This window comes from Saccostrea cucullata, unplaced genomic scaffold, assembly GCF_032062105.1.
Source record: "Saccostrea cucullata isolate Sc308-1 unplaced genomic scaffold, CSIRO_AGI_Scuc_v1 ctg169, whole genome shotgun sequence".
In the NCBI taxonomy this organism is placed as follows: domain Eukaryota; kingdom Metazoa; phylum Mollusca; class Bivalvia; order Ostreida; family Ostreidae; genus Saccostrea; species Saccostrea cuccullata.
In genome coordinates, this window is record NW_026933727.1 from 296,872 (window position 1) to 350,390 (window position 53,519).

General features: G+C 33.7%; 1 protein-coding gene and 4 long non-coding RNA genes across 16 annotated transcripts in view; all 5 read left to right on the forward strand.

The window, feature by feature from the left end:
• Window positions 1-646: 646 nt before the first annotated feature.
• LOC134239199 (uncharacterized) lies at window positions 647-3,493 on the forward strand. Its single transcript, XR_009986168.1, has 2 exons — window positions 647-1,337; window positions 2,147-3,493. It is a non-coding gene; the product is annotated as an uncharacterized LOC134239199 (long non-coding RNA).
• Window positions 3,494-18,201: 14,708 nt separating this feature from the next.
• Window positions 18,202-30,643, forward strand: LOC134239183 (uncharacterized). 12 transcript variants are annotated; one of them, XR_009986158.1, is made up of 14 exons: window positions 18,202-18,298; window positions 18,420-18,515; window positions 18,623-18,716; window positions 20,173-20,252; window positions 24,401-24,487; window positions 25,953-26,066; window positions 26,181-26,287; window positions 27,994-28,017; window positions 29,497-29,568; window positions 29,678-29,770; window positions 29,872-29,951; window positions 30,174-30,248; window positions 30,402-30,499; window positions 30,614-30,643. It is a non-coding gene; the product is annotated as an uncharacterized LOC134239183 (long non-coding RNA). The 12 variants fall into 12 exon arrangements; XR_009986159.1 differs by having other exon boundaries at window positions 30,591-30,640; XR_009986156.1 differs by lacking the exons at window positions 25,953-26,066; window positions 30,402-30,499; window positions 30,614-30,643 and adding an exon at window positions 24,642-24,739 and having other exon boundaries at window positions 30,174-30,364.
• LOC134239185 (uncharacterized) lies at window positions 28,378-29,275 on the forward strand. Its single transcript, XR_009986164.1, has 4 exons — window positions 28,378-28,420; window positions 28,523-28,602; window positions 28,803-29,130; window positions 29,246-29,275. It is a non-coding gene; the product is annotated as an uncharacterized LOC134239185 (long non-coding RNA).
• A 1,785-nt stretch (window positions 30,644-32,428) lies between the features above and the next one.
• LOC134239186 (uncharacterized) lies at window positions 32,429-41,901 on the forward strand. Its single transcript, XR_009986165.1, has 4 exons — window positions 32,429-32,452; window positions 34,520-34,600; window positions 34,707-34,800; window positions 41,491-41,901. It is a non-coding gene; the product is annotated as an uncharacterized LOC134239186 (long non-coding RNA).
• Window positions 41,902-52,234: 10,333 nt separating this feature from the next.
• LOC134239187 (uncharacterized) overlaps window positions 52,235-53,519 on the forward strand; it is a 3,819-nt gene continuing 2,534 nt past the window's right edge. The window contains exons 1-2 of the mRNA XM_062721360.1: window positions 52,235-52,630; window positions 52,978-53,519. The exon at window positions 52,978-53,519 is cut by the window's right edge and continues 228 nt beyond it. Coding sequence (XP_062577344.1) covers window positions 52,250-52,630; window positions 52,978-53,519 — 923 coding nt within the window. The 5' untranslated portion in view covers window positions 52,235-52,249. The remainder of the gene's footprint in view (window positions 52,631-52,977) is intronic.

A 53,519-nucleotide genomic window follows, 5' to 3' on the forward strand; every position in this document is an offset into this window, starting at 1 on the left:
TATACCCCACTTTTGTTTACTGCGGTAAATGGGATGGAAAATATATTTGTTTCCAGCTCCAGCAAGGGCTTGAATGTCTACAAACTGAAAACAGAATAAGCTTTTGTCTATGCTATGAAAACCCTACGAATAGACCAACGACATATGTATCAACAGCATTGAAAAGAAAAAGTGAATCCCGAATTTCATGTAGCTGATATAGGTCTCATGAGCAGTAAACATAGATACGTCATTTTAGGTTACATGTATTATTTTTATAGAGATCTAATACGATAAGGTGAATTTTTTCAAGTCAGTCCTATTGCTGCCTTTTTGAACTTCACTGAACTGATGCTCTTCTGGTAGAGCACCCACTCCGTGATCGGAAATTCGTGGGTTCGAACCACAACCGAGACTGACGCAAGTCGAAAAAAAATGACAAGTGTCCCTTCGCCAAGCGCTTAGCAATTTAAAGGAAGATTTCGGGTCATGCGGATGAGACCTTAAAATAGGAGACCACGTCATGACGAGCGTTAGTGCGATCAAGATCGATCACTCACTGTTCAATATCCCTGAGTTCCGAGTAAAGGTCTAAAATTTGAAGTCCTTCAGTGATAAATTGTGACGTCTCTACTTGTATTTAAAACAAATTCTACGAACGATACGATCAATCAATCTTAATGTGAAAGATAAAAAATGTTTGTATTGTTTGTTTAACATTCCTTTTAAGAATGTTTCTCTCATATGGATCGAGGCGTCACCATTTACTGATGGAGGGCTGCAAATTTAGACGATTACTTTGTACAATGAGGGATTATTTTTCGTGCCAGCATCTTCTGCGACATAAGACCGCGATTTATTGAACGTCACATCCGAAGGATACATAAGGATTAATTTCATATTCCACAGCTCTGACCACTGTGCCACGCGTGCGAGTATTACGTAATAACAGAGTACTTTGATACCACGTGAATGCTAATGGCCACTATTTGTATCTTGCACTTCAGGTTGAAATCATTGTACAAATATCATTTATGATCATAATTCTCTTAATTTGGCATCCCATCATTTGTGTTCTTTTTTGTTTGTATAAAGTTCTAAGTCACCATTACAAATATGTAGTATGCATCTCACCAAGCTGATTCTTTTCACATAACGAAAGATTCAGAGCTATTCTTTTCCATCAATTTTCTTCATTTATCGCCTTCCTTGATGCTGATTAGTTGAAAATTGATATGTTCAAGACATTGGGTAACTAGGTATTTACTGGTAATTAGGCAGAGGACTTGACAAACGTATTTTGTGCTTCTGTTTTCCTTTGTTTTAACTCCGCCCATCAACCAATCAGCTTTGAAAAGGTTGGCTATTAAAGACAGAGATTTTTTACCGAGTGGTAAAGTCCAGGTGAGGGAGGTGCTTACTTTGTACAGGTGTGAATGCCTGGGGGGCTAGCAGTCTATCTGTGGCCATCTGTCTCCTAATCCTTATACACAGGAAGTGATTTAATACACAGTGAAATACCCAGATGCCAAACTTTACCTGTGTTAGGGATTTTGAGACAATTTTAAAAGAAGTAATAAAAAGGTTTTTCAATTGAATATATTGATTTATTTTTAACTGTTTGAAAACACTCCTACCCATTAAAAAATTATTATGATATCATACTATAAATTCAAATATTAAAACAAAGATCGTTTTAAATGTTAGTGTATGTGTTTTAATATAAAAAAAAAACAATTTCTGTAACATCCAAATTAGTCTTAATTCATTCATCCCCAGGATCCCATCTAAAACAAATATCAGAATTTCATTTGAAAATTTAAGTTTTATATACCAAAGGTTAATTTTAAAAATACATATTGTATTATAATCCTTTCAAATACTAAAGGTATATTTAAATCTTATACACGTATTATCAAGATAAAATTTTTCATAGTAATACAGTTTCTCTATACCATGTTCGGTAAACATCAAAGGATCATGACTGAGTTATTTTGAAGGTCCCCACGAGTCCCAAACAAGGTGTACCGGATATACACATGGACCAGTAAGTAAATGTCAATCAAGTTACAGCATCCAATGAAGGACCCTCATGCACTTGATTGACAGGGCTACCCAGACGAGGTATTTTTGAAGGCGGTGCTTAAAATCTCTGCCTTTAAGTGAGGGCCTTGCTTAACGCCGATTGGGAATGAAAAACGAAAAGAATCAGTTTGGTGAGATGCATAATAAGGATCATCTTAGTACAACTTAAATCGAAAATTAAATTCAATATTTAATGTTATCGATGCTCTATTCAGATTATGTCAACGATAATTCATGCTCATTTAGATTAGATGTAGAAAAATCAAATACCATGATGTAAGCCCTAACTGACATGCACATGTACCTGTAGTTCAATAGATGTTTTTCTGTAACTTGTCAAAACTCCCTGAGCCACACGTGAAGTTATCTTTTCTGATTAAATAGTGCTGATCATCTGTTGGTGTCTGTAAAATTTTCAGACTTATTTTCCACTTATCCTAGAACCAGTGAGAACTAATATCAACCAAATTTGCCGAAAAGCATCCTCATATGAAAGGGATTCAAGTTTGTTCAAATAGAGTCTCGCCCCTTTTCAAATGGAAATGGTTATTACTATTTGTATTTTTCATTATTATGACCTTGAACAGTTCATGTTGAATCATTTGAAGTTGTAAAGGAGGGGTCATTTTCAAGGATGGCTAAAATTTTACAGGTTCGTCACATTGATGATAAAATTGGGATAGTTTCTAATATGGACGATAAAAATATTAAAAGGGACTTTCCCGGGCCATAAAACTTGAACGAGCTCACTTTTGATCTCACGTTCACTTTTATGAAAGGAATATAAGATGAAAAAAGTGAGACCGAGATCGAAATTGAGCTGGTCCGAATTTTGTGACTCAGGGGCAAGGACGGCAAATGCGATTCATGTGAGCGTTGTGGCCTGTATGCCTCTTATTAATCACCATATTAATATTGCACTTGAATTGTTTCGTTTAAAGTATGTTAAAAATTATTTGAACTAGATTACATTATGATAATTGTTCTTTTTTCACCAATTTAATAGTATGTAATTTTTCATGTTTACATAGTAGCACAAATTTTTGTAGTAAATATACTATATAATTTGAATTTTAGAAACAAAATGGCAGGCTTTTATAACAAAGTAAAGGATTATGTGAACGGTTGACACGTAGAACTGAGTTTGGGATAAAAAAAAAATAAAAACGATTTGGGACAAAATCATAGCCCATCATTGAGTGTTCAGGGGAAGATCGATACATGTATTCTTTAAATAACATCGATACCATATAGAAGTACATCTTGTTTAATTAAAAGGAGGTAACTTTACACTCTGGTTGAGCAAAATTGAATAGAATTGTTTTTATATTGAAGCAACATCAACTTTCGATTGTTTTAAAAGATTGGTGCAATGATTTTGCCACTTGAGATGTACACTAGAGTATTTCCAATGAGAACGAAGGGAGCCCCCCCCCAAAAAAGCAATTCAATTATATGTGATTTTCCATGTTTAGATAGTAGCACGAATTTTTGTAGTGAATACTATTGAATTTGTCTTTTGAAACAAAATGGGAGGCTTTACTAACATGGTAAATGGTTATGAGTACGGCTGAAAAGCAGAAAAATAAAACGAAAATTAGCGAGTTTTGGGGAAGCCAATACTTGATTTGTGAGTTATTAGTTCTCAATTCATTATGGTTTTCATAAACCAAAAACCCTAAATGTCATTCAATGCATTAGCAAAGTTCTACATATATATACTCTATTACTATTGCAAAATTTAAGTGAACTTTTTGTACAACGTTTTTTTTCTTTCAAATCAGACACTCTGTATAACGTAATTGCAACTTTTGCTTAGGCATCTTGCAGATCACCCTGCTTAGGTTGTGATTTATTTTTTGTATTTTTACATTTTAGTGAAAGTAATGTAGGAGTTAGAGGCGCCATCAGATGACAACAATAGTCGAATGCGCATTCCACTGCGGAGACTACTGTTTGATGCAAGATGGCGACTTCCTCCTACAGAGTGCACTTTAATTCATTTTTTTCACGTTCGGTTATACTGGTATTTTTGTGGTGTACATGAATGTTAAATTGGGTAATATGTACATGAAATGTAAAATACTAGAAATTATTAATAATGTAAAGGTAAATGTATTCTTTAAAATTAATTATTTAGAGATTTCATCAGTTTTGGTTTTTTTTTAATACCTGGTAATTAAAAATATCATGAACCAGTTGTCTCAGGGCATAGAAATTTGTTGAAATATTAATATATTTTTAAAATCTTAGAAAAAGATTCTGTGCGATTTTTATTAGTTGGTCCCATTTGAAGTTTTGTCATAATTCAACTTGAATTTTATTCAAAATGTGTAATTTCTAATGAAATTTATTGTAAAGTCTCTTTAATGATATTGAGTTAGTGTCAATACCGTTTGAATTTGATTCTACATGTTTTTAAAATATATCTTCAACTTTACAAGATGTAGTTCATGTAATTACGCATGTACATGATACAGATATGACTAAACAATTGCAATTTTAATGATGTGTAATTCTATGTACTACTGTTGATTATAAAATTTACTGTTCATTTTTAGCATTAACAATAAAAATTTAACTTATTTCATAAAAATAGTATCATTTTCTAAAGAAATGCGTATACGAGGGGTGTTAAGAAAAGTTCGCGGACAAGTTCTATTGTGAGCGCGCTATTTCCACGAAACCGGTCAAACTTTCTAGATAAAATCTTAACATTTTTTCCAATAAATAAACAAGAATTTGGTGATCTCCGGTGATCATTAAAAAACAGACAGTTTTTTTACTTTGATAAAACTTGCCTCACGGAGCATGTTACATTTTGGCACATTTACATCTGAAAATTTAAAATTGCACAATTGTTGCGAAAGAAATTTATGATATTTTACCTGCCGCTAAGATATTCATAAAACGTCACTTGGAGAAATTTTGAACTAAATTTGAGGATATATGACTGTTTTTATAGCCGTTTGTAATTGATCAACGCGTAAAAACACAGCCAAAAATTTGAACGTCATTGAGTGTCATGGAGCAATGCACTTCGTAAAATTATGTGTGCAGACAGGAAAATGCCTAAACAGAGATTAAAATGTTCATGATGATGCTGGGAATTTCCTACACACAAAGGACAAAAGTTTTGAAATGATTGTAGCTTCCTAAGAATGGAAGGATTAACATTTTGAATGATTAACTCCATCGATACTTTAATACCCTCTTATCGCATGGACGTTGCGTTGTGCCTATATGGATTCGCATAGTTTCCATACCTGTTCGATTCATTGCATAAACTTTTTAAAGATCTCAATAATATCCAAATCGGTACAAAAGACATTATAGTAAAAAAGTGACATCTCTTGTTAAAGATATTTAATTTTAAAGTAGAAAAAAGATGACAAAAATCTGAAGAAATGAAAGATTTATAGAACTACGACAAAGCTTAACGAGTTGAAATCTGATAGTCACATCGCCTTACGTCAAGAGATTGCTCCGTGAATCCCACGACCTCATAGAAAAAATCGTTGTAAATTTTCTAGATTCTAGTATATGGACCTGATTTTTTACATACCAATAAACAAATTGTAGGACTTTATTCAGACATAGGTCATACTTCACAGTACACAATAGATTTTACGCAATTCAATGTGTCTTCGAACTTTTCTAACAACCCTCGTATATAACTGATCGTTTTATATTTTATTCTGATCAATTTCTAATAAGAAACGATTATATCCTGTTATTCAGTTGGTGATAGTACTGTTTTTGTCCCCCGCTTGAAAAGTGGGGGATATTAATTTGGGTCCGTCCGTCCGTCCGTCTAGCTGTCTCTCTGTAACGCTTCCGTTTCTACACGATATCTCGAGAACCCTTTGAGCTTTCGAATTGAAATTTTGCATATCAACTCTCTATGGACTAAAGAAGAACCCTATTCATTTTGACTTCAAAGGTCAAGGTCATAAATTCGCAAATTCTGTCTTTTATAACACTTTCGTTTCCGCGCGATATCTCGAGAACTCTTTGATCTTTTGCAATGAAATTTTACATAGCAACTCCCTGTGGCCGAAGGAAGACCCCTATTGATTTTGAGGTCAAAAGGTCAAAGTTCAAGGTCGTAAATTTATACATTCTGTCTGAATGAAACACTATCGTTTTCGGGCGATATTTCAAGAAGATTTTGAGCATATGCAATGTAATTTTATACCAAAACTCCCTAGGACCTCTCTCACCCCTCTCAAAGTGTCCCGCCCCGTTTGTTTAATTAGTATTTATTGTATTACATGTTTTATTAGTATTTGTATTACATGTCGCTATTTTTAGCACAGAGGCATGAGGAGAGTTATTACGTATAAAACAGGTTCTCGGTGGACTTTATATTCTTATTACATCTATTAGAACTGTTTAATAAAGGTTATATTAGATATCATGCATTGTGTAAAATTTTGACAATATCGAACGTGAATATATACATGTATGTGACTTCATCTTTGCATATATAATATAATTTTCGCTCAATTAAAGCGGCTCCATGGTCTAGTGGTATGTCTCTCGCTTCACATGGGAGAGGGCCCGGGTTCGCATCCCGAGCGATCTAATTTTTTAGCTCTACTGGTCAGAGAACAGAAGAGCTTATGCGATAGTATGGTGTCCGTCGTCCGTTCGTCTGTCTGTCTGTCTATCTGTCTGTCTGTCCGTCTGTCTGTAAACAATTTTTCAAAACGCTACTCCTCCTACAGTTTTGGTCCGATTTTAATATAACTTGGCACACAAGTAGACTACACTAAGATACATGAAATAGTGCATCGTTTTTTTATTTCGATGAATGGTGTTGCCATGGTTACTAAAAATAGAATTTTCTGTTAAATTCCTTTAAAATGCTACTCCTCCTACAGTTTTGATCTGATTTCAATATAACTTGGCACACAAGTAGACCACACTAAGATACATAAACTAGTGCATCGGTTTTTGATTTCGATGATTATTGTTGCCATGGTTACTAAAAATAGAATTTTCTGTTAAATTCCTTTAAATGCTACTCCTCCTACAGTTTTGATCTGATTTCAATATAACCTGTCACATAAGTAGACTACACTAAGATACATAAAATAGTGCATCTGATTTTGATTTCAATGAACGATTGCCGTGGTTACTAACAATAGAATTTTCTATGAAATTCATTTAAAACTCTACTCGTTCTACAGTTTTGGTCTGATGTTAATATAACTTGACACACAAGTAAACTACTTAAAGATACATAAAAACAGTGCATCGGTTTTTGATTTCGATGAACAGTATTGCCATGGTTACTAAAAATAGAATTTTCTGTGAAATTCCTTTAAAACGCTACTCCTTCTACATGTACAGTTTTGGTCTGATGGCAATGGCTTCTTTTCTCATCCTTTGTTATTAGTACAAACCAGTAGAGCTACAGTCTCGACAGAGACTTCTGGTTTTTGTTCGAAATACTTTTTTTTAACTAAATGATAGTATTCATGTGAAATGGAAAATTTATGAGGTCTGGCTTGTACAAACTCATAAAATCATCATTACAATGTGATAAATATTCCCTATAAAAAAATCTTCTATACACATAATAAAGAATAAGCAATCAAACCTTTATATCCATATTGGCATATTTTTTTTGCTTCATTATACATTTATAAATTTAATAATTTTACAAATTAAGTCAGGGGGATCCAACTCTCCTCCCCCCCCCCCCCCCCCCCCCCCGAACTGCGCATGGTTTACTTTTTCCCTAAGCGGGGGGACACAAATTCTCTGAATTAGCTTGTTATCACATTACTAGATCAATATGAAACTGATCATCAGTACGTACTAAGCATGCGACATACTGTTTACATGTATCAAACAAATTCACGTATGAAGAAATGGAGTAAGTCGAGTAACTGTAACAGTTGTATATTTTCTTTCTGTCCCCCGCTTGAAAAGTGGGGGATATTAATTTGGGTCTGTCCGTCCGTCCGTCTTTCTGTCTGTCTGTTACGCTTTCGTTTCCACACGATATCTCGAGAACCCTTTGAGCTTTCGAATTGAAATTTTGCATAGCAACTCTCTATGGACTAAAGAAAAATCCTATTGATTTTGAGGTCAAAAGGTCAAAGGTCAAGGTCATAAATTCGCTTATTCTGTCTGTTATAACACTTTCGTTTCCGCGCGATATCTCAAGAATCCTTTTAGCTATTGCAATGAAATTTTACATAACAACTCCCCGTGGCCTAAAGAAGACCCCTATTGATTTTTAGGTCAAAAGGTCAAAGTTCAAGGTCGTAAATTTATATATTCTGTCTGTTTGTTGGACTATCGTTTTCGGGCGATATTTCAAGAAGATTTTGAGCTTTTGCAACCATGTAATTTTATACCAAAACTCCCTTGGACCTCTCTCATCCGTCTCAAAGTGTCCCGCTCCGTCTGTTTTATTAGTATTTATTGTATTACATGTCGCTATTTTTAGCACGGAGTTATTACGCATAAAAAAAAACAGGTTCTCGGCGGACTTTATTATCGGCCGCAGCAGCGGCCGATCTATTTTTGGTTGTGTTAGAAAGTGCACACGGGGAAATGAGACGTTATTTTTTAATTACTTCGATAAAATAATTCTTAAATGATATCAAATATAAATCATGAGTAAAATATTTTAAAAACTTGCTTTAAACTTACTACTAAATGTTGTTATTATAATTCAATTTAATTATTTCTTATCAGATAATTAATAATTTATGGTTATATAAAAAGAGTTTACATTAGATACTCCCCGGCCTGGGAGTGTGTAATATATGAAAGTAAACCGTCATGATTTTCCGGATAATAATGATGAGGTAAATACGCATAGCGATAAAATTTTTTAGAAGATTTTCAACTTCCAGTAAAAGTTATTCTACATTTGCTCTACATGTACATCTTCAAACGACACAAAGATATTTTTTTTACATTTTGCACCACGATTGCAGCATATAGCCTACTCTGCATGCAGAAATACATAGTATGTCATGTGACCAAGACCAAGATCCAGGGTATCGATCACCACGTGGTTTATTTTGACAAGCCTACATCTTCGTTTTGACGACAATAATTTCTTGTCATTCATCAATGAACATTGACTCTTTTTTTTACATCGATCAATCTATTAATGAGCAAATGCGGTAAAAATATCTATTTAATTCTTTAATTTTTTTTTTTTTGCTTTGAAGACAGTCTAAAATAAAAATGATTTAACTTTTCACCTTTGAATATCTTGACGTGCTTTGCTTGCATGTGAAAGGATTTATTTTAAATGCCAAATTTTGTTTGCGGCCGATTTGATGCTTTGCATCAATTTTACTTGTATTCTTATTACAACTATTAGAACTGTTTAATAAAGGCTAAATTAGACACCATGCACTGTGTAAAATTTTGACAATATCGAACGAAAATATATACATGTATGTGACTTCATGTTTGCATGTAATTGTTGCTGATTGTTAGCGGTTCTGTGGTCTAGTGGTATGTCTCTCGCTTCACATGTAAAAGGGCCCGGGTTCGTAACCCGGATGGTTCACTTTTTTTCCGAAATACTTTTTTTTCTACTAAATGATAGTATTCAGCATGTAAAATGAAAAAGAAGATGGACGCATTTGGCGTGTGATCTGCAGGAATCATTTGTACGAAACATTTATGGTTTAAAATTGTATTCGTTTCTTTGAATTAAAATACACACAAATAATGTTTCAAAATCATGAGAGAAGACCCAGAGATAGAAAAATTTTAGAAAAACGTCTTTAAAAATATACCATTTTGTACCAAATGTCTGATCTGGCCAATTTTCAAGTTATTTTTATCAAATCAAAGCTCAATTTCGGGAAAATATTTCCCTTTCCTGTTGCACAGGAACCCGATAAATAAAATAAATGTTAAAATTTCATGTGACATGTCGATAAAATTTTCACTTTTCAATTACGCCCAGATTCCTGCCGAATGTCAATCAAAAGCGCCCTCGTTCTTTATGAGGTCTGGCTTGTACAAACTCATAAAATCATCATTTCAGTGTGATAAATATTCCATATATATAAGAATCTTCTATACACATGATAAAGAATAAGCAATCAAATTTTTATATCCATATTGGCATATTTTATTTGCTTCAGTATACATTTAATAATTCTACAAATTCAGTCAGAAGGATCCGACCCCCACCCCCTCCGACCCCCGAACTGCGCATAGTTTACTTTTTGCCTAAGCGGGGGACACAAATTCTCTGAATTAACTTGTTTCGTGCTTCTTTCGATAAATTGACTACATGATGCATTTATCATGTCAGTATACAAAAAGAAATCATTGTTAAGCATTTTATTTGTACTCTTACGCTCAAACGCAAATCCAAGTTGGTTTTTTCTTGAATTATTGCATTTTTATGAATACAGATACACTGAATATATAAAGGCACTTTATTGGTTGATTTCGCATGTCCCCGAATCCCTCGTTTAGGTAAAACTGGTACCATATCCTGCAAAAAAGAGGAAATATATAACCAGGTTTTGGATTGTGGCCGTGGTCGATTGTATAAGTCACGTGACTTATCAATAGCGTGGAAAAGGTATACTGAGTTGTGTTCAGTCAGAAAATGTTCGCACGCAATTCATGAAGAACAGCAACTTGATCAAGATACTTGCATATACAGGGTAAATGTAGTCAGGTAAGATTTATCTGATGTATTCTTTCATGGGTAAAACTTTAATATAGATGTGTATATCTTGTTTTAGGCCATGTATATAGTTAATTTTGTTACACGTTGATGAAAGTGTAAAAGTCCGAAAATGCCGTTTGTTTATGCAAGTTAATTGTTGTAAGTATATACAATAGAATTATTTTATAAAAACCAAAGGCTTGAATATTAATTGAAGCAGAAACTTTTCCTGTTTGACACGAGCTTAAAGAACGTAACAAAAGGCCTGTGGGCAAAAACACTCACCCGAGTTACTAAAGATTTGTTCTTTATCAGTAGGATTTCCCCAAATGTATTCAAATATTCATGTGTAAAATTAAAGTAGTATATTGTAGTCCCAGCTCCACCCTAGGTGGGGGTCATTATGACTAATGAGATAGCTTTGCTGTTCTGAAGAAGAAAATTTTAAGAAGATATTCCCCGTATGTGCTTCTGTAAAAAGGATGTATTCGCTTTAACAAAAGAATTGACCTATAGGAGAGAACAATTTCCCGGAAAAAGTGACATTTAAGAATTAATCTTTATTTGTTGTTTTCTACCGTATATATGTCTAAATTTTTTAATTTGTATTTTATACCTAAAATTTATTATTGACAACTTTACAATAAACCTCCAAAGTTGATCGAAACACCATTTTGTCCATTAAAGCGTTGATTTTTGCATGAATTTTGGCCTTGAAGTCCATCAGGGCAGGCCTGCCCCTAAATAAAATTGTGATATTTTGATAGGTTAGGATGTAAGGAATAATTTAAGATAAGATTTTTTTAGGGGCACCCCTGCCCTGGGGTCGAAATTCACAAAAAACCTACAAAAAAATAAGGAAACCAGATTTTCATAATCTGCTTTAAATTTATGCCACCCATTCTTATAGTCAGATTAGCTCAGTTGATATATCCGCTGACTTTTATACCTTGGATACTCTCTTTTTAAAGTCGGGGGTTCGAATCCACCTGGTACAACACTTATAAAGTTTTAAATTTCGCCTTTTCAAAGACTATTTTAATTTTTTTTATAGACTTGTGTATTTTTCCGTCAATTTTCTATCCCTTATGCATGCCCATTCTTGATATAAGAAACACTAAAGAGATATCAAATCGTAACAATCCAATGTTTAGTTGTCAGTCAGGTGGAACGAACCTCAGTATAATCACACTTTCTCCGAGGACAAGAATAACTCACTGTGTGTTACTCAATACGGGTATTCTTGGCAGCATTGAGCTGCGATGAATTTCAATTGTATATATTCCTTAGAATTTAATCAAATTTATTTTGGCTACATATTTCAGTAAATGCACTCCCTTGGATTTCATTTAGGCCTTTATAATTTGCACACATTAATGACAAGTTTTTATTATATCCACGGATAAATAGCCTAGACATAAAGAATAGAATTTCAGAGACAGTAGACATTACCTTTGTGCACAAAGAGAAGTAAAGACAAATATCAGTTATTACATTTGGAGATAACAAACTCAGAAAATCAATAAAAAGGGCTCCTCCTATCTTTACTCACTGAAATAAAGATTAAGGAAAAACAAATTGTTATATGTATTCAGCCTAATGTCATTAATCAGAACGGAAATCGACAGCTTTTTGTAGAGAATAAAACCAAGCCCGGTCCTATAGGTCAGATCCCTATTTATAATGAATTGATCCTTTGAAACTTTAATTGGTTAATGTCAGCTCCATTCGAACCCATTAGGATCATCTGATGCTTCCATATCAATACATGTATGACTAAACATGGCTTTGCTTTTCTTGAAAAAATAATTTCAAGCTCTTTCCATAGATATTTCTATGTAAAACTGGTCCCCCATTGTGGCCTCACCCTACCCGGGGGGCATACATTATTTGAACAAATTAGAATCTACATCACATGCCGATGCATTAATACAAATTATAATATGAATAAGTATGACTTATGAATTTTACAGAGTTTCACCGTGTATTCCTATGAAAATTTTTGATCGCCAAAAGTGCACCACCATATTCTCCGCGGTCATCATTTGAACATAATCAAATCAACGCAACCTGAATACAGTTTTATTTAAATGCAGTTTATCATGATACGGGATTTCTGTTCTTGAAATGAAGTATTTAACGATTTTTCTAAAAAAAAAAAAAATCAAGATCCTTTTGTGTTAAACAATAAAGTATATGTAAGTTGAATTCAATTTCTGCGAAAACGCTCATAGTGGCCCCAGGGTACCTTCCGGGTCATGCTTACTTAGGAAAAATTTGAATATACACTGACTACCTTTTCAATCGTCCCTGTGTAAATTTTTTCATTGTCCCTGAATATGGGATTTGTGTCTCCCAGTTCATTAGATGCTTAAGAACTCGCTCTGTATAATATCAATCAAAAAACTTGACAGACTGCTTATGAATAAGCTGATGTTACAGGGATTTCAAAAATGTTATCGTTAATCAGCATTATGACGTCTTTAAGAGGGCTTGGTTCTTGTGGCCATTTTAAGATTTTTTTTATCTCTTTTAGAAGAAGAGCTTCATATAAAGATATACAAAAGTGATCAAATTTAAAAACTAACAAGTGTGAACTTTTTCTTTGCCTAATGATTGCTGACAGCTTAAGATGTATCTTAAAAGAAAAGCTATATCTTTTGGTTTATTTGTTGACCCTCCAGCCTCCTTAAATGAGTGAAAAATTCTTTGGTCTTATATATAATGACCTTGTGACATGACCTTTTGACCTCGACCTCACATTTTGGCCTATTTAAAAAAACAAACCCTGGTCACAACTATTGAACAGTTAGCACTGGGGCTTTTATATTTCATAGATATATTCCATGTGACATCATCCATTGGAAACAAACAATTTTACCTTTGTAACTTTTGAGTGCATGGGTTTTTAAATTTCACGTATTTTTCACCTTGTTTCAAAACCTTTCTTTAGAAACAACCAAAATTGATCTTTTGACCTTGGCCTTGGAGTTTGACCCACTTTAACCTTGGCTATAATTTTTTTAACAGTTATGGCTAAGGTTTTCATACTTCACATGTATATTTATTGTGACATGACCTTCAATTCATATAAATATTTTTGACCTTTTGACCTCAATCTCACATTTTGTCATAATTTGAAAAAAACTTTAACCTTTGTCAAAAGTTTTAAACAGTTAGCACTAGGGATTCATATTTCATAGGTATATATTCCATATGACATCCATTGGTAAACAATTTTGGCCTTTTTGTAAATTACACAATTTAAATCAACCTTTCCTTTTAGCTGACATACAGAGGAATCAGTGTTTCACTAGCACATTTTGTTTTATGAAAAACTTTGACTACATAAAGTCAATTAAACCAATAGAGACGTGGGATCACGGCAGGTGTGGCCAGTTCAAAAAAGGATGTTTATTTTAGCACTTAAATGAAATTCAAATATCATGTAAATATGCCCTGTTCACATTTATGTTTAGAATTTTTGATATAGACATGTATGGTATTTTATTGTTTTACTCTTGACTTTAAATTGACAGAATGTGGAAAAACAGGTCTGCTGGAGGCAACATAACATGAAGGCACTGAACAGCTAGAGATTCCATACAAAGGTTTGATTTATGTCCTAAAACCAGACTTGAGGTGAGCTGAATTACTTTTTTTTGCATGTACTTATACTCCCATTCTTCTTCTACTAATTTTATTCATCATTTTCTTGTTTATTTGTTGATGAATGTGGATCCATATCTCAACAAGGCCTAAAATTACTTGAAATTAACATTGACTTTAACAGGTGTCTGTTATTTTGGTATGAATACAGTATATATAATTTTGTGTTGCATCTAAACCCAACTTGTCCTTACCAAACTTAATTTTTTTTATACCCATCCTAGAACTTTTAATTAAATATGTTTTTTTAATTGTAGAAAGAGTATTTTGTCAATTGTTATTGATATTAATTTTCATTGATGTTGTGTCTAAGTCAAATGGGTATTTTTCTATTTAAAACTTTTACTGATGTTAATTGTTTGTAATGTATTTAGCTAATTTTTTTTTATTGCAATGTATATGTATATACGTATTGCATCCAAACATGTGACATGGCATCTAAAGGGAACCTGCAACTAAATTGTTTTTTTTTTTTTTTAGACTTTATATATGGTTATTTGTATTGTTTTAAGACTTTTATATATACTTATTGGAGTTGTTATGAGTGAAATACATGTAGGTTGCAGATAAACTGGAAGTGCACTTCTGCTTTTTTTTTTATAGTCATTCATTCTCTTATTGATTTCATTTTATTTAATAGTTATTCATTTCTCTTATAGATATTATGAATTAAAAATAAACCAAACTTCACCTATCAAACTGCAAAATTGGCATTAGCCAAGCTTTTATTAACCACATCTGTACTTACCACTTTAAAGTTACCAAACTTGCACATGCAAACTTGCAAGTTCAAAACTCGCAGTAACACTCATCCTACCTGCATTTACTAAACTTGCATTTACCAAACTTGCACTTTAACAACTTGCAATTACTAAATTTGCATTCTCCAAACTTGCATTTACCAAACTTGCATTTAACAAACTTGCACTAACACTACCAAACTTGCATTTACCAAACTTGCACTAACACTAAACAAACTTGCATTTACCAAACTTGCGTATTTACCAAACTTGCATTTACCAAACATGCACTAACACAAAACAAACTTGAATTTACCAAACTTTCATTTACCAAACTTGCGCTTGCATAAATTTCAGTTACCATTCCTTCACTACCCAAGTCTTCACTTACCAAACTTGCTTTTACAAAATTTGGTTTTACCAAACTTGCACTCTCCAAACTTGCACTCTCCAAACTTGCATTTACCAAACTTGCATTAACACTAAACAAACTTGCATTTTCCAAACTTGCAAACCTGCATTTATTAAACCTGCAAACTTAACATTCCTTCACTAACAAAATTTTCACTTACCAAACTTGCACTAACACTAACTAAACTTACACTTACCAAACTTGCTTTAATTAAACTTGCATTTACCAACTTTGCACTGACTAAATTTGTACGAGCCAAATTTACACTTTCTGAACCTAGATTGACCAAACTTGCATGCTCATTCAACCTACCCATTCAACCCATGCACTTACCAAACTTGCATTTCCTAATTTACATTCAATATACTTTACATTTAAAAACTTGCACTTTCACCCCCCCCCCCCCTTTAAATTTTTTTTTTATCTTTCTTGGTTTTAATTAAATATTTCTACAGATTTGCACTATGTTTTATACATGTACAAGCAGGTTTCCAAACTTCCAATTTTTTTCTTGGCATTTTATTGAAATTTTAAACTGTACTTTGGTTCGTTATTTGTAAATTTTATTAAGGGTATTTATATGTATGAATCTCCACAAAACATACATTTCTAGACCTGCAATTATATTGTTCAATAAATGGAAATTTTTATTGGTTATTTTCAGGAGTCAGTATTGTTACATTGTACTGACATATAATTAACTTGCATATTTTTTCCCCACATTTTAAAGTATCTTTTTAGTTGTTATAAACATTAAAAAGTGGAATCAGAACAAGCTTTTTCCCGTAGATTTATTTTTAGTTCTTTTAATTTATACATGTGATTTCCGAACTAAATTATATTTTAATTGAAAAAAAAATCGTAATACCTCTGTTAATTTTTATTAATACGTTTGAATGTGTTTTATCTATACTAACTTATCCCTAATTGAAATTTCATTTTATTTTTTATTTTAAGACATTTTATGAAACGTATATTTTTCTTGTTGGTTTTGAACTTGGTACTGTACTAATTTTGTGTCAGTTAATATCTTAAATAGGAGCGCAGGCAATGACATAAGGATACAGGATGGCCGCCGCGCAAACTAAGAAGGGATCATTCCAAAAATCTACTACACTGACAGTTCATCAAAAGACAAATTAGTAAGGAATTTTTTTTTCTGAATTAGTTGATCATTCTGTAACACTTTGTGTGGCCTGTTGATTTCGATAAAGTTGAAGCATCTCTTTTAAATATTCATTTATTCTTTGTTCAAAGGAAAAGGAGGATGGGGGTTTGGACATCACTACCAGTTGGAGAACAGCTCCTTTACAAGAAGAAACAGAATAGTATTGACCAACTTTAGCTTCTCTAAGGAAAAGTAAAATCAGACGTGTAAGCCTTGTTTATCTCATTCAATTTCTCGTCATCACTTTCATTCGGAAAACTATCAGTTATATGACCTTCTGTTTTCCTGTACTAATTTTGTGTCAGTTTCTGTGTCTCGTGTTTGGAGCAGGTCCATTCCCAAGTAAATATTAACCCTACCTGGACCAAACTTGCAAAGATGATGTATCTAGGGAATGACACTACCAGACTTGCTTCGGATGCAATATCTGACATACATTTTCTTGATGAGTGACCAGTTTAAAGGTTTTGGAGTAGGTAGTAGGTCTATTCCAAAGTAACTATAAGCCCTACCTGGACCAAACTTGCTTGGATAATGCACATAGGGAAGGGCTCTACCAGACTTGCTTCGGATGCTGGATCTGACCTACATTTTCCAGATGAGTGGCTAGGGTACATATAATGTTATTGAAGTAACTCTGGATGGTGCATCTAAGGATAGACAATTCAGACTTGCTTCAGATGTAGGAAATGAAAGACATTTTCTTGATTAGTGAATAGGTCAATTGTAAATGAACTATAAGTCCTACTTAAACAGAACTTCAAGGATGCATATAACTATAAAGAAAATATGATGTGAATTTTCAATTACTTAAACGAATGACATTCGTCGAGGTGAGCTTCATAATCTTGATTATCTACGTTTTAGCTGACTTCAACTGTCTGCCACATTGAACTCTAAAAGGAAATGCAATAAATTTTGCTCTTCCTTAATCTCTTGAATTTTCGTACTTCTTTCTACATGACCTATCCATGTATTCATTTTGAATTACTGATATTTAATTTACAGGATATTGAGTAACAGGCCAACGAAAGAAGGCAAACATCAGTCAAGTAGTCCAGAAAAGGTTTGGATTTGTCTTAAAATCCAGACATAAGGTAACCTAATATGTTTCTTTTGTATGTTTTGTCTTCTGTCCCCTCACTACTCTTTCTAACATAAATAGCATTTTCGTATTCTTGTATTTAAAAAAAATTCTTCATCTTTGAACTCTGTACTAATTTGGTGTCAGTTGCTATCCTTAACAGGGGCAGGGGCAATGGAGGAACTCAAGTGGGTGCCTCCAGACGAAGAAAGGTCCTTTTTGAGCATCCACTATGCAAAGTGTACATCATTCTCCAAAGTGGTAGGGAACAATTTTTGGATAAATTGATTATTACTCTGCAATACAATACTCATTCGGCTTATTTATTTAAATAAAGACAAAGTATCTTTTATAAAGATCCATTTCGCCAATGTTCACCGACAGAGGAATATATTGGACATCATTACCAAATGGAGAACAGTCATTGACTGGAAGAAACAAGAGAATTGAAAAACTTCAGCTTCACTAAGGAATAGAAGAAACAGGTGTGTAAGCCTTGTTTACTTAATTCGATTTCTCTTCTGAACTCTCAATCGGAAAACGTTCAGCAGTATGACCTCTTGTTTTTTCCTGTACTATTTTTGAGTTGGTTTCTATTCTTTATATAGCACACGTAATTGAGGGACACAAGGGGAATACCACTAGACTCAGAAAAGGCCACTTGAAGGATCCATTTTACGAGCAGTACAAAATATACTACAATGGTAAGAAACAAATATTTTCCCTCTATTTTTGAATAAGTTGATTTGACATCCTACTTGGATGAAAGACAGTGTCCTTATTTAAACCTCCATTTGTTCAATGTTCACAGCAGAAGAATGGATTGAACACCATTTCCAAAACGGAGTGTAGACTCTCCAGAAGAAGAAACTGGAGAAAAAGGATCAATATAAGCTACAGTATTGGTAATAAGATGCAGACGTATGTGTATTGTTGACCTCATTCAATTTCTCATGCACTCTCAGTTGGAAAACGTTATTAATCAGAACTTTGTATCACTGTCATAGAAGAAGGCGATTTTTGCTGATTTCAACCTGCAGTAAAGAGCAATGTCCCCGATCAATTACTGCCTACCTCAGAACAATAGGTATGGTTTACTTTCTTTTGCTTCCAATTTTATTTACATACGGGTAGATGACTTTAACTGCGTACCACATTGAACTCCAAAAGAAAGTATGATTAATTTACTCTCTCTCTCTCTTCTCTTCCTTAATACCTTAATTTTTCGTAATTGTATCCACATGGCTTAACCGTCTTTAGTTTGAATTATTAACATTTGATTTTTAGGATGTTGAGTAGCTGGCCAATGAAAGACGCGAATCAGTCAAGGAGACAAGAAAAGGTTTGGATTTGTCTTAAAATCCAGACATGAGGTAAGCTAATATGTTTCTTTTGTCTGTTTTTTTCTTCTGTCCCTTACTACTATTTCTAACATAACTAGCATTTTCGTATTCGTGTATTTTAAAACAAAAAAATTCTTCATTTTTGAACTCTGTACTAATTTGGTGTCAGTTTCTATTCTTAACAGGGGCATGGGCAATGGAGGAACTCAAGTGGGTGCCTCAAGACGAAATGTTCTTTCTGAGGACCCACTATGCAAAGTGTACCTCAATCTCCAAAGTGGTAAGGAACTTTAAGCGGAAAAATTGATTATTATTCTGTAATTCTCATTTGGGCTATTTATATCAATAGTGACAAAGTATTTTTAGTAAATATCCATTTCTTCAATGCTCACAGGCAGAGGAGTTTATTGGACATCATTACTAAAGGAGAACAGTCCCTTCACAGGAAGAAACAAGAGAATTGAAAAACTTCAGCTTCACTAAGGAAAAGAAGAAACGGGCGTGTAAGCCTTGTTGACTTAATTTTATTTCTCTTCTGAACTTTGAATTGGAAAAGGTATGATTAATATGACGTATTGTTTTCCTGTACTAATATTGTGTCTGTGTCTATTCTTTATATAGCTCAAGTAATGGTGGGACACAAGGGAATACCGCTATCCTAAGAAGGGACCACTTGGAGAATCCACTTTGCTAACAGTACAAAATATACTATAGTGGTAAGGAACAAACATTTTTCCTCTATTTTTAAATTAGTTAATCTGACATTCTACTTAAATGAAATAATAAGTGTCCTTATTAAAACATCCATTTTCAATGTTCACAGAAGAAGAATGGATTTGACACCATTTCCAATTGGAATGTAGACTCTCCACAAGATGAAACTGTAGAAAAAAGATCAACTTAAGCTAAAGTATTGGTAATTAGATGGAGATGAATATGTAATGTTGACTTTTTTCAATTCCTCATCCACTCTCAGTTGGAAATAGTCATTAATCTGAACTTTATTTCACTAACTTAGAAGAGGGCGAGTTTTGCTGAATTCAACCTGCAGTAAAGAGCATTGTCCCCGATCAACTACTGCCTACCTCAGAACAATAGGTATGGTTTACTCTCTTTTCCTTCCAATGTTTTATTTACATATTGTTATATGGCTTTAACTGTGTGTCAGATTGAACTCGAAAAGAAAATATGATTAATTTGCTCTCTCTCTCTCGTTTTTCTTAATCCCTTAATTTTTCGTAATTGTTTCCATATGGCTTAACTATGTCCAGTTTGAATTATTGATATTTAATTGATAGGATGTTAAGAAGCTGGCCAATGAAAGACGCAAATCAGTCAAGGAGTCCAGAAAAGGTTTGGATTTGTCCTGAAATCCAGACACGAGGTAAGCTAATATGTCTCTTTTCTCTGTTTTGTCTTCTGTCCTCTCACTACTCTTTCTAACATAACTAGCATTTTCTATTCGTGTATTGTTAAAAGTAATTCCTCATTTTTGAACTCTGTAATAATTTGGTGTCAGTTTCTATCCTTAACAGGGGCAGGGGCAATAGAAGAACTCAAGATGGTGACTCCAGACGAAGAAAGGTCCTTTCAGAGGATCCACTATACAAAGTGTACATCATTTTCCAAAGCGGTAGGGAAACTATTTTTGGATAAATTGTTTATTACTCTTTAATACAATACTCGTTTGGCTTATTTATTTCAATGAAGACAAAGTATCTTTTATAAAGATCCATTTCTCCAAAGTTCACAGGCAGAGGAATATATTGGACATCATTACCAAATTGAGAATAGTCAGCTCACAAGACGAAACAAGAGAATTGAAAATCTTCAGCTTCACTAAGGAATAGAAGAAACAGGTGTGTAAGCCTTGTTTACTTAATTCGATTTCTCTTCTGAACTCTCAGTTGGAAACGTATGAGCAGTATGTTTTCCTGTACTATTTTTGAGTTGGTTTCTATTCTTTATATAGCACACGTAATTGAGGGACACAAGGGGAATACCACTAGACTCAGAAAAGGCCACTTGGAGGATCCACTTTAGTAGCATTACGAAATATACTACAATGGTAAGGAACCAATATTTTCCCTCTATTTTTGAATTAGTTGATTTGACAACCTATTTGAGTGAAAGACAAAGTGCACTTACTTAAACCTCGATTTGTTGGATGTTTACAGCAGAAGAATGGATTGAACACTATTTCCAACATGGAGTGTAGACTCTCCACAAGAAGAAATTAGAGAAAAAGGATCAACTTAGAAAGCTACAGTATTGGTAATAAGATGCAGATGTATGTGTATTGTTGACCTAATTCAATTTCTCATGCACTCTCATTTGGAAACGTTATTAATCTGAACTTTGTATTACTGTCTAAGAAGAAGGCGATTTTCGCTGATTTCAACCTGCAGTAAAGAGCATTGTTCCCGATCAATTACTGCCTACCTCAGAACAATAGGTATGGTTTACTGTCTTTTGCTTCCAATATTTATTTACATACGGGTATATGACTTTAATTGTGTACCACATTGAACTCAAAAAGAAAATACAATTAATTTGCTCTCTCTCTCTCTTCTCTTCCTTAATACCTTAATTTTTAGTAATTGTATCCACATTGCTTAACCGTGTCCAGTTTAAATTATTAACATTTAATTTTTAGGATGTTGAGTAACTGGCCAGTGAAAGACGCGAATCAGTCAAGGAGTCCAGAAAAGGTTTGGATTTGTCTTAAAATCCAGACATGAGGTAAGCTAATATGTTTCTTTTGTCTGTTTTTTCTTCTGTCCCCTCACTAATCTTTCTAACATAACTAGCATTTTCGTATTCTTGTATTAAAAAAACAATTCTTCATCTTTGAACTCTGTACTAATTTGGTGTCAGTTTCTATCCTTAACAGGGGCAGGGGCAATGGAAGAACTCAAATGGGTGCCTCCATACGAAAAAATGTCCTTTCCAAGGATCCACTATGCAAAGTGTACAACATTCTCCAAAGTGGTAGGGAACTATTTTTAGATAAATTGATTATTACTCTGTAAAACAATACTCATCTGTCTTATTTATTTCAATGAAGACAAAGTATCTTTTATAAAGATCCATTTCTCCAATGTTCACAGGCAGAGGAATATATTGGACATCATTCCCAAATGGAGAACAGTCAGCTCACAAGACGAAACAAGAGAATTGAAAATCTTCAGCTTCACTAAGGAATAGAAGAAACAGGTGTGTAAGCCTTGTTTATTTAATTCGATTTCTCTTCTGAACTATCAGTTGAAAAACGTATAAGCAGTATGACCTCTTGTTTTCCTGTACTATTTTTGAGTTCTCTATTCTTTATATAGCACACGTAATTAAGGGACACAAGGGGAATACCACTAGACTAAGAAAAGGCCACTTGAAGGATCCACTTTACTAGCAGTGCAAAAGATACTACAATGGTAAGGAACCAATATTTTCCCTCTATTTTTGAATTAGTTGGTTTGACAACCTACTTGAATGAAAGACAAAGTGTACTTACTTAAACCTCCATTTGATCAATGTTTACAGCAGAAGAATGGATTGAACACTATTTTCAAAATGGAGTGTAGACTCTCCAGAAGAAAAAAACTGGAGAAAAAGGAACAACGTAAGCTACAGTATTGGTAATAAGATGCAGATGTATGTGTATTGTTGACCTCATTCAATTTCTCATGCACTCTCATTTGGAAAACGTTATTAATCTGAACTTTGTATTACTGTCCAAGAAGAAGGCGATTTTCGCTGATTTCAAACTGCAGTAAAGAGCATTGTCCCCGATCAAATACTGCCTTCCTCAGAACAATAGGTATGGTTTACTGTCTTTTGCTTCCAATATTTATTTACATACGGGTATATGACTTTAACTTTGTACCACATTGAACTCCAAAAGAAAATACGATTAATTTACTCTCTCTCTTCTCTTCCTTAATACCTTAATTTTTAGAAATACTTTCCACATGGCTTTACCGTCTTTAGTTTGAATTATTAACATTTGATTTTTAGGATGTTGAGTAACTGGCAAATGAAAGACGCGAATCAGTCAAGGAGTCCAGAAAAGGATTGGGTTTGTCCTGAAATCCAGACACGAGGTAAGCTAATATGTTTCTTTTGTCTGTTTTTTCTTCTGTCCCCTCACTACTCTTTCTAACATAACTAGCATTTTCGTATTCTTGCATTTAAAAAAATTCTTCATCTTTCAACTCTGTACTAATTTGGTGTCAGTTTCTATCCTTAACAGGGGCAGGGGCAATGGAGGAACTCCATAAGTGGGTGCCTCCATACGAAAAAATGTTCTTTCCGAGGATCCACTATGCAAAGTGCACATCATTCTGCAAAGTGGTAGGGAACTATTTTTGTATAAATTGATTATTACTCTGTAATACAATACTCATTTGGCTAATTTATTTCAATGAAGACAAAGCATCTTTTATAAAGATCCATTTCTCCAATGTTCACGATTTCTCTTCTGAACTCTCAATTGGAAAACGTATGAGCAGTATGATCTTTTGTTTTCCTGTACTATTTTTGAGTTGGTTTCTATTCTTTATATAGCACACATAATTTAGGGAGAGAAGGGGAATACCACTACACTAAGAAAAGGCCACTTGAAGGATCCACTTTACTAGCAGTACAAAATATACTACAATGGTAAGGAACCAATATTTTTCCTCTATTTTTGAATTAGTTCATTTGACATCCTACTTGAATGAAAGACAAAGTGTACTTACTTAAACCTCCATTTATCAATGTTTACAGCAGAAGAATGGATTGGACACTATTTCCAAAATGGAGTGTAGACTCTCCACAAGAAGACACTGGAGGAAAAGGAACAACTTAAGCTACAGTTTTGGTAATTAGAAGCAAATGTATGTGCATTGTTGATCTGATTCAATTTCTCATGCACTGTCAATTGGAAAACGTTATTAATCTGAACTTTGTTTTTACTGTCTTAGAAGATAGCGAGTTTTGCTGACTTAAACCTGCAGTAAAGAGCATTGTCCTTGATCAACTAATGCCAACCTCAAAACAATAGGTATGGTTTACTCTCTTTTCCCACCAATTTTTTATTTACATACGGGTAGATGACTGTATCTGTGTACCACTTTGAACTCGAAAAGAAAATATGATTAATTTGATCTCTTTCTCTCTTTTCTTCCTTAATACCTTACTTTTTCATAATTGTATCCACATTGCTTAACCGTGTCCAGTTTGAATTATTGACGTATAATTTTTAGGATGTTGAGTAGCTGGCCAATGAAAGACGCGAATCAGTCAAGGAGTCAAGAAAAAGGATTGGGTTTGTCTTGAAATCCAGACACGAGGTAAGCTAATATGTTTCTTTTGTCTGTTTTGTCTTCTGTCCCCTCACTACTCTTTCTAATATGACTTGCATTTTCGTATTTGTGTATTTAAAAAAAAATAATTCTTCATTTTTGAACTCTGTACTTATTTGGTGTCAGTTTCTATCCTGTAGAGGGGCAGGGGCAATAGAGGAACTCAAGTGGTTAACTCCAGACGAAGAAAGGTCCTTCCTGAGGATCCACTATGCAAAGTGTACATCATTCTCCAAAGAGGTAAGGAACTTTTTTTGGGAAAAATTGATTATTATTCTGTAATATTTATTTGGGGTACTTATTTCAATGGTGACAAAGTATCTTTAGTAAAGATTCATTTCCTCAATGTTCACAGACAGAGGAGTTTATTGGACATTATTACTAAGGAGAACGGTCCCTTTAAAAGAAGAAACAAGAGAATTGAAAAACTTCAGCTTCACTAAGGAAAAGAAGAAGCCTTGTTGATTTAATTTGATTTCTCTTCTGAACTTTCAGTTGGAAAACATATAAGTAATATGAAATTTTGTACTAATTTTATGTCGGTGTCTATTTCTTATATGGAACAAGTAATGGGGACACAAGGGGAAAACCGCTATACTAAGATGAGACCACTCGGAGGATCCACTTTGCTAACTGTACAAAATATACTATAGTGGTAAGGAACAAATATTTTCCCTCCATATTTGAATTAGTTGATTTGTCATCCTACTTGAATGAAATTCAAAGTGTCCCTATTTTAACCTCAATTTGTTCATTGTTTGCAGCAGAAAAAGAATGGATTGGACACCATTTCAAATTGGATAGTAGTCTCTCCACAAGAAAAACTGGAGAAAAAGGATCAGCTTAAGCTACAGTATTGCTATTTAGATGCAGATGTAAGTGCATTGTTGACTTGATTGAATTTGTTATGCACTCTCAATTGGAAATAGTCATTAATGTGAACTTCATGTCACCATTTTAGAAGAAGGCGAGTTTTGCTGATTTCAACCTGCAGTTAAGAGCATTGTCCCTGATCAACTACTGTCACCTCAGAACAAAAGGTATTGTTTAATCTCTTTTTCTTTTCATTTTATTTATGTATTGTTATATGACTTTAACTGTGTGTCACATTGAAATCAAGAAGAAAATAAGATTAATTTGCTCTCTTTCGCTATATATATACACACCTTAATTTTTCGTAATTGTTTCCACATGGCTTAACTGTGTCCAGTATGAACTATTTATATTTTATTTATAGGATGTTGAGTTGCTAGCCCATGAAAGACATGAATCAGTCAAGGAGTCCAGTAAAGGTTTGGGTTTGTCTTGCAGACACGAGGTAAGCTGACATATTTCTTTTGTCTGTTTTGTCTTCTTTCCCCTCACTACTCTTTCTAACATTGCTAGCATTTTCATATTCGTGTATTGTAAAAAATGTCCCTCATTTTTGAACTCTGTACTAATTTGGTGTCAGTTTCTATCCTTAACAGGGGCAGGGGCAATTGAGGAACTCAAGTGGGTGCCTCCAGACAAAGAAAGGTTCTTTCTGATGATCCACTATGCAAAGTGTACTTCATTGTCCAAAGTGGTAAGGAACTTTAAATTGAAAAATTGATTATTATTTGGTAATTTTCATTTGGGCTATTTATATCAATAGTGGCAAAGTATCTTTATTAAAGATTCATTTCTTCAATGTTCACAGGCAGAGGAGTTTATTGGACATCATTACTAAAGGAGAACAGTCCCTTCACAAGAAGAAACAAGAGAATTGAAAAACTTCAGCTTCACTAAGGAAAAGAAGAAACAGGTGTGTAAGCCTTGTTGACTTAATTTTATTTCTCTTCTGAATTTTCAATTGGAAAACGTATATGAGCAATATGACGTATTGTTTTCTTGTACTTATATTGTGTCGGTGTCTATTCTTTATATAGCACAAGTAATGGTGTGACACAAGGGGAATACCGCTAGCCTAAGAAGGGACCACTTGGAGGATCCACTTTGCTTACAGTATAAAATATACTATAGTGGTAAGGAACAAACATTTTTCCTGTATTTTTAAATAAGTTTATCTGACAGTCTACTTGGATGAAATACAAAGTGTCCTTATTAAAACATCCATTTGCAATGTTCACAGAAGAAGAATGGATTGGACACTATTTCCAGTTGGAGTGTAGGCTCTCTACAAGAAGAAACTGTAGAAAGGGTATCAATTTAAGCTTAAGTATTGGTAATTAGATGTAGATGAATATGCAATGTTGACTTTTTTCAATTTCTCATCCACTCTCAGTTGGAAATAGTCATTCATCTGATCTTTATTTCACTGTCTTAGAAGAGGGCGAGTTTTGCTGACTTCAACCTGCAGTAAAGAGCATTGTCCCAGCTCAACAACTGCCTACTTCAAAACAATAGGTATGGTTTACTCTCTTTTCCTTCCAATGTTTTATTCACATATTGTTATATGACTTTAACTGTGTGCCACATTGAACTCGAAAAGAAAATCTGAATAATTTGCTCTCTCTCTCTCTTGTTTTTCTTAATCCCTTAATTTTTTAAAACGTAATTGTTTCCACATGGCTTAACTGTGTCCAGTTTGAAATATTGATATTTAATTGATAGGATGTTGAGTAGCTGGCCAATGAAAGACACAATTCAGTCAAGGAGTCCAGAAAAGGTTTGGATTTGTCTTGAAATCCAGACACGAGGTAAGCTAATATGTTTCTTTTGTCTGTTTTATATTCTGTCCCCTCACTACTCTTTCTAACATAACTAGCATTTTCGTATTCGTGTATTGTAAAAAATAATCCCTCATTTTTGAACTCTGTACTAATTTTGTGTCAGTTTCTAATCCTGGACAGGGGCAGGGGCATTGGAGGCAACGGAGGGCAAAGTGTACATCATTCTCCAAAGTGGTAAGGAACTTTATATGGAAAAATTGATTGTTATTCTGTCGTATTCATTTGGGTTATTTATCTCAATGGTGACAAAGTATCTTTAGTTAAGATCTATTTTTTCAATGTTCACAGGCAGAGGAGTTTATTGTACATCATTACTAAAGGAGAACAGTCCCTTCACAAGAAGAAACAAGAGAATTGTAAAACTTCAGCTTTCACTTGAAAAGCCCTTGATTTAATTTGAGGATCCACTATGCAAAGTGTTCATCATTCGTCAGAGTGGTAAGGAACTTTTTGTGGGATAAATTGATTATTGTTCTGTAATACAATACTCATTTGGCTTATTTATTTCAATGAAGACAAAGTATCTTTTGTAAAGATCCATTTTTTTAATGTTCAAAGGTAGAAGATCTTAGGAAACATCATAAGCAACTCAAACTGGAGAACAGTCCCTTCACAAGAGGAAACAAGTGAATTGAAAAACTTCTTCACTAAGAAATAGATGTGTAAGCCTTGTTGATTTAATTCGATTTTTCTTCTGAACTTTCAATTGGAAAATGTATGAGCAATATGACCTGATGTTTCCCTGTACTAATTTTGTGTCGATGTCTATTCTTTATATAGCACAAGTAATGGAGGGACACAAGGGTCATACCAATAGACTGAGAAGGGACCACTTCGATGTATACAACGTATGTAGTATACCATATATATAATTTTATGGGTTTTTTTTAATTTTGGTAATTTTAGAAAATGTATTAAGAGAGGACTATCTAAGTCACTGAACTTGTGTCCAATCTTTTTGACTATGTTCAATAAAATATGTTCAATTCAGTTCAACCACTCGGAGGATCCACTTTGCTAACAGTACAAAATATATACAATAGTGGTAACGAACAAATATTTTCCCTCTGTTTTTGAATTAGTTTATTTAACCTATTTGTTCAATGTTCACAGCAGAAGATTGTATTGGACACCATTTCCAAAATGGAGTGTAGACTCTCCACAAAAAGGAAACTGGAGAAAAAGGATCAACTTAAGCTACATATTGGTAATTAGATGCAGATGTATGTGCATTGATGACCTTTTTCAATTTGTTTTGCACTCTCAATTGGAAATAGTCATTAATGTGAACTTTATATTACTGTCTTAGATGAAGGCGATTTTTGCTGACTTCAACATGCAGAAAAGAGCATTGTCCCCGATCAGCTACAGCCTACCTCAGAACAATAGGTATGGTTTACTTTCTTTTCCTTCCAGTTTTTATTTACATATTGTTATATGACTTTAACTGTGTGCCACATTGAACTCAAAAAGAAAATACGATTAATTTGCTCTCCCTCTTGATACTTTAATTTTTTGTAATTGTTTTCACATGGCCTAACTGTGTCCAGTTTGAATTATTGATATTTTATTCATAGGATGTTGAGTAGCTGGCCAATGAAAGACGCGAATCAGACAAGGAGTCAAGAAAAGGTTTGGATTTGTCTTGAAATCCAGACATGAGGTAAGCTAATATGTTTCTTTTGTCTGTTTTGTCTTCTGTCCCCTCACTACTCTATCTAACATAACTAGCATTTTCGTATTCGTGTATTGTAAAAAATAATCCCTCATTTTTGAACTCTGTACTAATTTGGTGTCAGTTTCTAATTCTTAACAGGGGCAGGGGCAATGGAGGAACTCCATAAGTGGATGCCTGCAGACGAAGAAAGGTCCTTTCTGAGGATCCACTATGCAAAGTGTACATCATTCTCCAAAGTGGTAAGGAACTTTATTTGGGAAAAATTGATTATTATTCTGTAATTCTCATTTGGGCTTTTTATATTGATGGCGACAAAGTATCTTTAGTAAAGATTAATTTTTCCAATGTTCACAGGCAGAGGAGTTTATTGGACAATATTACTAAAGGAGAACAGTCCCTTCACAAGAAGAAACAAGAAAATTGAAAAACTTCAGCTTCACTAAGGACAAGAAGAAACAGCAGTGTAAACCTTGTTGAGTTAATTTGTTTTCTCTTCTGAACTTTCAATTGGAAAACATATGAGTAATATGACCTTTTGTTTTCCTTGTACTAATTTTGTGTCTGTGTCTATTTTTTATATAGCACAAGTAATGGAGAGACACAAGGGGATACCACTAGACTAAGAAGGGAAAACTTGGAGGATCCACTTTGCTAACAGTACAAAATATACTATAGTGGTAAGGAACAAATATTTTCCTTCTATTTTTAAATTAGTTAATCTGACATTCTACTTGGAAGAAATACAAGGTGTCCTTATTTAAACCTCCATTTGTTCAATGTTCACAGAAGAAGAATGGATTGGACACCATTTCCAATTGGAATGTAGACTCTCCACAAGAAGAAACTGGAGAAAAAGGATCAACTTAAGCTACAGTATTGGTAATTAGATGGAGATGAATATGCAATGTTGACTTTTTCAATTTCTCATCCACTCTTAGTTGGAAATAGTCATTAATCTGAACTTTATTTCACTGTCTTAGAAGAGGGCGAGTTTTGCTGACTTCAACCTGCAGTAAAGAGTATTGTCCCTGATCAATTGCTGCCTACCTCAGAGCAAAAGGTATGATTTACTATCTTTTCCTTCCAATGTTTTATTTAGATATTGTTATATGACTTTAACTGTGTGCCACATTGAACTCGAAAAGAAAATACGATTAATTTGCTCTCTCTCTCTCTCTCTCTCCTTTTTCTTAATCCCTTAATTTTTTTAGTAATTGTTTCCACATGGCTTAACTGTGTCCAGTTTGAATTATTGATATTTAATTGATAGGATGTTGAGTAGCTGGCCAATGAACGACACGGATCAGTCAAGGAGTCAAGAAAAAGGTTTGGATTTGTCTTGAAATCCAGACATGAGGTAAGCTAATATGTTTCTTTTGTCTGTTTTGTCTTCTGTCCCCTTACTACTTTTTCTAACATAACTAGCATTCTCGTATTCGTTTATTTAAAAAAATAATCCCTCATTTTTGAACTCTGTACAAATTTGGTGTCAGTTTCTAATTCTTAACAGGGGCAGGGGCAATGGAGGAACTCAAGTGGATGCCTACAGACGAAGAAATGTCCTTTCTGAGGACCCACTATGCAAAATGTACATCATTCTCCAAAGTGGTAAGGAACTTTATGCGGAAAAATTGATTATTATTCTGAAATTCTCATTTGGGCTATTAATATCAAAAGTAACAAAGTATCTTTATTAAAGATTCATTTCTCCAATGTTCACAGGCAGAGGAGTTTATTGGACATCATTACTAAAGGAGAACAGTCCCTTCACAAGAAGAAACAAGAGAATTGAAAATCTTCAGCCTCACTAAGGAAAAGAAGAAAAAGGTGTGTAAGCTTTGTTGACTTAATTTGATTTCTCTTCTGAACTTTCAATTGGAAAACGTATTTGAGTAATATTACCTTTTGTTTTCCTGTACTAATTTTGTGTCTGTGTCTTTAAATAGAAAATAATTGAGAGACACAAGGGGAATACCGCTAGACTAAGAAGGGATCACATAATGGAGGATCCACTTTTCTGACAGTACAAAATATTCAATAGTGGTACGGAACAAATATTTTCCCACTATTTTTGAATAAGTTGATTTGACATCATTCTTGAATTGGATGAAAGATAGTGTCCTTATTTAAACCTTGATTTATTGACTGTTTGCAGCAGAAGAATGGATTGGACACCATTTCAAATTGGAATGTAGACTCTCCACAAGAAGAAACTGGAGAAAAAGGATCAACTTAAGCTACAGTATTGGTAATTAGATGCAGTTGTATATGCATTGTTGACCTGAATCAATTTGTTATGCAATGTCAGTTGGAAATAGTCATTAATCTAAACTGTGTTACTGTCTTAGAAGAAGGCGATTTTTGCTGACTTTAACCTGCAGTAAATAGCATTGTCCCCGATCAACTACTGCCAACTTCAGAACAATAGGTATGGTTTACTCTCTTTTTCTTTCAATTTTTACTTACCAGCTGTTATATGACTTTCACTGTGTCCCACATTGAACTTGAATAGAAAATATGATTAATTTGCTCTCTCTCTCGCTCTCTCTCTCTCTCTCTCTCTTTTTCTCTCTCCCTTTTGCAATACCTTAATTTTCTAAATTGTTTCCACATAGACTAACTGTGTCCAATTTGAATAATTGGTATTTGATTTATAGGATGTTGAGTAGCTTTCCAATGAAAGACGCCAATCAGTCAAGGAGTCAAGAAAAAGGTTGGGATTTGTCTTGAAATCCAGACACGAGGTAAGCTAATATGTTTCTTTTGTCTGTTTTGTCTTCTGTCCCCTCACTACTCTTTCTAACATTTGTAGCATTTTCGTATTCGTCTATTGTAAAAAATAATACCTCATTTTTAAACTCTGTACTAATTTGGTGTCAGTTTTTGTCCTTAACAGGGGCAGGGGGTGCCTCCAGACGAAGAAAGGTCCTTTCCGATAATCCACTATGCGAAGTGTACATCATTCTCCAAATTGCACTTGGTAAGAATTTTTTTGTATGAATTGATTATTATTCTGTAATTTTCCTTTGGCTTATTTGTTTCAATGAAGCCAAATATCTATTGTACAAATGCATTTCTCAAATGTTTACAGGAAAAAGAGTTTATTGGACATCATTACCAAATGGAGAACAGTGCTTTCATAAAACGAAGGAAGAGAATTGAAAAACTTCAGCTTCACTAAGGAAAAGAAAAAACAGGTGTATAAGCCTTGATTACTTAATTCGATTCCTTTTCCAAACTTTCAATTGGATTACTATGAGTAATTCGACCTCTTTCTCCTGTACTAATTTTAAGTCTGTTTCTATCCTTGATATAGCACAAGCAATGGGCACAAGGGGGTGCAATAAAATGAAGAAGGGAAGGGACCATATTGAAGATCCACTAAGCCAAAAGTATCAAGTGGTAAGGGAAAATTTTTTGTTAAATTGAAAAAAATGAATTCACATACTGCTTTGATGACGACAAAATTTCTATCTGAACCTTCATTTGTTCAATGTTGACAGGCAGAGAAAGAAATGGAAATGAGACTGTTGGACATACAGTTTGGGTTATTTGATACAGGTATTTGTATTGTTGACCTGATTCAATGTCTCATGAGCACTCTGAATTGGAAAAGAACTTTATTCGGTAATAACCAATATTTGCCCCAAATCAAACTTTGATGGAGAAATATTTAATTAAGTTCTTAAACAGGGGAGTATATGCTGACTTCAAAGCACTGAATATTTTCATAAGTAAACGCCATATGTACGTAATGGTCACAAACATGACGTAAATTTCATTTTTTTAATGAATTTTACAGAAAAATGTACATATTTCGTCGATATTTTGAGTAAAAGTCACCGAGCGCATTTGTGTTCAGGATCAATATTTTGATATAATGTGTAGAATGATAATATCAATGAAATATGTCAATATTGTTCCTGAACAAACTTGCGCTCTATAAATCTTAAAGCTAAAATTGTTGAAATTTTGCCCATTTTGTCTTCTTTCTGAAAAAGGATATAAAATCGAACTAGTTTGTGACGTCATAAAAACAAAAATTATGAAAATTTTGACACTATAATATTTTTTGGATAAAATTATTAGCAAATTTCAGAAATCCAAAATTTGACTTTTGTGCAAATATATGAATATAGCATATAGTTCTTTTCAATTTTTGGAAAAATTATTAGTTACAATCCCTTGCAAAGCTGCTCAGGGGCATAAATACTCTTGATTTTTTTAAATAGCATAAACATCTGAAAAGTAATTTTGGTTAAATGAATATTGGACAATTGTCCATAGAAGTTTCTAAATTCAATTAATTGAATTTACGCATGAAAAAATGAAATGAAACGTTTTTCTTAAATAAAACATTAAGATTCTTGCAAAAATTTAATGATTATACAGCAAAGAATTGCAATGGGGGAATATTCTCGCCTTGTACGCCTTGTAACTTCTTTCAAATTATTCACTGTTTTTGGATGTTTTTTTATTCATTTGCTGGTAAATAATTATCGTTCCATGCAGCTTAAATATACCGTAGAATGTCATAAAGACATTTTATTCTAAAGATAAGAAATAGCAACGTTTATTATATTTGTTCACCCATTTTCCTTTTCACACACTTGGACTTTATATTTAAGTATGTCTGCAGAGGCATTTAATTGTATCATACTGACACATAAAGTTTTCAATTAATTAAATGTGATATTATACAGGCATCACAATAAATAAATTTTTAAAAAAGTACCAACATTTTGCACATCTATATTCCTTTGAATTCTGCAATGAAGTATTTGGAGATAACGCACAGTATTCAATATCAAAGTCCATAAAACAATACAAAAATAGGAGCAGAGCAAACACGGACCTCCATCAGGTGCCAGGAAGAAGTGAGCATCCCCTGGCGACCGGTCACACCCGCCGTGTACTCCTTGTCATTATCGGGAAATAACGGAAAAATCCGTCAACAATTCAGTGTATAAATAATAGACTAACAATTAGTATGAAAAACGTCAGTCATAATTTGACTCAATGATAAATTTTATTTGCTGATAATGTCATTATATCGACCATTGAACTAATAAAGGATGACTTTAAAGGAGACTGCTGATATTCGTGTTTCATCAACTTGTTTGTCAATAATATACCTCGTTTTAGAAATTGTCCTTATGTAGAGCTTGCTCCTGCGTCAAAGTATGCATTAAGGTCATTGGCAAGGCAGGGTTTCCGGAGAAAAAAAGTATAATGCATAGATTTTATCATTTATAAAAACAGTTATTGAGAGTGATCTCAATTCTTTGGATCTTTATTTATCTACGTCTATTAAATAAATGGGTTTTTAGAGAAATCATATGGTTAAAAATTATGTAGGTCCACATCAACATTTTACATAGGAAATGCATTGAGTATTGTGAAAGCATTGATTCGACAAAATCGGAAAAAGAAGGCTGCCTTGGTGGATTAAATTAACCAGAACTAAACATGTTTGGTACCATTAAACATGTTCAAAAGTTCTTGAAAATTTCTATACTAAAGCCAGAAACCTTGCCAATGTCCTTAACACTGCTGCGTTTTGGATTTGCTTTCTTTTATTGCTTTATTCAACTTATATATTGTCTTTTAAATTTCTCTGTGTAACAGAACTTTAATAATGGAAACCTAAAATGGGAAGAATGATCAATAAGAGGGTCCAGAGTCCAGGAACCAACAATGAGAGAAAGGGTGAGATATAAACTCTCTTCTGCAACATTACCCGATTATATATTTTCGACTCCTAATTGTAGATTGAGATCTTCTGATCTTAGTTCTCTTGTCTTGATAAAAGCAGGTTCAGACAGTTTTCCTTTCCAAAAGAAGCATGCATTTACTGACAACAGAGGTAACGAAGCACGGACAAACCACAGTTAATTATGCTACTAATGGTAAGACATTAGCCCCATTCATTACACTTTGTAAGAAAACCAGATTCACCAAGGTAATCACACTTTATCAAAAGTTTTTCCCTTTCGCCATTCCAAAATGTCAAAATGGAAAGAAAAACATTGCCAGCTTTAGCAGACAAAGTGTTTGATTATAATAAACAGGCCTGTGTATATTTAAATTATGAGAAGAATAGGACAGTAGTGGTGCTTAAAAAATCTGCTGTTTTAAGTGCATGGTTCAAATGAGCAACGGTGCATCGTTTCTATCTAAATTTAGAAATACTAGTGCATGGTCCTTGTGTCAGCGGCACTGCTGGTAGGTTAATGTTATACCATCCAAATCTGAAGAAAATGGTTCATTTTTTAGTAATCCCCTTTGCTATTTGGCATTTAGTGCACGATAATAATAAACAGGCGTGTCTCTAGAAAAATTATAAAAATCATTGCCCTTGATCAAGGTTTTGGGCTCCAAGACCATATACTGCGAACATTGACCAGATGTCATCGAATAAAACAATCGTTTGTTTGAATTTAAAAGTTTGCAATATTACACATTGTAAGTAGAGCAAGCAAATATATTAAATAAAATTTAAGATATTATAAAGTTTAATTCGGACTTAAGTCTTTTGTCAGTTTATTATATGGGGCCAGGTGCTAGGGCGGGCTTCAATTGATTATGTAGTGACATAAATGCCGACAACTAGTAAGCAAACTAAAAAAACCAAGTGCAAGGGTATAAACTTTCGAAGCAGAGGAAAGGGGGTTGAGGCACGTTTTATGTCAAGTTTCTCAATTTATGGATACGTTTCATCGGAAAAGATATGCTGACGGTAGAAAACATTTCTATTGAGTAGATGGATATCAATGAACTTAACACAATCCTTCAGATCAGTCCAAGATTTACGCTATATATATTTAATATAATTGTTAAACATAATACAATCACTGTATGAATTGGATAAACCTGGTAAGTTTCCATTTCACACAAAGATTGCTTATGACCTGAAGGTGTGCATGACCTTTACACAAGGTCATTTGGGCAAGTTCAAGGTCAATAAAGGAAAAAAAATAATTCGTGTCTGCTCCATATTTTTCCAATGGAAAACTTGAAACTACGATTTCACAAAAAGATTGCTTATGACCTGAAGGTGTGTCATGACTTTGACCCAAGGTCATTTGTGCAAGTTCAAGGTCACTGAAAGAAAAAATTAATAATTTTTGTCTGCTCCATATCTTTCCGATAGAAATCTTGGTGGGTTCCTGTTTTAGATTGCAAGATTGCTTATGACCTACATGTAAGGAACTTTGACCCAAGATCAATTTCAAAATTAAGGCCTTTCAACTGCCGCTAGGGTTCGCTGTTATGAACGATAACTCGTTGCTGAAACTTGTTTATAGCAGGTTCGATTTATCTAACTGTTTATACGAAGGTCACTTTTTAACATTTCCCAAGTGTTTCTTTGCTGTCAGTTGAATCAAATGGTTTTAAAATTTAGCACTAATGTTAATCTTATTTAAAATATAGTTGCGAACACCGTTGAATTAGATATAAGAAATTTTTTTAATTAAAATAAAATGTGAAATATACCCTCCTTCTTAGTTCTAACCTGATTAAATGTTTATGCTCGGTCGTTCTTATTCATGCTAGGTAACACAAATAAGATAAATCATTGTTACATTTACTTGTAAAAATATGTATATTTATATAGGAAGCGCAAAAGTGCGCACAAAAAAAACATGTCATTATATTTTCTACCTCATAACAATCGTCAAAAAGAGTAAAAAATATTGAATATAGTCTGTTCCTTATTCATTTGACCCTGTTATTTCAGGTAGAGTGAAGGCATTCTGCTTCTTTTGGTCAACACTTCTGTGTACAAAACAGTGTAAGGAACCCTTCTGTGTACATAACAATACCTATACTGAAGTAACCTATATGTCATTCCTATAAACGATAACTCATAAATCGGCAATTAATTGGTCATTTTTCACACCTGAGTTAAAACACAACATCGTACAATTCAATTATAAATAATTAAACTTTTTAATTATTTAATCAAATATATGCATAAGTTATTGTCTTTTTGATAATATCATGTACCTATAAATCTATCAGTGAAATGTGTTTTACTATATGTGCAACTTGAAAAATTAGTTGAAAGGCCTACATAATTCCTGTCTGGTCCATATTTTTGTTAAGAATAAATGTGATGAGTTCCCATTTCACACAAAGATTGCGTAACCCAAGATCAGTTATGCAAGTTCAAGGTCACTGAAAGAAAATTTTCAGAATTTGTGGTCCGTGTATTTAGTCTTTTTTTTTTTATTAGACTGCACCTTAGTTTTTTTTTAATTAGACTGCACCTTAGTTTTATTCATTTAAAGTATAATGAGCAATTATATTCTTACTCAAAATGTTACAGCAAATTATAAACACCTTAGTTTCATAAAATGTTCGTGATTTGGCACCTTCTCTGAAAAAACCCAGCGGGGGATATTTGATCCTTCTGGACAGTTCTAAGTATGAATTCTTTTCTAGATAATATAAAATTTTTATGCTAACTTTCATGTGTTTAAATTTAATATAAAAGTGATGATAAGGCATACATGTATCCCTGCAATTGTTTCCGAGTGTTTTTGTTTCAAACTAGAATGTAAATGGTGTATGCAACGATAGTACAGATATCCATAATTATCCATATACACCTAAATTAATGCTATCATCCATAGGCATACATGTACTAGATTTGATAGTTATGTCATTATATTATACTTTCATGTAAATTACTTGAATCTGATTCGTCGAGAAACATTTGATAAAAAACACTACTACCCGCTGAATAATGAAGCCACGCCCTCCTGCGTAGCAACAGTCAACATTGCTTGACGACGGGTGGTATTCCAAAAAATTAGCGACTGCGCGGAATTTATGCGCGCACGGTTCACTCTAATATATATTTGTATAAAACATTCAGTATAATATAATAAATATTGCATGTAGTTGAGTGTAACATTGAAAATTTTCACCCCTCGAAAACCATTGTCAACCTCGGCTGCGCCTCGGTTGACAATGGTTTTCTTGGGGTGAAAATTTTCAATGTTACACTCAACTACATGCAATATTTATATAATACCCCACGAGCAAGTTGCGGGAGGTAAAATATTTTTGACCCGTCAGTCAGTCAGTCAGTCAGTCAGTCTGTCAGTCCTCCTATTTTTTTGTCAGCGCAACTCATAAACCGCTGCACAGAATTCAGTCAAACTTTGCAAATATTTAGGACACAGAGTGTAGATGTGCATATTACCAGGAAATTCCGATTCCTTAATTGTTTCTTGGAATTTCAGCATTATTCAAACTTTGCAGACATTTAGGACACAATATGTAGATGTGCATCAGGAAATTCCAATTCCTTTATTTTTTGGGGGGATTTTCGGCACTTAGAGTTTTTGGGGAGCGTGGGGTATGTGAGCTTGCTCACTTTTTCATTCATTGCTCCTCGGTATTATATTTCTTTTGTACAACAAAGTTTCACCTATTTTATTAGGTCACCTGAGTAAACTCAGGTGACCTATTGCTATCCGTTTTCGTCCGTCGTTGTTCGTCGTGCGTCGTTCGTCGTGCGTTAACATTTAAACATTTTTAGCTTCTTCTCTGAAACCGCAGAACCAATTTCAACCAATTTTAGCATATAGCATCTGTGAGTAAAGGGGAACAAAAATTATGAATTTCATGGTCTCTGCCCCCCTGGGGCCTGGGGGATGGTGCCAAAACCACGAAAATTAGTGCAATTTTTAAAAATCTTCTTCTATACTCTTGGACATCAAGCAGTTCAACTGTTGGTATGATTGTAATCAGCATTGAGTCCTCTACCAAAATTGTGAAATTCATGGCCCCAGGGTCAGGGGTTCTAGTGCTAGGGCGGGGCTATATTGATTACATAGTGAAAATGCATTATTTCTTTGAAAATCTTCTTCTCTGCTCCTGGGTATTAAATAAACTAACTAAGTACATAGTTATGATGAACAAGAATTTTTCTACCAAAACTGTGAATTTTATGGCCCCAGGGTCAAGGGTTATGGTGTTAAGGCGGGGCTCTATTCATTATATAGTGAAAATGCATTAAATCTTTGAAAATCTTCTTCTCTGCTACTTGGCATTAAATATACTGACTAAGTACATAGTTATGATGAGCAAGAATGCTTCTACCAAAATTGTGAATTTTATGGCCCCAGGGTTAGTTGTTCTGGTGTTAGGCTGGGGCTGTATTGATTATACAGTGAAAATGCATTAAATCTTCGACAATCTTATTCTCTTCTCCTAGGTATTAAATAAACTAACTAAGTACATAGTTATGATAAGCGAAAATGCTTCTGCCAAAATTGTGAATTTTATAGCCCCAGGGTCAGGAGTTCTGGTGTTAGGGCGGGGCTCTATTGATTATGCAGTGACAAGCATTAAATCTTTGAAAATCTTCTTCTCTGCTTCTTGGTATTAAATAAACTAACTAAGTACATTGTTATGATGAGCAAGAGTGTCTCTACCAAAATGATGAATTTTATGACCTCAGGGTCAGGGGTTATGGTGTTAGGGCGGGGCTCTTTAATGATTATATAGTGAAAATGCATTATTTCTTTGAAAATCTTCTTCTCTGTTCCTAAGTACTAAATAAACTAATTAAGTACATAGTTATGATGAGCAAGAGTGCCTCTAAAAAAATTAAGAATTTTATGGCCCCAGGGTCAGGGGTTCTGGTGTTAGGGCGTGGCTCTATTGATTATATAGTAGAAATGCATAGATTCTTTGAAAATCTTCTTCTCTGCTTGTTGGTGTTAAATAAACTAACTAAGTACACAGTTATGATGAGCAAGAATGCTTCTACCAAAATTGTGAATTTTATGGCCCCAGGGTCAGGGTTATGGTGTTGGGCTGGGGTTCTATTGATTATACAGTGAAAATGCATTAAATCTTCGAAAATCTTTTTCTCTTCTCCTAGGTAATAAATAAACTAACGAAGTACAAAGTTATGATGAGCAAGAATGCTTCTACCAAAATTATGAATTTTATGGCCCCAGGGTCAGGTGTTCTGGTGTTAGAGCGGGGCTCTATTGATTACATAGTGAAAATGCATCATTTGTTTGAAAATCTTCTTCTCTGCTTCTGGGTATTAAATAAACCAACTAAGTTAAAAGTTATGATGAGCAAGAGTGTCTCTTCCAAAATTGTGAATTTTATGGCCCCATGGTCAGGGGTTATGGTGTTAGGCTGGGGCTCTATTGATAATAGAGTGAAAATGCATTAAATCTTTGAAAATCTTCTTCTCTGCTACTTGGTATTAAATATACTGACTAAGTACATAGTTATGATGAGCAAGAATGCTTCTACCAAAATTGTGAATTTTATGGTCCCATGGTCAGGGGTTATGGTGTTAGGCTGGGGCTCTATTGATTATATAGTGAAAATGCATTAAATCTTTGAAAATCTTCTTCTCTGCTACTTGGTATTAAATATACTGACTAAGTACATAGTTATGATGAGCAAAATGCTTCTGTCAAAATTGTGAATTTTATGGCCCCAGGGTCAGGGGTTCTGGTGTTAGGCTGGGACTCTATTGATTATACAGTGAAAATGCATTAAATCTTCGAAAATCTTTTTCTCTTCTCCTAGGTATCAAATAAACTAACTAAGTACATAGTCATGATAAGCAAGAATGCTTCTAAAAAAATTGTGAATTTTATGGCCCCATGGTCAGGGGTTCTGGTGTTAGGCTGGGACTCTATTGATTATACAGTGAAAATGCATTAAATCTTCGAAAATCTTCTTCTCTGCTTCTGGGTATTAAATAAACCAACAAAGTTAATAGTTATGATGAGCAAGAGTGTCTCTACCAAAATTGTGAATTTTATGGCTCGAGGTTCAGGGGTTATGGTTATAGGATGTGGCTCTATAATGATTATATTAAGTGAAAATAAATTACATATATGAAAATCTTTTCTCTACTCCTGGGTAAGAAGCAGATGAACTACCTATATATTTATGATGTGCAAGGGCTCTTCTTCCAGAATTGTGAATATCAAGGCCCCTGGGTCAGAGATACCAAAGTACCAAAGGGGGGGGGGCTCTACTTATATACTGAAAATGAATTGTTTGAAATCTACTCCTTGGTATTAATCAAACATTTTTGATAAGCAAGTGTGCCTTTTCAAAAATTGAGCAATGTGTGAACCTAGGGTCAGGGTTTCAGGTGTGGTAGGGGCACTTCTGATGATTGCTGAATATTACTGATTAGTTGAAATTCATTTTTTGTTCCCCTACCCTGCTTATGGGTATAAAGTAAACAAACAAAACAATTGTTACATGTAAGTGTTTAGAATAGCAATGGTGCCTCTTTCAAAATTGTGAATGCTATAGCATCTAGCTTAAAACATGAAGATGAACCAAATTCAATCATTTGAAAGTTGTTGCATGATGCTCAGATGACCTATATGGCCCATGGGCCTTTTGTACTCTATGGATCCTCCAAATAATTGTAACATACTCATGTTACCGTTGATGCCATTGGGCCTCTTGAAATTAAGCAGTTACATAATGAACCTTAAGGCCCTTGGGTCTCTCGTTTTTTACGTCACTTTATCACATCAGAAATTCTTGTCACATTTTTCACATGATCTTTCTACATTGTTTGTTAACAGACAGAAAATACAGAACATCTCAGTCCCATTTTCAACGAAAGACCGCCATGTTGGAGGATTAACTTCAAGAGTAGCGATTGACTGAAACCTGTGTTGCTGTTATTTCACAGTATTTATCTTTTTGTGATTTTTTTAAACAAGTTTTATACATTTTTCATCTAATTAATCGTCTAAATATGTATGTAATATTTTTGTATTCATTTGATTATTTGTTATTGTTTTAAGTATTTCATTTTGTAAAATGGAAAACAACCTTGCCCTCTACCATGTCTTAACGTACTGTATTAGGGTTATGTTTATTAATGAATCATCCTAACCAAACTTGCTCTAAGCAAACTTGCACATATGTTTAGCTTTGTTTTATTGTTAGGTGTATGGTCAAATATAAATCATATAAACCAAACTTGTTAGTATCAAGTATTTGTTATTGTAAGGGATAGGTTTATGTACTAATGAACTTACCCAAACATGCTCTTACCCAATCTCGCATTGACGATGGTTAAGGTTTTAATCTTCATTATTTGTAGGTGTATGTTTATGCAAGAATCATCTAAACCAAACCTGCTCTGATCCAAACTTGCTCTCACCGAATCTTGCACTAATGTTGGTATAGCACTAAGTCATATTTTTGTTAGGCATATATTGATATATGAATCTTCTTAATCAACTTGCACTTACGCTTGTTAAGCTTTTAGTCTTTTATATGTTTAAGATTGATTGGTTATTGATATTATGGTTAAGAGTATATTTATATGTAAATCATCTAATTCAAACTTGTTCTTATCCAAACTTGCTTGAACCCAAACTTGCTCTGACGTTACTTTAGCTATAAGTCTAATTTTGCACTGATCTTGGTTAAGCTTTTAGTCTTTGTTATTGTTAGGAATATGTGTAAGTATGGATTATTTAAATCAAACTTGCTCTCGATCACCAAACTTGCACTTATGTTGGATAAGCTTCAGTCTTTCTAATCGTTAGGAATATGTTTATGTATGAATCATCTAAACCAAACTTGCTCTTACCAAAACTTGCACTGATGTTGGTTAGCTTTCAGTGTTTGTTATTGTTTTAATCATCTAGTCCAAACTTGCTCATATCCAAACTTGCTCTCACCCAAACTTGCACTGATGTTGGTTCAGTATTGTCTTTATAATTGTTAGGAATATGCTTACGTATAAATCATTTAAACCAAACTTGCCATTACCTAAACTTGCACTGATGTTGGTTTAGCTATAGGTCTTTGTTATTGTTAGGAATATGCTTATGTATGAATCATCTTGATCAAACTTGCCATTACCTAAACTTGCACTGATGATGGTTTAGCTATAGGTCTTTATTATTGTTAGGGATATGCTTATGTATGAATCATTTAAACCAAACTTGCACTTACCTAAACTTGCACTGATGTTGGTCTAGCTTTTAGTGTTTGTTATTGTTTTAATCATCTAGTCCAAGCTTGCTCATATCCAAACTTGCTCTCACGCAAACTTGCACATTGATGGTATAGCTTTTAGTCATTTTTTTTAAAGAATATGTTCACATATGAATTTTAATTAACTTTAACTTATCAAGGTTTATCTTATAGTCTGTCTTTATTTCTGTTAAAAATATGTTTTTGTACTCTTATAATCCAAACTTGCCGTTACCTAAACTTGCATTGATGTTGGTTTAGCTATAGGTCTTCGTTATTGTTAGGGATATACTTATGTATGAATCATCTTGATCAAACTTGCCGTTACCTAATCTTGCACTGATGTTGGTCTAGCTTTTAGTGGTTGTAATGGTTTTGATCATCTAGTCTAAACTTGCTCATATCCAAACTTGCTCTCACCCAAACTTGCACGTTGATGGTATAGCTTTAGTCATTCTTTTTAAAGAATATGTTTATATATGAATCATTCTAATTAACTTTATCTTATCAAGGTTTAGCATATAGTCTTTATTTCTGTTAAAAACATGTTTTTGTACTCATATAATCCAAACTTGCCGTTACCTAAACTTGCACTGATGTTGGTTCAGAATTGTCTGTTTTATTGTTAGGAATATGCTTATGTATGAATCATCTTGATCAAACGTTTGCCGTTACCTAAACTTGCACTGATGTTGGTCTAGCTTTTAGTGTTTATTATTATTTTGATCATCTAGTCCAAACTTGCTCTCACCCAAACTTGCACATTGATGGTTTAGATTTTAGTCATTCTTTTGAAAGAATATGTTTATAGATGAATCATCTTAATTAACTTTAACTGATCAAGGTTTAGCTAATAGTCTTTATTTCAGTTTAAAAAACATGTTTTTGTACTCATATAATCCAAACTTGCCGTTACCTAAACTTGCATTGATGTTGGTTCAGAATTGTCTTTATTATTGTTAGGAATATGCTTATGTATGAATTATCTTATCAAACTTGCAATAACCTAAACTTGCACTGATGTTGGTTTAGCTATAGGTCTTTGTTAGTGTTAGGAATATGCTTATGCATGAATCATTTAAACCAAAGTTGCCGTTTCCTAAACTTGCACTGATATTGGTTCAGCTATAGATCTTTGTTATTGTTAGGAGTATTTTTATGTATGAATCATCTTGATCAAACTTGCCATTACCTAAACTTGCACTGATGATGGTTTAGCTATAGGTCTTTGTTATTGTTGGGGATATGCTTATATATGAATCATCTTGATCAAACTTGCCGTTTCCTAAACTTGTACTGATGTTGGTTTAGCTATGTAAGTTTTTGTTATTTTTGGAAATATGATTAATATGTATTATTATCCTTCAAAATTATACAGCTAATCTGATTGGTTTAGAGGAGGTCACGTGCAGGGAGACAACTCGTGATGTCTCCCTCACGCGCAGGGTGACAACTGTTATCTCCCTTCAGATGACAATGAAATAGCGTGAGCGAGCATGCAGGGTTACAACTGTGTTGTCGCCCTTTGAATAAAACTACAGTGGTTTAAGCGAGAAATCCTGTTTATTACAATGGCTAAATATGGTAAACAATAAATTCTAACGATGACGTCAAAGTTGTCTGTTGACATTTTGAAAGTATGGAATCGGAGCAGAGTAGAAGAAAACAAGAGTTTTGATTACTACACTGTATTTTCTACTCTATCTAATTGATAATTGTATATTCTTCAGGATAATAAAACTATTATGGACTGTTTAGAAGGGAGACATCACCAATTATCAGGTCTGAGTAGGGTTGTCACCCTCGGGCGCAAGCGCCCTCGGGTGACAACCCTACTCAGACCTGATAATTGGTGATGTTTCCCTTCTAAACAGTCCATAATTGTATATGAATGATTTAAACCAAACTTGCCGTTACCTAAACTTGCACTGATGTTGGTTAAGTTTTTAGTCTTCGTTATTTCTAGAAATATGTTTGTGTATGAATCATCTTAGCCAAACTTTCTCTTACCTAAACTTGCACTGATGTTGGTTCGGATAGTTGGTTCAGGTTAGTATTGTTTGAAATATATATATCTATCACTCATTTAAACCATTTAACTCTTTCTTAACAAACTTAACTTATTTTAGTGTAGCTGCAAGTATTACCAATAGGAACATGGTTATATATGGGTTATCTGTACCAAAGTTGCTCATACGGAACCTGATCTTTTATCGTTTTTCTTTTTCCGTATTTGTTATACATATGAAGGAGGTTGTACGTATATAAATGTGTTGTTAATTCCAAACTTCCTGTTACTGACGATGCTTTCATGTTGTGTGAAACTGTTGTTTTATTGTTCTCTAATTCATGTTTGTAAACAATGGGAAATATAATGTAATATATTCTTTTAATTACATGTATATGGATTGTGAACTTTTGATATGTTATGTATGTTTTTGTCAGAAAATTTTCTAAAAATGACAGTAAAACACCCTTGATTCGAACACACTTTGAAAAATTCAAACATCGTAAGCTCTTTTAAAATGCATATAAAGAATGCTTTCGGACAAAAAATAAATTCATAACAAATTATAAAATGTATTGTCCTTGGTACCACATATTATTTTATTTTATTCGGTTTTCTGGTATTTCTTTTAAATCTATATATTAAACTTTGTTATTTACTTAAAATTTCCTATAATAAGGATGCTGGGGACTAAAACCTTTGGAGTAACATCATATGACATGGTGCATATGATGGCAAAGGTGTAATCTCTCTCCAGCATCCTGTTTTCTATAAATTTTTGCCTTTGACCAATCTTGCTTTTTCTTTAACCCCATAACAATGCATATCTTGCCTATGTTGGTAGGGACTGACCCAATCACTAGGCAGAATGTGTATTGATGAGGAATATCTATGCGAATTTTTATTTTCTAAACTTTCAAAAATTTTTTTTTATTATTATTAATACAAGAAGTGCTTTTTAATCTGACTTTATGGATTAAATGCTGTGTGTAATTTAATTTGCTTTCATATGATGTTTGTTTATTTATTTTTATTTTATTTTTTCTTGTTCTTCTAAATGCAATCCTTTTGCTTTTCGAGTTTTTTCTCTCTCTAGTAATTAATTCTTAGAAATTGATTTATTCTTAAAATTGTTTAATATTAAAAAATTGTTTTATTTTCCAAATATTTGTGTATATATATGTACATGTGTTTTTGCATGTTAGTTTATGTTGTAAATGTTTTCTTGTGATATTTTGACTGTGATAGTCGGTTTAAGAGCTCTACAGAGCCCATGTTTCTTGTTATGCAATGTATAAAATGCCGACTTTAAATAAAATTTACTTACTTACTTATATAAAGGGTGTTTTACTGTATAAAATTAGGTTTGTAAGAATGAGGATCCGCCATTCATGACGTTTACCTTGCAATTGTTGCGGACACAGGTTTCCATAGTTTTTATCTATGGTTTTTCCTGGGCGGCAAGGGAAGCATAGAAATAGGTCTTGTTTTCATTATTTGTATTAGGTTTTAAAAACGTGCTATTGTGTGTTCGGAATAAAAGTTTATTGATGTAATAAGTTAACAGTATTCTTTGCGGGCTTATCAAAGTTTCTTGTTTATCTCAAATTCTGTTAGGGCATGCAGCTGAAAGGTTAAACGAGCCCATCTGATCACTAGTTGTCCGCCTTTCTGATAAGTTTTCACAATATCACTTACTGAGAAAATTTTAACAAAGATGGTACAAAACATCCGTGGGTGAACGGGATGCTTAAAATTCATATTCATTGTTCAAATTCATTAGTCAGCTTATGGTGTTCGGTTGAATCAATTTTGAATATATAGTACCAGTAGAAATATATAGTTCTTTGAAAATCTTCTTTTCTGTACATTGTACATTGTTAATAAGGAAAATCTAATAAGTGCATCGTTATAATAAGCAAGAGTGTCTATGCCAAAATGTTAAATATCTTGACCTCTGCATGGGTCAGTGGCTCTGGTATTAAACTTTGGAACAATTTTAGCTTTTTTTCTGGAACATCTCTAAGTATCAATTTTAACCAAATTTGGCATATGGCATCTATTGGTGAAGGAGGAACAATGTAAATTTCATTATCTCTTTCCCCCTCGGGCCTGATGGATGGGGCCAAAACCACCAAATTTAATCCAATCTTTAACAAGAGGCCCATGGGCCTTATAAGTCACATGAACATCATACAACAACTTCCTAGCGATTGAATTTGGTTCATGTTTTAAGCTAGATGCAATTTTGAAAGAGACACCATTGATCATAACTATACACTTAGCAATTGCTTAGTTTGGTTACTTAATACCCATAGGCAGGGTAGGGGAACAAAACAAATGCATTTCAACTAATCAGTAATATTCAGCAATAATCAGTAGTGCCCATACCACATCCCTGACCCTAGGTCCACACATTGCACAATTTTTGAAAAGGCACCCTTGCTTATCAAAAGTGTTTGATTGATACCAAAGAGCAGACTTCAAACAATTAATTCATTTTCAGTATATAAGTAGAGCCCCTCCTCTATGGTATCCCTGATTTTGGGGCCTTGAAATTCACAATTCCGAAAGAAGAGCCATTGCTCGTCATAACTATATAGGTAGTTCATCTGCTTAATACTCAGGAGCAGAGAAGAAAATTTTCAAAGATTTAATGTATTTTTACTATATTATCAATAGAGCCCCGCCCTAACACAAGAACTCCTAACCCTAGGGCCATAAAATTTTGCAAAAGGCACTCTTGATCATCATAACCATGTACTTACTTAGTTTATTAAATACCCAGGAGCAGAGAAGAAGATTTTCAAAGAAATAATGCATTTTCACTATATAATCTATATAGCGCAGCCCTAGCACTTGAACCCTTGACCCTGGGGCCATGAATTTCACAATTTTGGTAGAGGACTCTATGCTCATTACATTCATGCCAACAAGTTGACTGCTTAATGTCAAGGAGTAAAGAAGAAGATTTTTAAAAGATTTCATTAATTTTATTGGTTTTGGTCCCACTCCTTAGCCCCCCCCCCCCCCCGGGGAAATAAAATTCACAATTTTTGTTCCCCTTCACCCATAGATGCTGTATACCAAATTTGGTTGAAATTGGTTCAGTGGTTTCAGAGAAGAAACTAAAAATGTTAACACACGACACACGACGCATGGCGACGGACGAAAACGGATAGCAATAGGTCACCTGACTGACTTAGGTGACCTTAAAATCTTCTTTTCTCCTGGAAATCAAGCAATCAAACCATTAGTATGATTGTAATAAGCATTGAGTCCTCTACCAAAAATTTGAAATTCATTGCCCAAGGTCAGGGGTTCTAGTGCTAGGGCGGGGCTATATAAACAATAACGTAAAAGTGCAATGTTTCTTTGAAAATTTTCTCTGCCCATGGGTATGAAACAAAATTAATATGTATAATAATTATGATGAACAATGGTGTCTCAACCAAAATTGTGAATTTCATTGCTCCAGGGCCAAGGGTTCTGGTGTTAGGGTGGGGTTTAATTCATACCTTGGTAAAAATGTATTAAATCTTTGAAAATCTCTGTTTATAGATATTAAGCTAATGAAATAGGTACATGTACTCGTACATGTACAAAGTTATGATGTGGAAGGCTTTCTCTTCCAAAATTGTGAATTCATTGCCACTGGGTCAGGGGTTCCATGTAAAGGGGGGTGTTTATTTTTTACCGAATAAATTATTGATTTGAAAATCTTCTCCTTTTGTACTCCAGGTGATAAGAAGATAAACTAGGTACATAGTTATGAAGTGGAAGACTGCCTCTTCCAAAATTGTGAGTTTCATGGTACCTGGGTCAGGGGTGTCATGGTAGTAGGGGTATTTATTACTAATATATACCGAATAAATTAATGCTTTTGAATACATGTATCTTCTCCTCTGGTCCTGGCTAATAAGCCCTCGAGCCTGTTTTTTCCTCAATCCGACATCCAACCTTGCTTTGGGTTGGGGGGTGGGGGGGGGGGGGCTTAAAATGTTGGAAATGGTCAATTGGCATTTGAATGTAATTTTATATTACAGCCTAAGTCTTTCAAAACACAGTATAGTTTTGAATGAATCATATTTCTTGACGTGGAGTCTTGTATCCATGTTGCATTTCGCTATGCACATGTATCATGTAGGTGTTGTTACAAAAAGGTATCTCATATAAATACAGGTTACACAAACACACCTTACAGCCAAAATAAATGTAAAGACTTCTAATAAAAATCCACTGGCTTCACATTTGTTAAATGAGTGGATGAGTAAATGAATGAATGGATAAATAAATAATACTTTTCAGCATATCATATAATTTGAAATGTTGGGACCCGTTTTACAAAAGAACTTGCATCTGAGAACTTAAGAGAACTTAAGTAGATCTGATTGTAATATTTTGCATTATAAGTAATTATTCCATTTAAAATTACTATTGTAAATATAACTTAATATATACATGTACATATACATGTACATTCTTTTTTTTCAAATTACAACCACTGTCAATATAATATAAATCAAAGTTGAATGTAGAATTAAATTTTGGTTTTAGTCCTAAATCTTTTGAAAAGTGAGTTCCTGTGTTTTCATCCGTTATTTGATTTTTATTATTTAAAATACCTTTAAATTCATTTTTGTAAATTAAACATATGTATTTTAATATTTGATATTTTGTTAATTGATCATTTCCAAACTTGATTGCGTTGACCCTGAGGTCCACGCAGTAAAGATATAAGCGAGGCTAAACAGGATGCCCTGGGCATACGCCAGCCTACGCATGCGCGAGAATTTTTGATATGTTATGTATGTTTTTGTCAGAAAATTTTCTAAAAATGACAGTAAAACACCCTTGATTCGAACACACTTTGAAAAATTCAAACATCGTAAGCTCTTTTAAAATGCATATAAAGAATGCTTCGGACAAAAAATAAAATTCATAACAAATTATAAAATGTATTGTCCTTGGCACCACATATTATTTTATTAATTCGGTTTTCTAGTATTTCTTTTATATCTATATGTTAAACTTTGTTATTTAATTAAAAAATTCCTATAATAAGGACCCTGGGGACTGAAACCTTTGGAGTAACATCATATGACATGGTGCATATGATGGCAAAGGTGTAATCTCTCTCCAGCATCCTGTTTTCTTTAAATTTTTGCCTTTGACCAATCTTGCTTTTTCTTTAACCCCATAACAATGCATATCTTGCCTATGTTGGTAGGGACTGACCCAATCACTAGGCAGAATGTGTATTGATGAGGAATATCTATGCGAATTTTTATTTTCTAAACTTTCAAAAAATTTCTTTTATTATAAGAAGATAAACTAAGTACATAGTTATGAAGTGGAAGACTGCCTCTTCCAAAATTGTGAGTTTCATGGTACCTGGGTCAGGGGTGTCATGGTAGTAGGGGTATTTATTACTAATATATACCGAATAAATTAATGCTTTTGAATACATGTATCTTCTCCTCTGGTCCTGGCTAATAAGCCCTCGAGCCTGTTTTTTCCTCAATCCGACATCCAACCTTGCTTTGGGTTGGGGGTTGGGGGGGGCTTAAAATGTTGGAAATGGTCAATTGGCATTTGAATGTAATTTTATATTACAGCCTAAGTCTTTCAAAACACAGTATAGTTTTGAATGAATCATATTTCTTGACGTGGAGTCTTGTATCCATGTTGCATTTCGCTATGCACATGTATCATGTAGGTGTTGTTACAAAAAGGTATCTCATATAAATACAGGTTACACAAACACACCTTACAGCCAAAATAAATGTAAAGACTTCTAATAAAAATCCACTGGCTTCACATTTGTTAAATGAGTGGATGAGTAAATGAATGAATGGATAAATAAATAATACTTTTCAGCATATCATATAATTTGGAATGTTGGGACCCGTTTTACAAAAGAACTTGCATCTGAGAACTTAAGAGAACTTAAGTAGATCTGATTGTAATATTTTGCATTATAAGTAATTATTCCATTTAAAATTACTATTGTAAATATAACTTAATATATACATGTACATATACATGTACATTCTTTTTTTTCAAATTACAACCACTGTCAATATAATATAAATCAAAGTTGAATGTAGAATTAAATTTTGGTTTTAGTCCTAAATCTTTTGAAAAGTGAGTTCCTGTGTTTTCATCCGTTATTTGATTTTTATTATTTAAAATACCTTTAAATTCATTTTTGTAAATTAAACATATGTATTTCAATATTTGATATTTTGTTAATTGATCATTTCCAAACTTGATTGCGTTGACCCTGAGGTCCACGCAGTAAATATATAAGCGAGGCTAAACAGGATGCCCTGGGCATACGCCAGCCTACGCATGCGCGAGAATTCTAGAGAGTTCCAATCAGCAATCTTCGGCTGACTCCGCTTCACCAATCGCAACTTCTCGGGCCTTCTCGACTAGCTTTCCGACATTTGACAGAAAGACCCGAGATGATGCGATTGAGAGTTCATTGGCTGGTTGTTTTTAATCTTGTACACATACTTTTAAACACGAACTAAACATTGAATCTATGGAACAAGCATTTTAAAAAGTATGAAGAACTTACATTTAGCTACATTTAGAATCTTTTAAAAACATAGAACTAGTCGTTGAATTAAGTTTTTAATTCAAGTTGTTAAGTTATCTATAGATAACTTTACAACTTGAATTTAAAACTTCATACATAGTATTACAAATAGTTGTTGGTTTTTAAAAGATAAAACAAGTCTTCACTGGCATTAATTTTGTGCTTCACGGCTCGAAAAAAATTTGATATATATAGATTCAAATACAGCTTGATACAAGCCTTTAGCAACGGTATTCCATGTGGGGAAGAAGGGGGGGGGGGGGGGGCTCAAAAAAAAAATCTGCGCACTACAGACCTGAACTGAATTTTGAAACTGAAAAAAGAATTCAGTTCAGTTCAGGTATATGTTAATTACCAGCCATTATGGGTTATATATGTATCAAAATAGCCTGGATTTGAAAATAACAAAACTATATAAATTATGCCAATCGGAGATTAAATTTAACAATTTTGCTATGAAAGTACTATCGGTCAAAGTAGAGAGATCACTGTAGAAAATGCGAACGAACCTACATTAATATCCAATAAACTTAACAAATTTTCTTTGATTGAATTTCTGTTAAAAGAAAACATGCATATGGTCCACGTATTGTAGTCCTTTTTTTAAAGGACAGCAACTTGTTTCTTTTATAATTGACTTTTTCGGGTCTCCGTACCGGAGCATACGTGTGGCTATTTTTAGAAGGTAGGAAAAATTCCAGTCGATAAAAATAGTCAACTTTCATTCCTTGTAATGTTGACCATGGAGGAGGATACTCAGCACATACTTTGCTGGGAGTGCGATGTGCCTTTGGAATTAATTCCAAAAGTAAGTGGACATGTAAATGAACTTATTCACGAATTCTCACTGTTTAGACGTGAACTAAAAGAAAATAGCTCTCCAGGGAAAATACCAGAGAAATTTTTAAAGATACAGTCAAAATTGAAACTGTTCATATTCTCCCAAGACTCTACGGACGTGCTCAATTTTCTCGAATGGAACAAGTTTACCACAGATGCATGCAAAAAACACTACAGTCAAACCAGTGTGAGGGAAGCAGGAAGGTGTGCCGTAGAAGATAATTTTCTTGTCATTCCGATTCATTTAGTTTCACAGAATGACTTGGAAAACAGGGTCAGTATTGTTTCTGTATTTCTTCGAGATTAATTTCATTTTCTTAATAATTTGCTGTTTACAAGTGTTTAAAAATAAAAGTGCGATAAAAATAAATGTACTGAGAAATGAAAACCCAAGCTATTTTTAGAAAGCCCCGAAGACAATGTACGGAAGCTGATAAGAGCCATTGATAACGTAAACTCTTGATCTGATTTTGCTTTCTTTAATTTCTTCGGGATAACCGGTATTATGTTAATATTTTCGACAATGTTTCCTGTGTACAGTATTCCGCAATATTAGAATATAAATCATAGGAAAAATCGGAATAAATCATGATTATTTAATTGCCATACTTTTATTTGTAGGCCAACATAGAAAAATTAGGCCAAGGAAAAAGTATTTTACCCGATGCTATTACTGTGTTGACCTTTCGACCAAGATCTAAGAAGGAAATGCAGTCAATTCAGGACATCCTAGAAGATATAGAATTAACAAACAAAAGTGTTTTTTCAGAAAAAGACTGTATGTTCAGGGGTTTTCTATCAAGAAAAGTTGAAGAGTGGATTGTCAATCTGTGTGATACTTTACTCAAGTTTTTCGAAAAATTCTCGAAAGATCTCGAAAAAGTTCCGTCATGCGCGGAGTTTGAGAATAGTTTAAACGGCATGTTGCAACACACTCATTGGTTTGACGCATACCGCAAGGAATTTCCTTATATGGTCAGTGAAAAGAAACGAGTTAGAGATCGTGCTGTTGTCGTATTATGTAAAGAAACTTTTAGTGTGAGTTTCAAAGGACTTGGTCCAAGGGAAAACAGTGGCTGTTGTGCTTCAGATTTCTTGCTGGTATACTTTCAGAGTTATATGATGGGGATGTTAGCGTATATTGTTGGAATTAGAGAGATGAG